General features: G+C 38.0%; 2 protein-coding genes across 4 annotated transcripts; one reads left to right on the forward strand and one right to left on the reverse strand.

Moving 5' to 3' along the window:
• Window positions 1-277: 277 nt before the first annotated feature.
• Window positions 278-30,505, forward strand: CLNK (cytokine dependent hematopoietic cell linker). The gene is made up of 15 exons (XM_090140112.1): window positions 278-352; window positions 1,901-2,063; window positions 4,142-4,215; window positions 4,519-4,564; window positions 7,023-7,051; window positions 7,385-7,404; window positions 8,740-8,868; window positions 12,110-12,137; window positions 14,175-14,193; window positions 15,366-15,435; window positions 16,406-16,446; window positions 20,809-20,942; window positions 21,302-21,379; window positions 24,453-24,608; window positions 28,919-30,505. The coding sequence occupies exons 1-15, from the start codon at window positions 278-280 to the stop codon at window positions 29,063-29,065; spliced, it is 1,209 nt and encodes a 402-aa protein (XP_089996238.1). The 3' UTR covers window positions 29,066-30,505.
• Window positions 30,506-30,628: 123 nt separating this feature from the next.
• ZNF518B (zinc finger protein 518B) lies at window positions 30,629-42,175 on the reverse strand. Of its 3 annotated transcripts, none has more exons than XM_031588381.2 (2): window positions 42,001-42,175; window positions 30,629-35,602 (listed from the first exon to the last, which is right to left on the reverse strand). In XM_031588381.2, exon 2 carries the CDS (start codon window positions 35,398-35,400, stop codon window positions 32,146-32,148), a length of 3,255 nt encoding a protein of 1,084 aa, XP_031444241.2. In that variant the 5' UTR covers window positions 35,401-35,602; window positions 42,001-42,175; the 3' UTR covers window positions 30,629-32,145. The 3 variants fall into 3 exon arrangements, with proteins under 3 accessions (XP_031444241.2, XP_089995788.1, XP_031444242.2); XM_090139662.1 differs by having other exon boundaries at window positions 41,855-42,175; XM_031588382.2 differs by lacking the exon at window positions 42,001-42,175 and adding an exon at window positions 41,372-41,716.
• Between the last annotated feature and the right edge of the window lie 29,914 nt (window positions 42,176-72,089).

Consider the following 72,089-nt stretch of genomic DNA (forward strand, 5'->3'; position numbering starts at 1 on the left):
ACCTGAAAAGATAACAGTACATATTTTAAATGTCCTTCCACTTCTACATGAAAGCTGATCTCAAGTTTCAGATGTCAGATGTATAAGAAAAGACTGCAAATACCTTACAAGTTAGAGAAAGAGGAAAAGAGAGCACAGATCTGTTGCTTCAAGAGCAAGCTGAACAAATAAAGGATGACTGAAGAAAGCTGATATAATCAATATTTTGGCTGCTTCAGAAAGGTTAATTAATTACAGTCAGATACTACATGGAATTAATACCAACTAGAAGGCAGTAATGGGACAGAACAGTACAGGGAAAGAACTGCTAGGACAGCCGGCATTTACTAAGTCATCTAAAGAAGAATTTGAAGTAATTTCTGAGACACTAATTGATTATCATTCTAAAATGTTCCTAAAGCAACAGGGAGAAACGGGCAACTTCAATTTTTTTTTATTATTATTATTTTTTATATTTTATATTTTAAAAGAAAGCAGATCCTGAGGGTCTACTGGATACCTGGAGAGGCTATCGGAGTTTGGAAGCATTTTTTGGAAAAAAAAAGTCTGATTATTTAAAAAATACTGCTAATGTGAACAGGGAGAATGATTCATCAAGCAAAAATAATTTTCTTTTTAGAAGAAATACAACCATTCTGGAAAAAAAGAAAACAGTAGATGTGATGTATCTTAAATTTTGTTAGGTCTTTGGCACTTCCCAGAAGAAAATTTCACAAACTGTAAAAATCTGTAAATATTTGTAAAATTTTCAATTGTTTGAAATAAAATATCCACCCTCACTGCACTTCCCAGAGGTCTGCTTCTGAAATTGAAATGGTTACCCAGCAAACCCATGTATCCTGCAGTGGTGTGTACGGGGCAGAGCGGTACTTTTTTTTTATTAACATTTGCAGTTATAGAAAGACAAACATTACCCTGATATGTATCATCAAAAACAGTATATTCTTGGACACCTCCCTGATGTTTTCATAAAGCTGTGCATAGCCTTGAAGAGTTGACAAAAAAAGTAATACTGGGAATATAAGGATCAAAATCCTTTGAGTTGGCTGAGCGCTCAGAAAAGACTTTAAGGAACTGTTCTTGTTTAGACTAGGAGTGAGACTAAAAGAAAATATAATTATAAACATTGAGTATAATAAAAGTTGAAATAAAGTGGTTAATAGTCAATTATTTGTGTGTGCCCTTGGAGGGTGAAACAAATTGGTATAATTTGTAGCACTTGAGAAGAAGCATTAACAGAAAGGACAGGTAGCTAGTGGAAGACAACACCTCGGGAAGATATTGATTCCACATTAGCAGGAAATTTAAGAACAGATTAAAACAAACATCAGGGAAGCCGCAAGTACACAGTGGGTGGATACACCTATACTGTCTCTGGTAGTAAAACATTATTTGCTGAACTTTGGGTACCTTCAATTGAGATGATGCAACAGTAATCTCAACTCTGCGCTGTCTGTGCATTTCCCCTTAAAGAAACCAACAGCACTGTCCCAGCATGTAAATGGTGAGCACAAAGGGCAGAGCAGAACACCAGGAAGAATTTTTTAGCCAATCTGGAACAAGAGGATAGGCACGTCTAGAGACATCTTGAGTCTCTTGGATTGCTAATTTTCTAGTATGAACTCTCAGAAGCAATTCACGTTTTTATTTTAGACCATGAAATGTGCAATGAACTACTAGTTGATATATTCTTGTACATAACAAAATTGCTATTAATCAAATTCAAAGTTTAGATCCTCAAAACACTTCCTCAATTATTTTCCAACCTATCAATTTCCACCAGAAAATGTACTGTGTACCAAGATACCTGGTTCCAGATCTCAAGTATTTCTAAATATTAATTTAATCTTGAACTTAAACTTGTTTGTATTATCTGTATATATCCTGCCCTTCTATGTAGGACAGACATTTCACAAAGAGGGAACAGGATGACTTAAAATCATCCTCCAAACTATCTGATGCGGATGAAGATGTTTATGAGACAGTAAGTTCTTCCACTCCGGAGGCTGCCCAAGATTTGAGAATCCTTCCTCCCAAACCTCAACAGGATTCCGTATATGCAGGTAACTTTTTTTTGTCTGCAGGAAGTGAGCCAAATATAGACAAATAGGAACAGTACACATTTTTTGTGTTTTCACTCAGGTTTTGTATTGTTTTTTCTATTTTTTTTTTAATAGAATTTAATTTAATTGAAAAATAAAAGACTAAGGGAAGGGACAAGAGAAGAGCTTTATCTTCAATTTCATATTCAAAGCTTACTCTTCTTTTCCATTATATTATATTAAATTAATAATTGCTGATTTTTTTTCATTACAGCATTGAATGAGATCATAGAACGAAATCATGAAGGCAATCTTCAAAATCTGACTAGTCAAACCCACAACAATTACAAGAAAGCATACTTATTTAAGCCTAGTAAACTTTGAGATGGAAAACACACTAAAAACATTAAAAAGTTTCCTCCAGATTATAATTTGCAGATGAACAAATGTAGCAGGCTTGTCGAAGGCATTTTCTGACACTCGCAACATCAGTAATAAAAAAGTACTTAGAATGTATTTCTCAGGCATTCCGAACCTTACAAGATAGTTGCATTAGTCACAGTTCGGGTTACTAAAGCAATCCGAAGTCAAATTTAATGCCCAAACATACATAACTAAGTAATATCAGCCTACAGAAACAAAATATTATTCCAGATACCTTTCTCTAGAAAGAAGATATTACAAAGATCTCAAATTACTCTAAAATTGAGAAAAATTTTAGATGAGGAAGAATGGAAAGCAGAAGCCAAAAATATCTTGAACATACAGGATCAATACATATATATGAAAGCTCTCTCCAGTTCACATCAAATACCATTAAGATTTTCCTTTTTTTTTTTTGTAGGAGTGTATTTGATCATAAAACCACAGAAACATTAAGGTTGAAAGACATCTAAGATCATCTAGTCCAACAACAAACCCATCTCCACTATGTACTACTAATCTTGCCCCTCAGTGCCATATCTCCACATTTCTTGAACACCTCCAGGGACAGTGACCCCAACACCTTCCTGGGCAGCCCATTCCAGTGCCTCACCACCTTTTCTGAAGGGAAAAGGTGCAACTTGAGGCCATTACCTCTCATCGAGTTGCTGAGAGAAGAGGCTATCTCCCACGTCACTACAACCTCCTTTCAGGGAGCTGTAAGGTCTCCCTGGTAAAATTAAAAAACAAATAAAACCCCCAAAAAACAAAAGTTCCCCAGTACCACAAATTATGCAGTCAAATCTCCTGCATTTACTCACAGGAGTAAATACACCTAGAGTTCAGGGGATGAGCCTCACATCACAGTGGCTCCCCTGCCAAGCAAGTACGATGTCTGACTTGATCACTATCTGAAGAACGACAGTCTATAACGTACAAAGACTCTTTTAGGTATTTTACTTAGAAATCTAAAGTAACTTACATTCTTTTTATCTTGGTTAGTAGAAAACACTTTCAGTCCACAAACAGCACCTTCTATTGTTTTTGCGAGACTGTCCTGAAAAAAAGAAAGAAACCAAATTAAAAAAATGCTGCTTTTTACCTGTGTGCTATGCCCAGTAAACATGATGTGATGCAGATGTGAAGAAAGGTTTTGAGATGTACTTCAAAAAGGCAAAAATTCATATACCATCCCATTTTGCCATCTTTCCTAGAAAAATAAAAATGCCCTTGAGATACAAAGTTAATGACTTGAGAACACATGCCAGTTCACACTTCATATATTTCTTCCAGCGGGCCACGAGTGCAGTATTTATTAGAAGCTAGAGTAAAATTAAAAGTTCTCTGAAGAGCAAACCCCTTCACCTCTCACTAAGCCCCAGCAACTCATTCAAGATAATGGGCAAATTCACAGATCTGCTCACAGCTTAATCGTACCTTAACTGCGTACCAGCTAACAAAGGTTTTTGTTTGTTTTTTAACCACTGTGAGGTAGGTGATCAATACCACTACTAAAGTAATATGGAAGATCAGGAAAGGCAAAATGAAAGCGCTATAAAAATGGCAATGCCTGACAGCAAAACCATGTTCTAAACATTAAAATTTCTTCATCTTGAAAGACAGCATCTTTCAAAAGACTGCATTACTCAAGATTGCTTTTTCTTCCTCTTTTACAGATAAACACTGTCTGAAGACATCAGGTACTACCCACACAAGCAGTAACCCACCTCAGCCCCCTCAGTACTTGCCTGTAAGTAAAGACCTCAAGCACTGTTTGCAAATGCATTTCCTCTATTCTATAATATCACATAAAGCTACATGCACTCCACTTGAAGTCTTAACCATGAAGAATTTGATTTTTGCAAGGTCACGTAGGATCCTGTTTTGCTATGCAATAACGTCCTCTCAGCTCACCTTCTTTTGTTGATGCCTGAGGTCAAGAATGGATCTACAAACTATTTGCAGCATCTCAATCAAGAATAGCACTGTTTTTACTAGCTACAGTTTCAAGTATGATGCCTAATATCACACCTTTATTTGATTTTATTTACAGAAACATAAGTCTGCTCTAGAGGCGAGGAACGCACCAAATGTTGAAGGTATAATTAAGAAAATCTATTTGGTTCTGCAGTCAGAAAACAGTGCTTCCATATTTAGCTTTGAAACACAAGCAGACATAGCAGATGATAGAAAAGACTGTTTTCAGAACAGCAGCCCAAATAATCCTGCTGCACTAAATTTCGAGCACTATTTCAACAACCCAATACTAAGGTAATTGTTTAAAAAAAGTAGATATGCTTTAATCCAGAACCTCAATTTCTCAATAGAAATGTATGAGGGCTGCTCCAAAAATAATGCCTCCCATTTTATTATAATAGCCCACAGCATCAGAGGCAAAAATTCATAGCTAATGACAGCGTGTTGCAAAATAGTATTTTGAAGAGAATTTGAGCTCATTGTATCTGATGTCGTTTCCACGGAAATAAATAGAAGGCATTACTTTCAGAGTAACCAACATATTTACAAAAGCTACCTGACAATATTCTTCTATTCAGAATACATTAAATCTATAGAATTACCTGGTGTAAATTTGCTTCTCAACTCCTTTGCCATTAACTTTAAATTAGTTTCAAAGGTCTATATTTTTGAATTGTAAATATGCCTTTCATTTTCATTTGTTTTGTTTCTTGTGGTTGAATTGCATACAGGCTGCTGTCTGAGTCTTAGGAATTCAATGAGGTCTGCAACTATTAAATTCTTTACAATTTTAACCAAGAATAAGTTCCTATTAAAAGTATATTTCTAAACACTTTATTTCTATACATTTCTCTACATTTTTGGTATACTTAACATATAGCAACATATCACACTGTCAACAACTGAAGAATTAGATATTCAATTCACCTTGAAAGATAATTAGGATTTTTCACTTATCATTTCAAATCTTTGAACCATGTCCAAACTATGGTCAGAAAGAATGCAATTACCAACCCAGGAAAATATGATCACCATGTTAGTTGTAAATTTTCAGACATTTGACAAGCCCAGAAAAGTAATGCAAAGAATCCCATGCAATCAAGGTTGTGAGGTTTTTTTTGTTTGTTTTTTCCTTTATTCCATACTCAAAGGATTGAACCAAATAATTCCCACAGACTATAAGAAATTAAGCAGTATAAAGTTCACAAAATGAAAAACTGAATCTTGTGAGCAAATACTAATCTAGTTTGTACAAAAGCTGAAATAAGAGAAATATCAAGCAGGCCACCTTCAAAATCTGCAGAAATTAATGATATAGATACATCTGACAGCTGGCCAGCTTTGATAAAGCCTCAAATTCCACGATGAATTGAAGTTGGCTTCATGTGTTTGTCTGCCTGCACAAGGTATGTGCTGAAGAGAGATGAAGTAAGGACTGTGCAGGCAGCTAACTTGAATTTTGCAATCTGAGGATGGAACCTACATATATTTGAGTACCTCCTCAGCCAATAATGCCTGTGGGTAAATTATTATTTTTAAATAGCTACCCTGTTATTAAATAGCCTAACATTTATTCTCATACAAAGTGCTATTAAGTGGCTTTGCCACCAGATGGCATAAATATCACAAAAACTTTTTTTTCAACAACTATTTTAACAAACCAAACTCTACTAAGTAAAAATCTTATCTGTGTATTTTATTTTAACTAGTAGCATGTCTCGTATGCATTTAAAATCAGTCAAATTATGGTAAAGTTGGAAAGAGCAACAACAGAAAACATTTATTTTTTATTAAAACGAGCAAAAAAACCCACAAATAAATCAACACACACAGTCTCAGAACAGAACTTTACAAAATACCTGAACAAATATCAGCTTCAAATATGTCACATTGAAAGCTAGGGACAAAACCAAACTTCATGCAGTTTTATCAAGTAGCATGAAGATTATTTTAACTGCTCTATTTTATATTTTAAGTCGGGGTAATAAAACATACTTTTTTCCTGCTTTAACTTCAGGTAATTTCTAGTTATGTCCCTTATGAAATGAATGCTTGTTATTTAGAAAGATTCACCTGGCTGCAGTACAAAAAGATTTGCAGTATTTCTGGGACTGACACAATTATCTAAGTATACATAGTCTAGTATTTAATTGGAGAGAGGTACAAACTGTTAGAAGGAATTTTAAATTGCATTTCAATCTGTGAATCCACCCTTAGAGAAGGCAAAATAAAATACAGAATAAAACTCACTGCACTTAGATTAAAATTCAGAGCCCAGTCTGGCCAACACAAAACGCGCTCATCCCCATTTCCAGCAGCCTCAGCCTTCACTCCCACAGACAACAATCTCTCGCTGAACCACTGAAGCTTCCAGCCCCTGCAAATAGGTTGACATTAATTAATGCCAACCATTAGGAAGCAGGAAAAATGGTGGAGATGTGGATGTGTTAGCAGGATGAATGTGGTGCCAATGAGCTGGTGGGTGGGGTGCCAATAATAACAATTCTGGGATAAAGCTATACCTTTACTTGTAGATTATGTGGACAATACTCAATTAACAATTATTAATAATTATCTTAGGAGAAAGAGTGAAAGTATACGGACTCCAGGTAAGCAGTCTCTCAAATTACATTTGCACAGGCTATTATGCTGTTGAATATATTTGTAAAAAGCACACTCCAGTTTTGCTAGCACTAACCAAAGGATGAGAAGTCTGCAGGCCTATGTTACCTCACTGATTTGTATTCATGCTTTACAATAGCATCTTTTACTCTTCAATGATTTTAAAGAAGCATATTTAAACCTATGTGTTATGTGTTGTGGAATACGTAAAACTTTGCCTGTTGACACAGATATGCCTGCTTTATCTGAACTACTTATATTTCTGCTGGTAAAACAAGGGAGAAAAGCTCAAACATATTTTTGCTTTCTTTCTTTTCTAGCAACCCTTGCCTCCCCCACGGTAAGATCAGTTCAGAAATAGCTTTCACGCTTTTCCAAACATAGGAAGTCCAGAAATCTGGAATCAGGTTCAATCCAGCCACAAATTGTTGGGGGGGGGGGGGGGAGGAGGAGGGAGCGAGGATAGGGGAAGTCTTCCTTTATCTAATTTCCTTAGATTCTATTCACAATACAATATAATCTCCACTGTCTTTTAAATCTTTTTCTTTTTTTAAATAAGTTCAAATCATGTTAATAGAAATTAACTGCAGTCATTTACTCCCCACAGTCGATGGACCAAGTTCTATTCCATGAACATGTACGAATAAATTTTTCTATCATATGCCAACAAAAAAAAAGCAAACTTTGATTTTTTTTCCACTCTCAAACAATTGTAGGTGCTACAAAAAAACAATTTTGAAAGGTAATCCCAAACTGCTAAGCAGCTAAATTTATTTCTCAATGTCTGTATTGAATGCAGTAGGATATGTAAGCAGGTTTAAAATATGATCAAAACCATAGAACATTCCAATTCCGGGGCCCCCAACACAAGAATGACATTGAGGTGTTGGAGCAAGTCCAGAGGAGGGCCACAAAGTTCATTAGAGATCTGGAGCACCTCCCCTTTGAGAACCGGTTGAGAGAGTTGGGGCTTTTCAGCCTGGAGAGAAGGCTTTAGGGGAACCTTATAGCAGCCTTCCAGTACCTGAAGAGGCTACAGGAAAGCAGGGGAGGAACTTTTTATAAGGGCATATAGTGACAGTACAAGGGAAAATGGCTTTAAACTGGAAGATGGTAGATTTAGTCTAGATATCAGGAAGAAATTCTTTACTGTGAGGGTGGGGAGACACTGGAACAGTTTGTCCAGAGAGGTTGTCAATGCTTCCACCCTGGACATGTTAAAGGCCAGGCTAGATTGGATTGTGAGCAACCTGGTCTAGAGAGAGGTGTCCCTGCCTATAGCAGGGGATTGAAGCTAGATCATCTTAAAGGTTCCTTCCAATCCAAGCCATTCTATGATTCTATATTATTAATTAAGTAAGCTGGAGGACATTTGCCAGCTGGGCCTTACCCACCCAGAGATATCAACTCTGGAAAGCTGGTATGTGCTGGAGAAGAGCATGAAAGCAGTGCTGAGTGGCACAGAAGACAGTACAGCACATTATTGCAAATGTAGAATATTAATCAAAATTATTATTGCTATTGAATCATGGAGCTGAGCTAAGCTCAGCACAAATACATTGAAATACTCTTGGAAAATTCCAGTGTTTTCCCTTTTGTGCTTGCACTTACAACACAGTCTTTGCACCTCCTTCATTCCCTAAAAATTCTTCCAGTTCTCCCTTTGCTCTTCCAGGCCTCTGAAGACACTGCCAAAACAGTATCATCCACTTCCTCCAGCACCGAAGATAAGGAGCCATGTCCTCCACACCAGGGAAACACCCAGCCAGTCTCATGCTTTTCCAGTATCAGCAAAGCCCACAAGGTACTGCTACGTTTATTCATGCTGATTTCCTGAAAATCAAAACACTCTCCCCTGTCAAAACCACCAGACTTCTCCATCGCACTTCTGCTTATACTTAAGAAAATAGCTGTTGATTCTTTAGACAGCTGTGAATAATTAAGAGAAGTGGTATTTAGCATAATCTGATACCAGCATTTTTTAAAGAAAAAACTGCCAAAATAATGGTAAAGAGGTAAAGGAGTGGAAAAGTAGATGAAACTCTCATGAACACTTTGATTAAGGTCCTACTTTTTTTTTCACTGGTATTTAGAGGTTTGGCAATCACTTCTAAGTAAAAGTAATAGCATTTGCTCAGCACAGCTGGTGATGGAAAACCAAGTATGGGGAAATGCCCTAACTGTACCAGAGAGATACAGAAATACCTCCATATCCCAAGGATATTACATTCAGCCAAAGAGATGATAAATCTGTAGCCAGAAATCTTGCTCCAGACATCACATCAATCCTTTACACCAAAAGCCCCCCCCCCCAGCTTCTCCTACATCATACAAACACACACACTCATACATTTGGAGAGCATGGATAGAGGCTGAGTCCAGCAGTTGTGTTCAGTTGTATGATAAAGCACGTGTATGTCAAATTATGAGATTGACTGCTATTTTCATCTAATATATTGAGCTACATGAAAATGAGTGTGCTGCTCACTGCCCTGTAGATACATGCACACTCCCATGTGACCAAAATATATGTGCATGAATTAGGCAGGTGGTGGACACGCTGAGAACAGGACTGATACACATCCAGTGGCAGCCACGTATAATGCACAGTGCCTCTCTGAAAACCTACTGCAGCCAGAAATTTGGGCACAACTGAGCCATGTCAGTTCTACCCAGCCTTCTCCAAATACCTTCAATTTCAATTCAAGTGGAATTTCGCTTCATTTTTACAAAGGTCACCGGAGTACAAATCCTATAGTACAAATCCCATGAGGAAAGAAAGAAGAAAAAAAAGCAGCTTACAGATCCATGAAGAAATTTACTTCAAGTATATACTTAAAGAGCTAGCTCTGAGTATGCTTTATTTTTCCTGAATGGCGCTTAAATTTTTTCATGGATTAGGTTTAAAGCTGTTGGTTGTTAAGACATTTTATTAATATGAAGTAGCTTCATATTCAGATGTATGACCTGACCTATAACTGAGAAGTTCCAAATCCCAGGGCTGATCCTTCCCCTTGGTAGGGCAGCACATAAATCAAATGCTGTGAGAACTACTACAGGCTGTGCTTGCCAGCAGTCATCAGTATGCAAAGCACTTGGATTAGAAAGGTCCTATTACAAAGCCAAATGCTTTAATATAAATACAAGTAATTTCTTATTCTAGAAGTGAAAGGAGGCAGAAAAAAGTCATAACCACAAGATTCCACATTGCAGTTATAAATACCAAATTTTTTCTAATGCATATATATGTTAATGGTAACAGATTTTTCAATCACAGAGGTAAGAGGGGTAGCACAGACTAAGACCACACATGATCTAGGAAGGCACTTCACATATTTCCCACACAGGCACTTCACTCAAAATACTTATCACCCATCACCAATCCAGTCACAGCTCGGTAGGCAGAAAACACATGTATGGACTGCAGTATGGAGGAGTGGCACTGCACCAGTACCTGCCAGACTGTAAGCAAAGCTATCAAACTGCAGGCATGACTGAGGAGTGCACATTCCATTTTCCAACAAGATTTGGAAGATTTATAAAATCATACACACCACCATTTATACATTCTTATAAACACCTTCATAAAAATACAGGCATATCCTATGGTTTTGGAAGGTTTGGTGAGAATTAAACTTCTACATGCCTAGGGTAGATGGGCCATAAAAGTGGTGTGTCCCCTCATGGAGGACTCCTGCCCTGCAAGAAACCCTTCCTTATCTCTTAACTTTACTAGGCACCCAACATTCTAAGCACAGTCTTCTGCTTGTCATAAAATGACCTCAGAGACCAAGCTAACAAATCACTTGTTAGCACAAAAGCATCTATCCAAACCTGAAATGTCCTCTCCTTTCTCCTACCCTTGCGGAAACGTTCCTTCTACAGATCCCAAATCTCTTGCTTTCTTAACCCACCATGCTTATGTTTTCAGCACAGGTAAAAGGAAAAAAGACTCCTCCTCACTGAAGAAGTCTTGAAACATAGCTCCCAGGGCTTTTTATATGTTTTCTTCCTTTTGCATTCTCTTTGAATGATTTAGTAAATCATTGAATTTTCAGAAACCTGGAGCCTTTGGAAGATTACCAGGTGCTTATCCATATCTTATGTTCCTAAAAACCTTCTAAAATCTAGACCTCAATCTCTTTTATTATGAAATACATGCTATGTGTGTTCATCAAACCTAGGATATCCAATAAAATAGGTCAGATTTGATACACTGTCCCTTTAGGGACAATGGAAATACTACTTCTCTGAAAGGGTGGTCAGGCACTGGAATGGGCTGCCCAGGGAGGTGGTGGAGTCACCGACCCTGGAGGTGTTCAAAGAACGTTTGGATGTTGTGTTGAGGGATATGGTTTAATGAGAACCATTGGTGACAGGTGGATGGTTGGACTGGATGATCCTATAGGTCTTTTCCAACCTTAGTGATTCTGTGATTCTGTGATTTTGAGGGGCAGAATATTTTCTGGTGATCCCCTCTCAGGAGAGAAAGGTATCATTGTTGACCAGGCACATCAGAAGACAGCATAAAAATGCCCAACTACCAACTTGATTTGGGACCAGAAGGAGCATTCTCCACTTCTCTTTACCAGCTTGTATCTTGAGTTCCTGGTTTGCATCTCCTTTTATCTACACTTTTCTGCTGATGTGAATGTTTCATTTTTGAAAATCTTCAGTCTTCAAAAAACCCTGCTTCTACCTGACTTTAAAGTTTGTAATAATACTTTCAGAATAAGATAAAAGGTACAGAATAAAGCTTATAACTGTTCATATCTCTTCTCCTCTCCTCTCAGAATAAATCCTAATTGCGACTTTTCTCATTTGTGATAATTAATACTGTGGATGCTGCTCTTTTTTATGGAAGTCTATAACCTTTTCCTGCAAATAATTTATGCCAAAAAATAACCAGCCTCTGAATTTCTATAGCAGTAATAAAATGCCAAGGGCTGTTAATTTTCAGGAATGAGGTAACTAAAGTATTTAAGTTCTCAGTCATTTTTATTTTATGATAATGAAAATTTTACATATAATTCTTTCTTTTCCAGGCATCCATCTTTTAGAGACCTGAATGAAGTAAGTAATCATCTTTGTATATATTATTACTGCCAAAACCATACACTGTTCAGGGCTGCACATCTTCTGGTGTAACAGTATTTCAGTCATGACTTAGCCTGGTAGGTAAAAAACACTATAATAACCAAATTATTTTTGGTCATAAATATATCTATTCTTAATGTATATAGTACTTTCAAAACTGCTATGCTGTGAACGACAGTTAAAATCCTGAAGTTCCTTACAGAAATAAAAGCGCACACAGTGTTAAGCAACCTTCCCAAGTAGCCAAATAAAAGTGCATCTCATCAGTGCCAAATGCTGCAGATGTCTATGAAAGCTGTGCAGAATGGAGAGGCACTCGTGTGCTCTCAAGGCCAGTAATGCTAAAGAAGAATCTCTGTGCTCTCATTTCCAACAAAGGCTGCCAACAGAAAGCTCTCCCTCACCGCCCACACCTCTAAGCAGCCTATAGACAGAGGGCAGAAACTGAGAGGCAATGCCATGAACTCCTTTAAAGGCATAATACACTTCTGTAACATTCTTTTTATCTCACTGCAAGGGAGAACAGGAAATAAAGGAATCTCTACACCAGCTAAATATAGCCTTTTCCTAACACAGATGCCGTATCACAAACCTATAAGCTAGTCTAACTTCAAAATGATTTGAATTTTAATTCTCCACAGTCCCAACCAGAGGGCTGTCCCAGAACCTCACTCCTCCAATGGTTTGAAACTCCTACGCTTTGAGAGGTTATTAAAAACATGCTTTGATTGCAATATTGTAATTCACATTTAAAGCCAAACAATATTACCAAGAAAGATAATATTTTAACACAAAAGCTTTGCCATGTCCCAGATACTGATTCATTACAGAAACCAAATTAAAAAACACTCCCAAGAACAATAAACATCTTACATCTGTAATTAATATTTCTGGTTGGGCACTATACAGCTGTGCAAATACTGCAGCTCCTAATAAGCTCATAGTTTGGCTACGTCTTGAAGAGAAATACTGTATATCTCATAACATGGAAAAGATAATAAAATTGGATTTGAATGGTTCACCTCCCATTCATACTGCTCCTAAGATATAAATAGTTTCAGCATGATCCAGAGGAGGAGATGAGATGCACCCTTGCCAAGTTTCTGGACACCAAACTGCAGGTCAGTGTGGTTGAGAGAGGAAAACAAAAAAATTAAGAGGATAATTATGAGGATGCTGGAACAGGTGACCCAGAGAAGCAATGAAGACTATGTTCTGGATGTCTGTAAGACTGACCTGGGCAAAGCTCTGAGCCTAACCTCACCAGCCATCTTGTGCTTTGAGTAGAAGTCTGGTCTAGATACTTGCCCAGGTCCCTTCCAACCTGAATAGACAAACTAATTTCTAAGAAATGCAAAAACATTAACGGGAAGATAAGTTTTTGGGAAGACTGAAGAAGCAACATCTACACAGAGCAAAAAAACTCTTTAATATTTATTAATTATATTCTTGTAACATATTAATAATCAAAATAGTTACTATTCCCATACTACAGAAATACAGTGAAAATGCACCAAACGCTGGTCTATAGATACCTATATGTCATTCACTTCTTTGTAATATAATACGCTGTATTTAGACTCTCCACACAGTGATTTTGAATGAAGTATCTGCCACGACAGCAAAAGTAATTACACTATCAGTTAAGGACTCTGAAAAGAAATGACTGATTTTAATCTTCAGATAGTGTGCCTCTAGTCAATCAAAATCAATCTCTTGATTTCATACAAAATCGATGAGGAACCATATTGTCAGTTATCGACGTGCAAAAGTGATCATGAAATGGTGATCACTGCAATAAACCCTATGTTCATTTATACCCCTGAACATTCATTTCTCATTGTTGCCAGTGGACTGAGATGAGAATTTAGCCTGAATTTCTGATCAAGTGATCAAGGGTTCATAGTTGAATGTCTATAAAATGTTTTAAATTGAAAAGATATTCGGGTTTGTTAAGGTAATTCAAGGTGGCAATTAAAAGAAAAATACTTACTGTGTTATCATTTTATATAGGCATCTGGACACGATAAAGGTTAGTATTTAATTATACAATATTAATTTGTTTTCTTTCTTTTGTATTACAAGATCAAAGTATTCTATCATTAAAACTCCATCTGAGGTAATCAGTAAAGGAAACTAACAAACATCCTGCTATATAGGATCATACAGTCTGGCTCTATATTCAAACTAGTGTTAGACGTCCCATTGGTATACATCTGCTGAGAACAGAGATTTAGACTGACCTGTACACTTGTGGGAGTTGAGCAGAAAAAGGAATTTAACTCAACATTTGCTACACCTATCTGGGTAAGCACAGCAACATACTCATTCCAGGCAAATCAAATTCTTAAGGTCCTAGGGGGAAAAAACAATATTGGAACCTTAAAAATATGAGAGAAGGATATCCTGAAAGGTTAAAAAACCAGGCACAAATCTAATCTACCGATATATCATCTGCTTTCTCTCCATCTTGACTCTCTCCCGAGAGATGCAAGGCTGAGAATTTCAAAAGAAAGATTTTTTGGAAGCTACAAATAAACCAGTGGGTGGTGGTTTGGTTTTGTTTTAAAATAGTGTTTCAAAAATATGTAAATTCTTTAAATGTACACAAAGCTTTTAAAAGAACGTCTTATGTCACTCAGTTTGTATGTATGCATGAAGGTCCAGGAAAATTTTTTTTTTTTTTTACTCGACAATACCTCAGAGACAGACACAGGCTAAGCAATCATGATGCTGTTTACACCTCCCTGTCAATGATTTCATAATTTCTTCTGGCAGTTCATTTTGTGAATTAAGGTGCAGTTTCCTGATTTTCAGGTAGAAATAATACTGACTGCATTGATACATTCATTATCTGTCCCACTCTACAAAAGGGATTTATAAACTCTTTGTACATTACTAGTACAGTATTCTGTGTTTTTTTTTTTTTTTTTTTACCATTATGTTAGTTACATACACTACTAGCAAAAACCTGTGATGTTCAGCATCACCATGTAACATTCAGTACTACAGTAATGTTTCCACTGAAATAACGAGTTTACTGATTTAAATCAAACTAACTGTAGACTATTTCTCTACTGAACTGCTTCCCCTTGTATATGAACTTGGGGAACTTAATTCTTTTTCATAGTAGTTGCTAGATACTGTCAAAGTTGCACATGAGAGGAAATAATAAATTCTTACTTGTTTTATTAATTGACACAGATACAAGGAAGAAACTTGAATTGATTGTACAAGAACAACAGTATAAAGCAAAGCATATTCCTGAAGCCAGGTAAGAATTTCATTGTACTAGAAGCTTCAAGATCTAAAATTTCTGCACCCAGAAAGTCATACTTCACTACATAATAAAAGCAGGATTATATCAATTCTTGATGTCAGGGAGTGACACATTATGTTTTTACCTGAAGCACAAGAGTAACCATCCTTGGGAACTGCTTCAGCCTATGCTTGAATTTTTATCTTTATTAGCATACTATTGTATTATATTTTTGCCTAAGTTTTCAAGAAAGAGCGTTAAACGTACCATATGAAGTAACTCTTCCACCTCCAGCCTCAGCATTTCCAATATATTCTATTTTCTATTTTTATATATGAAGAATATACGCATGGCCTTCTTAAGGCCAATTACTATTCCATAGAAATCTGCCACAATTCTCCTACTTTTCTAACTTACATAAATCTTTTCTAAATGTGTTATTCGATCTAAAGGGACACCCCTTCCAAAGCACTCAATAAAATATAAAAGTATAGGATAAAGTATAGGAAATGTGCCTATGATTTAACACCCTCATTAAGTAGACAAATGCAGCAGAATGATTGAACAGAACCTCTCATCTATCCTTCTTGATGACAACAGTACTTCTCCAAGACAAAATAATCACCTGTAGTAAATGTGATTGCTAGTCACTGGACTAGCAGTATTGTACCAGTGGCTGTTACAAGGAGTAAATAATGCTGCCATAAAACATCATAACATGAAATTCTTGCAAAGACCTGTCAGGGTCAAAAAAGGTATGTAACTTCCAAAAGTAGCTGGAGAAATTAATGGAAGAGAAATCAGCCAAAAGCTGTTAAACACAAAATCACCACCTGAAACCAGAAGCGTATAAAACACCAATGTGTTGAAGGATTAAAGAATATTTTGGGGTAGCACAGCCATACACTGCTCAGTGACCTTACTCTTAAACAATTGCCTCTAAGAGAAATATTTTTCTGACATTCCTTTCATTGCTTTCTCCTAGCTTTCAATATACGCAGAACTCCAAAAACATTTGCAGCTCAGGTAAGAACCAGAGATCACTTTGAAAACTAAACCAGGAATGGAGAAATGCTAATCACAGTTATGGTGACACATTAAGCACCAGCTTCATGGGTCTGTGTGTGCACATCTGCATTGGGTCACAGAATTGATGCATGTAGTCACAGCATTGCAGGAGCTGGGAAGTACTTCTGCAGATCACTGAGTCCAACTCCCTGCTAAAGCAGTTCCCTACAGCAGGGCTCACAGAAAGGCATCCAGGTGGGTCTCCAGAGGAGAAGACTATTCCAGTGCTCCATCACTCTGTCAGTAAAGTTATTCCTTGGGTTAGTATGGGAATTCTCATATTCCACTTTCTACTCATTGCCCCTTGTTCTATTGTTGCTTGCTACCAATTAGGGTCCACCCCTATTACTTTGACTCCTGCACTTTAGATATTCATCTCAGCCTTTCCTCACATGGAAGATGCTCCAGGCCTTTAATCACTCGAGAAGTGCCAGCACAAGGGGATTATTAAAAAAAAAAAAAAAAAAAACACAGACAAAAAAGCAAAATGATGGCATAATCAATAAGAACCAATAGGACTTATTGGCTGTACTCCATGCATGGCTCAAGTTCAGAAATGCCTATGCTAGGACTTCAGAAAAGCAAGGAGTTTGGGATGAGCTGCTGAACAACGATGGGGATGGGAGCAGAATGCAAATAGCTGGGCTTGCAAAGAGATACAAAGGAAGGGCACTAAACAGCACAGGCTTCTTCCTCAGTCAGAGCTGTGGTCAGCTGACTGGAAGCTGCAGATGTTAAGGATGTTATATGGCAGCTGCTATTGTTTTAATGACTTTAAGTGAATGCATTGATCTTTTCTTTGTGAAAACTGCTTTTGGCATTCTGCAGATTCCTAGAGGGAGGGACTTGCAGGTGGCATTATAGGACAGTTCTGTCAGTGCATTATAGCTAGAAATAGATGACTCACTGAACTGCATAGCGTTCTGTGAAGGAACAAACAGGCTTGGGAGCCAGCAGTGATGGCTGTGCCCAGACCCAGCCCCTGGGGTGGCGTGTCCGGTAACCATGGCAATGTCACTCCCATCATTGTCCCCGTGCTGTCTGCAATTCCCAGAGCTGGACATGCCCAGGAATGGTTTCACCACTCTGCCTCGTTATTCTTGAAGATGATACTTCCACAAACATCCTTAAAAGCAGCGTTAGCTTTTTGCTGTTGTATCATATTGGAACTGTTGCATGCCAACCTATCTCTACTAAAAAAAATAAATACAAAGCTTCTTTTATTTAACCCTTTTGGCCCCAAATTTCTGTTACATCTCTCCTTGTCAACAAACTTTCCACTGCTTTAAAAAGCACTTTCATAAAGTAAGTAAATAAGATTTTAAAAAAATGGCATCTGCTTACAGACTTATGAAAACCAAAATCCTTCATTAACCCAACCTCACGGTAAGAATTATGCAAGCAAAAGAAAAAACTTATGATTGCATTCTGCAATTTTTATTTATTTTTTGAACAAATACATGACAAAGTGAAAAGATGCTAAAAGGGAAATTCTCTAAAATATTGGTCTTTCATTATTAGATTGAATGACAGAGATGCATACTGTGGAATGAGTACGTACAAATAACATGATCCTCATCTTTTTGTTTTGCTTTAGGTGTTTGTTTTTTTTTTGCTGCTGTTACTGTTGAATATCATTTGAAGTGCACCAGTCAGGTTCACCCATATTGTATCTCAGTTTTTAAAGCAAAGCTTTGAGAGCTTGTGCCCTGGGAGAACCAGGGGCTTTGGGGACTCAGAAGCAATCAGACACATCTGTGCAGGTTAACCTCCTGCTATCCTTATCAGCACTTACTGTACTTTCATACTCTCCCTCAACTGCCTCCGCAAATGCCCTATCAAAAACAGAAACTTCCAAGCTATTCTGATAGCCTATGAGTTGCATAATCTGAATTTATGCTGTAAGCAGATAAACACCAGTGCAACAGTATGAAGTCATGGAAAGCACAGCAATGATAGTAGGGTAGCAAAGTCCTAGGCTGAAGCAAGTAAGGATAAGCCAAAATGCAGCAGCTGTAGACACAGAAGCAAAAGAAAGAATCTGCTTACCTTTAGGAGGCCTCAAGCAGGCAGAGATGCAGGCAGAAATCCTTGCCTCCACTGCCAACCCTTAAATGAAGTCTGAGAAGGGGTGGATATTTGCTCTACCCCTTCTAATCATCAGGTTCATTGCATGCACCTGAGCTCCCCTGGGTTGGCCCTGCCTTCCCACCAGGTGCTCAATCACGGTTCAAGCCATGACTTAGCATTTCCACTACAACCAGGAAGCACGCAAAGGCCACATCATTTATTCAAAGTAGGATTTACCTCAACCTCAGCTAATACCAGGTCAAAGATGCCCCTCTCCCTCAGCTTTGTGTCACAAGCTCCAGCTCCACAATGGTGGTGGCCTTGCACTGAGCCACTTTCCTCCTGACATGTTAGTTGCACTGGCAGCACAACTCCATCTGTTCTCCTCCCCTGCACATCTACTAAAAACCTCCCTTTACCTCTGTTTCCAGCTGTTCTCAATAGTCTCTCAATCCTCTCTTCTGCATACAATTGATTCTTTTTCCTAAGTGCCCTGTACCAATTTCAGGTTCAGAAACTTCCACTGCTCCTCTTGGTCATTCAGTCAGGCACAATTCCCTTTCCCTCTGTACAATCACTGCCCTTGTGAAGCAACAGGGACAGAATAAACAAGTGCCCATACCCCCCTGCTATCCTACGATTTTCTTTAAAGTCCATGTTTGAAATAAAAAAAAAATATATTTTATAAATATTGACTTTATTAGATATATACAAAAACCTTATATTTTTACCATATGTAAGTACATATTTCTCACTTACTGGTATTTTTATTTTTTATTGCTAAAAACAAATTATTACCTGCAAAAATGTAACTGTTCTTTAATTTCCTGGTGAGCATCGCCATCTGCTTCTCATCCTACAGTTTAAGATACACCAGAAAGAAATTATAAAGAACATGTCACAAATGTAGAGCTGTGAAGTCTCTTTTAAAAATAAAGTATGTGGGGACAGTCACAAAAAAATGAAATGTGGATACAGATGACAGCTTCAATGCATAATAAACCTAATAGCAGCATATTAGCGCTTAACAACTCAATCTGATCGCAGAAAGAAAATGTAGATGCTTGGCTCCAAACCCTTTACACAACTGGCTCAGCAATTTCATTTCTGAGCAGATCAATTGCCCTCTGAATGTGAATCAATATGTAAAAAACACTGCTTTTTTCTTACTGACATCAGTGGACACTGTTTACAGACTTAGAGACAAAAGTAATGGTGCTGTAAACCAGAACACGGTACATACAACATGAAAACATGAAACAATTACAATTATTACTCATCTGTATGAAAAAGTTTCTGAACTCCCTTCATATGCTATCATATTTTATGTATAGGTAGAAGAATGGTATACTGATAGAACATGAACAATACAAAAGAATATCATTTTGGCAAGCAGTGCTATCTCTTATGACCCAAACCAAAAGGAAAAGATGGAAGCCATCAGTTATTACATTCTTCTCATTTACGACAGTCATTAAGTCATTTCTCCGAACAGCACTGCCTTCTATTGTATGGCAGGATAAGCTTTTACGCTACAATTAACCATTTTCTTCTCATGATGTGCTTCTGCAAAATGCATTCTAACCATACACCTGGAATCTTTTCTAAAGGTTGTTTCCTCCGCAGCCTCACGTACCTCAGACAGTCCAAGCCTTCCCACATCACCCCACACTTGATGCTCCCACCCTGCCTTGCACGCTTGCACAGATCCCAGGTGATGCTCTGCTAAAGGCAGCATTAAATATACAGACTACAGATCACTTGCTTTGGGAAGACATTTTTCATGTCTGAACATCCTCAGATGGGTAAAAGCAGAGCAGAATTACATATGAACGTATATGTCCCCCATTAATTACGTTACATAATATTTGATATTTTATTAATAATTTATATTTAATATTTCACTATGCTCATAGAATCATAGAATTGCTCAGGTTGGAAAAGACCTTAAAGATCATCAAGTCCAACCGCAACCTGACCATACTACCCTAAATGTGTACTGTACATACTGCCCTTATGTGTAGAAGAACCTGCTATCAATTAAAATACATCAGAAAACGTTACATTTCTTGAGGCATGAATCTGATATCATTGCTGCTGCATTGGCCTAAGGGCCATCGTAACAAACAGTTCAAAATTTCAAAGGTTATCAAACCACAAATGCTATTCTATTGTATAAAATTCATACAGTAAAATTAAGATCAAATTAAAAGCAATACAATTCTTTTCCTTCTGAATTTATTTTCACAGGATCCACGGTAAATGCAGACAATGCGTCAGTCAAGAGGTCACCACCTCCCATACACTATACAACATGTGAAAATAAACCAAAACATTCACTTGTAAAAGAGGAAATGGAATATATTGCCCAACCCATGGAAAAGGTAAAGAATACTTAATGGATAGAGAGGATTTTCAGTAAACAGGATTATCAATCTATAGCATGCACACATCTAAGAAATACTGCCTACTGAAAACATTTCTCTAAGAAATTACATGACCTGAAATCTGTGAGCTTTCAACACCCCTGAAAACAATCCAGCATGAGCTGATAACAATTTAGATGTTTATTTTGAAACAGATTTTCCAAAATGATTTCATGATATAGATGCATTATAATTATTTTAATAAACTGCCATAAAGTTGCCTTAAATGCAAATTAGATATAATCTGTTTTTACTGACATTTGCTTCTGCAGCTGTGATTCATTTCTATACACTGATTATTATGTCTTAATTTTAAGGACTTACATAAATATGAATGGTACATGGGAGAATACAATCGCCATGAAGCAGAGGCAGCGCTCCTGGAGGAGAACACTGTGAGTACAATTTATCCTGAAACTCATGGTGTAAACTTTTAGAGAAAACATCCTAAAACTGTCCACAGCAGCTCAGGTTTTTTTCTAAATTAACCGTATAATCCATACTAACTTTGATGTATAATACAGTTTAAAATGTTACCAACATATACACACCACCAACTAGTCCACTAATTAACGCATCAGACATTACTGACAAGGTTAAGGACACAATTTTACTTTTTAATTAACTTCTTGTCATAAAAGCATCTACTTAACTTGCTGTTTTGCAAGTCATTACTAATCTCCAGCTTTGAAAGGCACAGCCTGGAGGGAGCAGGGAGAGCAGAATACTCCCGGAGGCAGAAAGTGAAGTGCAGAGCATTTGGCCCCTACAGGAAGAATTTCCTCACTGCCTCACCCAGTGCAACATGGGTGTGATAAAAGTAATTCCATTGGAGCTTATCGGTTTAAAAAGATACACAGTATGGTCAACAGAAGACATAAAATCCTTCAGTCTCCTAACCACTTAGATATTGAAATCATACCTATAGGGCTGAAGCACAGGAGACCTGTCTCAGCTCATCAGCTTCCAGTGATCCAAACTATGACGACTAGATTTATTTATTCCTATTTTTAAGAGAGGCAAATGCAGCAACTGCTTTCTTTGAGGACACCTTTAGCACCAAACCTCTTCGCATCAGTCTTAGGTTAGGTGTGCTTACCCAAGGAGCAAGAGGATCGATGTGGGTTAATAGCCAGCAGGGGCTTTTGAAGGGATGGAGCCCCACAGGACATCAGGGAGTCTCACACACCCTGGTGCCCACCCTGGTTTTCTGGCAGACCCACATCAGAGCCAGCTGCAGAGTAATGCTGAGGACAGCAAGGCCAAGCAACAATACCACCGCGTTATTCCAATACTGTTAATTTTCTTGTGGTCATTTAACTTCTCCCACTGGGTTTCTAGTCCAATATATTCAGAGAGGGTTTGACAATGTGTTCTTTTTATAGAATACTTCTATGCATAATAGTTTGAAAAATAATGCCAGATCCTATGTGAAACAGGAGAGGGAAGACGGTTTCTCAGTAAGCTCTTCCTTAACAAAACTAATTGCATGCAGAGCAATGGCTTGAGTCTTCCCATCAGCCCTAAGTTTGAGTAGAGTTTGCACTACTCTACACAGGTCACTTTGAAAAGAGTTCAGAAAGCAAAATGTACAGCTGCTCTGCAATTGTGGAGGGTAGCATAGCTAAGAAGCAGCTAACAGAAGAGCGCCTTTGGTCACAGCCAAGCGTCAGAATAGTTCTGATACAATACTCTGGTTCACAGCTCCAAAAAATTTCCCTTTGTTGTTCTTCATGATAGCCCTCCTTTCCAACCCAGGCTATTCTATGATTCTGATTCTATTCAAAAGTAAAACAGATTTTGCAATCTCCTATCCTCAGCTACCTGTGAAAACTCTAAAAGCATACATTTAAGAATTATTTTAACGTATTCTAGTAGAAATATATTCCAGCAGTTTTCTTCAATATTTTCTTCAAACAGTCTCACTGAAGTGCATAAATACATTTTTCCTTCACTGCTGTGGTTTTTGTATCTGCATTCTGGCCAGGAAAAAAAAGCTTCTAATCTTACCTTCCATAACAAATGATCAGCATTTACCACTGATTTCAGCAAGCACAGAATCAGATACACTAAGATTATTAATAGCATTCCTTGATTAATATCTCTTGATTTCTTCATTTACTGCATATTCTTTAAAAAAAAAAAAAAAAAGAAGTTAAGTTCAGTACTGCTGATGCAGTTCACAGTTCTGGTCAGCAACTCCTGCAGCTCCTACTACAGTGACATTAATTTGTTATTATTCACATAGAACCTAAAACTTGGGTAATGCTTGGAATTCTCTGAAATTCTTAGCTTTGTTGATTTACATTTTTTTTTTTTTTTTTACTGTATTCTCTAACACTCTCAACAATTAAAAATATGGAACCATTTATGTGAGTACCCATTCCGTACAATAAATAAAAGAAATAATAATTTTGAAAAGCTGATATGTTTTCCTTTCCTCTGCTCTTATACTGCATAAATGAGAAATATCATGTTGGCATGATACAAAATCACTCACATGAAATAATGTGGGGATGTCTTCATTCCATCACTGTTAACATTTTTCTTAGGCCTTTCCACAAGACTAACCTAGTTAGATCACAGAATTTGAAACATTTTCTAGACAACATTTAAATTCATGAGCTCCTTAGGCATATGAGAGGCTTCACTGTGCTAAGTGAAATTGCTAAAACATTTGCAGTCATGCAAATGTTTACCTACATACTGAACTTTATAACTATGAACGGCCTGCTGACTGGCTCTGCAGGGGTGTCAGCTCCGAACACACATGCAGATGGCCAAAACTATCTTCCAATATTATTTCTGTTCTCACTGTTACATTTCATGGGTATCGTTTTATTATTCCACGTCCTAAAAGAAACTCACTGTAATTGAAATTGTTGTAACAATTGTGTAAAGGTCGTATTACGCTTTGAGATTACCCCAACAGTGTAAATATGTATCAGATCAGAGTAAGACTCTACAATTTAGAACTCTAAGGTCGTAACAAGAGACCATATCCTTGTATCATAAATAGCTGTTCCATCCATATACTGTCTTCAAAAGCAAATAGAAAACCAATTAATTATAATGCCTTTACTCTCTTCCTACTCAGTCACTCATTAACTCCTCTCTTTTAAGCAATTTGACTTTCAATATCCCATTTTCACTTTAAGATCATTCACTAGTATATGACAGAGCTTTCAGATTAACATTGTACAATATGGCAGCACATGATTCTTCACTATTATCAAACTGTTGGATAATTATATACGACTTACAGAAATTAACACAGAGCTGTATTACGTTTAAAGGAAATACTTTTCTACATTGCTTTTATAACATTAAATTTCATTTTAAAAAATAGTTTTATTCCAGCTATACAGTATCACACTGTTATAATTAACTAACTCTGCAAGATTTTAAGCCAAACAGCAGTTACAGGTAAATGTTATGATATATGCTACAATAATTTGCGTTATACAGGATGAGACTTTCCTGGTTAGAGATTGTTCAAAGAAATCAAACTCCGAACCATACGTTTTGGTTGTCTATTATGGAAGACGAGTTTACAACATTAAAGTACGTTTTCTGGAAGATAGTCAACAGTATGCACTGGGAACTGGGCTCAGAGGAGACGATGTAAGTAAAATCCCTTCTCATGCTTTAGTCTACTGCTTCTGTGTCACACTATACAAGTTCTTAACATCAGATAGTTATAAACTTCTCATTTAACATACTAGCTATGCTTCATTAAAGTTTGTTCTACAATACCGGCATTTGAATTGCATCTCAATGTTTCAAGAAACCTCAAGTTAATAATTTAGAATCAAATTTTACATAACATGCTCTGATTTAAATCAATGTGAAAATTTCCTAAGTGCTTATGATTTTTCTACCTACTCTAAGTAACACCTGCAAAGTAATGGGGAAAAGTCCTCCCTTTCCAGGTATGTATTGTTCCATCTATCACTGTAGCTTATTTTGTAGTCTGGTATATTTAAGATAAGCAGAAATATTAGAAGATATACAACTACAAGTATCTGACAGCTTGGTCCGCTGCTGTGATTAGTGCATAACCAGATTCTCTAATCATCTTTCACTCATATAACAAACTCTAAATCAATATTAAAAAGAAATGAAGAAAGAGGACAAAAGCAATCATGGATATTCAGAAGCCAAAAAAAAAAAAAAAAAATTCCCCTCTAATCAGTCTTCTAAAAATGGTAAAATTTCAGTCAGAAATTCCTTTACATTAGTAGTGTTCTTTCACATAGTTATACTCAATTATATTCAATTATATGACGAAACTAATTCTTATCTTGTCTATATGGTTAAGTATCAAAAACTCTATCTGCATGTCTTTCACATAAGAAAAAACTAAACAGTCATCTTATAAAGATGTGATAAAGAAAAAATAAAAGATTACTCAGCTGAGCATTAAATTCAGCTGCACAGAAAAAAAGAAAAGCAGAACAAGAAACCGCTACAAAGGTTGTTAGATATGTAAATAAACATATCCCAACAAGGTGAAGTGACAAAGCACACGTAGCTGAATCTTCAACTATATCCTTTGTATGCATGTTAGTACTTCTAAAACTCATCCTGCAGCCAAACACCACATGGCATGGGGGGAAAGGAAGAGTAAAAGCAAAACAAGCCAAAGAAGATCAAGATAAAAGTATTTTAATAAACAAAGGAGAAGCGGAAGAGAAAAAAACAAAAACACAGGAAGTGATGCAAAAGCAAAGCAATCACTCAGCACCTCCCATGGGTGAGCCGAGGAAAAGATGGCTCAGCTCCTTACACCCCATCCACGCCCTTTTTATTGCTGAATATGACATCACACAGCACAGAATACCCCTTCATTTAGCCCAGCTCATCTGCTTGGTTGTCGTCTCTCAGCGTTTTGCTCACTCACTGATCTATTCATTGCGTGGGGGGTGGAGCGAGAAACACAAAGCCTTGACGCTATCTACTGGTCAGCAGGAGCTAAAGCATCCGTGTGTTATCATCTAAAAACACTGCACCATACGACCTGCTATGAAGGAAATTAACTCCATCCTCACCAGACATGTCCAGACAAGTCAAAAGCTAACAAAGACCTGAATTCAAAACCTACCCAAACTAATTTCATTCATTTAACAGGTCCAAGATTTACAGTTCAACTCTTCATGGAAATCATGGGAGGAATCACAAGCTTTCAGGCATATGAGATGCAAGTTAACTAGCAAGTTGTTCTTCAGGAAGATTGGTTTAATAATGAATCATAAACCAAAATCTTTACTGTACACAAACAGTTTGGGAAGCAGGAGGTTAGAATAAATCATACTGCTGGTACCATTACTGTGGCACAGCTGCAGTGCAGTCTTCTGTGAAATATTGTCTGTGGTTCTGAACTGAACCTCACAGATATCTTCCTGGAGTTTTACTATAAATTAAGAGACGGAGAGTTTAGCTTTCCATGATTTTTATGTCGTTCAGTCCTCCTGTAACTGCCCAGATGAAAAAGCCTCAGATTAAAAACAAGGGATTTAAAAAACTGAATGAAGTTGAAATATAGTACACTATGGAATAAAGATAAAAACCCAATCTGTTTGTCATTTGAGCAGACTTGACAATTAAGGGAACTAGAAAATTACATGAATATGAAAACCAAGTGGGGGGAAGGGATTTTTACTGAACTAAAAGGAAGCAGAGCACAATCTCACCATCTCAGGAAATACCATAACAAATGACTCTGTTGTTTGTTTCATCTTATGTACAGTAAAGAGAGCATCTTGAACAGTGGGTCTGGACTGAAACTAAAATTGGAAAACTGCAATCTGAGAACAAGGATTAGAAGTATACAGTTAATCACAGAATGGCTTGGGTTGGAAGGGACCTTAAAGAACATCTAGTTCCAACCTCCTGCTGTGGACAGGGTTGCCAACCACCAGATCAGGCTGCTCAGGGCCCCATCCCTGAACACCCCCAGGGATGGGGTTTCCACAGCTTCTGGGGGCAGCCTGTGCCAGTGCCTCAGCACCGACGCAGTGAAGAAGCTTCAGTCTTACTGCTATTCTGCAGCATGTTTAGCCTATTTCCATTCACTGAAAGCTTGTATTCTTAGACACCAAATATGAATATTCAAGTTTTTCCCCTAACTCTTGATTTTTGCATATAGATTACACTTTGTACCATGATTTTTTTTTTTAATTTTTTTTTTTAACACATTGAATTCAACTTCCAGAAGAGGATCACTAGCTCTTATGGCCCTCTGCTCTTATAGCCCTTTATAAGGGGCCTGTAAAGTAGAAAATAATTCTCCAATTATCAGATTTTTATTTTAGAAAGTTTTTACTTCTATGACAATGTAATGGTGATCAGAAGCAATTTACTAAAATTCCTTGCAGATAAGTTAGTATCAAGCTGGAATGAATACAAGCAAAGAAGACAAAAAACAATTTTAATTCTGTTAGCATCTTTTACTAGCAATTTAGCCAGATTTCTTACATTGTACTAAGCTTGCTCCAGATCAAATCACAAAAAGCTGCAAAGATCAGATCCACAAATGGGACATTTAATATGAAATTTAAGCACTTACATTCAAAATTGCTGTTCTGAACATCATTTACTTCTCTCCCCCCCCCTCCAGCCAGTTGTTTTCTTTATTAAAGATCCACAGACAGCTTTATCACTACTGCTCTTGATGTGCATGGTTCCTATGACAGAGCTAAACAACTCAAACCTTTGCTCATGTTAAAGTCTCTTAACAGCAAAAAAATTATTTTCTTATTATTCATTTTGCAAAATTACCTACCACACAGAAACATATGATTTTAGCAAAGTGGAAAAAAACTAAACAAGTAAAAAATCATGAAAAAAAAAAAAAAGCTCATTTTCTTTGAAACAGAATAACTTTTATCATAAAATAATACAAGAGCAGTTACACCAAATGACAGATTACACCTGATCCTCTTGGTCTAAACTGGGTGTGGATGAGGTGGAAGTGACAGTGATTTCCAAGAGATATCATCACGCATACAATAGGACTGTAAATAGAATAAATGCGATATAATAAACCATGCACTTCTTTCAAAGTACTGAAGTAACAGTATACTTACAATGTTGTGTACAGATGTACCAATTTAATAACAATGAATCCATAGATTCAAAATGAATTTTGTAATGGCAATAGTAAAAATCAATCACTTACCTCTAGAGTTAAAATTAGAAGTCAAATTTGTTTCACGTGCAAAAGCTGAGAAGGTATACAGAGAGAGGTGTACTACTTAAACTGAAAGACACAGGATGATGACTACAGCACTGCCTGAAAAGTAGACAAGTAGAGGATTGCTAACCATCAGAATGGCAGAATCAAGGATGGAGTCTCACCAGCAGAGGAGGTGAAGGCAGCTTTCAGTTGCAGTTTGAGTCAGTTTAAGAACCTTGAACAAAGCCATCATTTTATGAACAGGATTAAAGGATGTCACTGTTTCCAATACCAGTGAATAAAACTAAAACTGTGCTTTAAAGGGATTTTATATTCACTTGGTAAACTGAGCATTGGGGGGAAAAAAAAGAAAAAAAAAAAATCAAATGACAGATAAACTAGTAATGTTTCCTGTGCTACTAACTAATGTAATTTTTGACAAGGTAAAGTTTTAGTTAAAAGATCAAGAAATTATCATTGCATCTGCCATTACAAACTTTTACAAGTAGTACTGTGTTCCCAGGGTTAGACATGCTCCCTTTTTGCTCCAAGCAGACAGCTGTTCTTTAATCACATGCGACAAAAATGATAAATGAGGGTTAAATTCTTGAGCTTTTTGTCTTATGATTGTCTGATCATAATTTTATTATAATTTTATTCTTATTTCTAACACTGTCAAGCTATTTGATTTTATACACAAAGATATTTATCACTTAAATTTTTCAACCACTAATATCATTTTTTCTTTTTCCCCCAGAAATTTAATTCTGTGAAAGATATAATTGACTTCTACAAATATGTTCCCATCACACTCATTGATGGAAAGGATAAAACAGGAATCCAGAGAGTACAATGCTACCTTACACATCCATTAAAGCTGCGCAAAAGACGTCTCTTACCTTAACATCACCAACTTTTGAATAAATATAAATAGAACAATTATTTAAATGCGTAAAAAGCCAGGTTAACCTTTGAGTGATCAGCTCTCCATATTATGAAGAATTCTGTATGTTCTACTAAAAATCTTCTCTCCAACTTGGATTATAGATCCATTTTTTAATTCTTGCATACGTTTTTATCTAGGAGATGTAACAAAATTGAGGACATAGGTAAAGTACAGTAAAGTATATGTCATTGTATTAACTCACATAAAAGCATTAAGAGACTGACTCCTGATACTCTGACAATGGCTGAGCAATTTGCTTATCTTGCTTTGTACCTAACAGAAGATGAAAATCAAATTCAGTCTTGCTTACCTGAATGTCATTGAAGCTCATTCAGTAGCAAAACCTAATAAAACATTCTGTATCAAAAAAATTTATTCTTTCCTTTAAAAGTACACATAAAACACTATTTGAGTATTCACTGTTTAACACTTTAATTGTGTGTGTGTGTGTACCTGCACAATAAAAATCCCTGCTTGGCAGCCACTGAAATCAATGGGTGTCAGTCAATGCTCCTACGTATTGGACCAAATCCTAAGTACACCTTTAATGACAAAAGGTCTATTGCTTAACATATAACTTTTAGCTTAAGCAGCAACTACTTGCATTCCACATTTGAATGCTCAAACACACACACATTAGGACCATTACAGAAACAGCCCCTTCGAAGTCTTACCACATGCAAGGATATAGATAAAAATCAGCAGAAACAGTAGAAAAGTTTCTAACTTACCTTAAAATGTTCCAGAGTGTATCAACGCAGATGAAATGGTGAAGTATTTTTCCAGCAAAAAACGTGATATCTATTCATACAATTTAAGTTTTGGAAAGTTTCACCATAAATGTAAAAGGAAAGTACGGACTGTAAGCATCAATGAGCATCTTTTCTCACTTTGACTGAGTAACTGGAAGAATTAAAACATTTAAGCCCAGACCATGAGATTCCAACCCAATTTATGATGTACTGTGCTGTGCAATGGCACAAACTAGCACCGAACTAATTTGAGCAGTTGGTTGTTGACTTCCTTGCAACCTTTTCATTTCTCCACGCTGTATCATAACACAAAAGAACGTTCATTGTAATTACTTCTCTCAAACCACTGAGACTCTCAAACTTGGAGGAAACTATTTTGACATGACACTATCTAATCACCGGAGTTCTGCTGAGTTTGGCAGAACTCAAAAAGGAAACGAGGCATGACATAATCTGCTTTCAGGCTTTTATAGTCACCATACAATTTAACTTACGAAAGGATTTTACATTAAAAGAAAAATATTTTTTTCTAAGTTAAACCCACAATAAAAAAAAACAGCTTAACAATTCAGACAGCAGACGATGTCAGAGACACACAAAGCTTTGTAGATGCTCACCAGAACAGTAAACTTGCTTACTAAAGACACGCATTATTAGTATACTTAAACCACCTAGTTTATAACGCTGAGCAGCAACATTTTTTCCACACACACACACACACAGAGTACAGCTTTCATAAAGAATGTTCTTATTTTGCCAGCAACAACTCTTAAGAAGCAAATTCAAAGCCATTTATTTTGTAGCTTCTACAAAAAACAAAATTAATACGGACAGTAACCTGGACTGAAAGAGTTTAACAAAGGAGGAATTTTAGCCATGTTTTTCTTATGTTAACAGTTCTAATATTTATTGTATGTGATATGCCAGAGTTTTAAAATGGAAACTATTTTCAGAATAAAAAATGTAAATAGTACTGTTAGGTTTGGCATAAAAGTACATGAAGTGAAAAAACCCTCTAGTGTACCCATCTAAAAAAATATAATTCCATTTGAATACAAAAATGAGAACTGTCCTTTCATTATTACTGACAAAACAGAGAAAAGGAAGTTTGTTCTGTGGAATACGTTAGTCTATGATACAAATGATATAAAATTTTCCAATGTTTGATGAAGAAGGTCTCACTTAAAGCACCAAGTCTCTGAACAATTTTAACAGTATTGCAAAATTATTGGAAAGCAACCTTTAACTGTTTAGCATTGTTGTACTTTGAAGTCTTAAAATATTTACATTTCAATACAGATACCGTACATACTTTATCAAAACAATGAATAATCCACCAGAGTATATAGAAAAATATTCCCAGCTTAGTTAAACTGTTTACAAAAATGCACCAACAGTGAAAATGAAGAGCTAGGAACTACCAGTGTTTCAAAACAGTAGTTCCGGTTCAAACTTAGAATACAGATCCAGCATTAGAGTTCTGAAGTCTGAGACCACACAGAAAAGTTTCTCTCCTCTCAGTCCAAGTTTAATGTGTCCTCCAACCAACCCTGCCTGCTCAGCAAAAGCAGTACAAAGGGCTGGCATGGTTGTGCTCTTTTTCTCATATCTATGCAATACAAGCTAGGTAAAAACTAAGTACTAGAAAAAATTAAGCATTTTAGTGCTATTTTACCTAGTGGGAGTAACTCTCATCTCACAGATTTCTCATTTACAGCCTTTTATTCCTCTAAAGTCAGTGGTTTTCTTCCACTGAAAATGAGTGCTTGAATTTAAGTTTTACTTCCTATATTTTGTGCCTGAATTGCCACTAAAACCTGTGATATACACTTGCAGCCCACAGAGGATTTGAAGGTGCTGTTCACTACATTATCCCTAATCTCTGAAACACTATGCTGTAATAAAACAAATTAAACCATGTTAGACAGATATCACAGTCTAGGATTTTATTTGTACAGACCCAGCAGAAACCAGGTACAGCACAGTATCCTAGAACAGATAATGGCAACAAGAAAAATGTTTGCATAGCAAATTCTTTTCAAATTTGTCTTACGGAAAAGATGAAGCTGACCTCCAATAAAACTTTCAAACATGGGAGTGCAAAGTAGTGCTTAGTTCTCAGTATAAGCTTCTCAATATCTCAATAGCTCTGCTCTCCTTTCTGCTTTCTAACAATACAGTTTCTTTTGCAAAGTAAAGCAGTTTTTCCTATCTTGTTTTCCAAGGAAATTAACGGCACTCATTGAAATTAAGATTAAAAACAAACAGACAAAACTAGTCTCTCAATTAATGCTTTGTTACTGGAAGCGAAAGAACATCCCAACCCTTGGTTGCCTCTATCAAGTGCCTCTGTCCATGGCTTATCCATTCTTCTTGGTCTGCATATACTCTTCCACAAAACCAGCACTTAAACATACACTGAAGTGCTTCAGCTGGTGAGGCTTCCACCACCTGGTAGTTGTTTTTATGGGTCTTTTTCAGTTTCATTTTTAGCATACTCTGCTTTTTTGCTTGGCTTCCTGTCTCAGCATTCTGAAGAGTAAGACGCTTTCGGTAACGTTTGACACCAAGACAACTACTTGTCCTTTCCGAGAGAACTACTTTCAGGACATGACCTTTATACTTGTTGATAGTCTTCATGACATTAATTATCTCTGGGGTGTCTACATCAGGATGGTTTAGTACCACAACTGGCTGGTTACGACGAGGGCATTTAATCAACTGATTCATTCTCAGAGGGACAAGCCGAAGACGTCTTGCTGTCAATAGATACGACATGTCAGAACCTGAACTGGTTTCTGACTGTGTTCTTGTTTTTCTCTTTGGAAGTTCCCTGAAACCTGCTTGTTTTACCTTGTATTTGTGTCCTTGTTGACTTTTTGAATAGGGTTTGCTTTGCTTGCTTACATCGCTATTTTTCTGATATGGTATAACAGTTTGCTTGCTACTAGTTTTAGCATTCATCTCTCGCTTCGGTCTTTGCCTGAGTGATATATTTCGGGACTGAGTATTTGGATCACTCTGATTAGACAAACACGGCAAATTACTGCTAAGTTTCTCAGAAACACTGACAGGAACTGGGCGAGGCAGGAGCATCTCATTGCAATACGCAGAAGGAGCTGAAGCTTCACTCATCTTTTCTATTCCTCTGGAGTTTTGACCGCTAGTAGCATTGAGCACTCTCAGCACTGTCCCTTTGGGGATAAACACTGGAGAAGCAACATTGGAATTTTTAGTCATCCTGCTTTTAGATGTTCTTGCAAATGTAAGTAGCTGCTCATTACTGTGTTCATCACTACCAATTACATTATTTCCACCATGCGCTTGAGGGAAAGACATAGGTTGTTCCAATTCAGTGGCAGAAGCAACTCTCTCACAGTTTGCTGAATTTTCCTGAGGGAAATGCATCTTTTTACTAGAAGCTTGGCATCTCAAAGGCATAGATTTCATGTTAGATTCAGCAGCAGACATAAGCTGAGCAATTTTTCTACACAGCAATGTTGTTGACTTCTTATTGCGTGTTGTATCATCCCATCTGATGTCCTCTGGAACATTTTCAGCCCCAGAGCTGAGAGAAAATACAGATGAAATAACAGGTCCCTCAAAAGGATTGTTCTTATTTTCCATTTTCTGTAATTCTAGTGATTCCAGAAGGAGATTATTTTTTTGACTTACAGTCTCGGCTTTCTTTACTTTGCTAAAGCTAAAAGTCATGTCCTCCCAAGGTGAAGTTCTAGTAACATGAAAGTTTTTTTCTGCTTCAGAACATGTAACAGATTTTCTATCAAAACCCTTAGCAGCTAAATGTGTTTCTGCAGAGTTGACTATCAGACTCCTACATTCTTTGTCATCCCTCTTTAGTGGAAACATATCTTTCTGTTTAAGGACAGCAGAAGAGTAGAAATTTTTGTTGCCCTCCTGAGTAGTCTTTACTGAATTGTTCTTGGAACTTTTATCTTCAGAAACAGAAGCATACTTTGGACGAGATCTATCCACACCTTCTTCGTAACAATACAAATCATAATGCAAGTTATTTTTTCCATCCACTTCCCACTTGGGTGATTTAAGATCACTTTTTTTTTCAGTACTATTAGTCACCAATGACTGAGAACAAAGTTCTATAACACCTGAATGCACATCAATACCTTTCACCAAATGAAGGCATAATTTTGATGAATCCTCTTTCTGAATTGATGTAGAGTTGCAGTCTGAGTACTGAGAATCAGATGGATAAAGGCATTCAGAATTCTTCTCATACTTACTGTCTAAATTAAGCTGATTATTAATACTGGAAAACTTGTCTACATTCACTTCCATGGTTAGTAATTCATTTGAAGATACAGATGTTTTTTTTCCTTCTGCACTTCGCTCTGTACCTTGATTCTCAAGTCCCAACTCAGCACAGTTCACAGGCCTACAAGCTGCTTCTTTCATAGGAATTAGTTTAAGAACCAACTGTTGAGCTCCATTCACTATTTTAATTTCTACTATCTGAGCTAAACAGTTAGAAGGAACTACAAGTTCAGATGGCGCAATTACAGTTAAAGGCATTCCAGGTTGTAAAGGCTCCATTTTTGGAGAATAAACCTCAACTTCCACACTCTGATTCTCACACATGCTTATTTCAGATGGCTCCAATATTGTTTTATTCTGGATTGTAGCTGCATTGATGCTACCTATATCATGAGACGAAGAGACTATTTTAGTCACTTTATCTGGAATCTCACAAGTGATATTTGAAGATGAATTTGAAAGTTCATTCTGAAAAGTAATTTCTTCATATTTCTGCTTTTCAAATAAAGTGCTTTGACTTGGTAAGCAAGACTTCTTTTGCTGACGTTTTAAGCCAGTATTTGATAGCCGTTTTTTGGGCGCTTCATGCACTCTTCTTGTATGTTTCACTATGTAGTCATGCCTAACAGCACCATACTCACAGTATTCACACTGATACGGAAAAGTTCCAGTGTGCTTCACCAAATGTCTCTGGAATTCACCTTTGGTGTAGGATATATAATTACAATAGGAACAAATAAATTTAATTTCTTCATGTTGACCTACATGCTTTTTATACTGCAAAGGATCCTTTGTTGAAAATCTGCATTTATCACAGTAGTATTTACCGGGCAAAAAGTTTTTAACTTTAAATGCTTTCTGTTTTTTTCTTGGATAAGTTTTCTCATGTTTTTCAAAGTCCATGGCATTGGCACCTTCAGGGACAAAATGGAAAGCAGGCGGTGTAATATGACTGCACATCTTGCAGATGAAGTTTTTGTCGTCAGTCCACCCAAGTTTCTTATGCTTTTCTAAATCTTGCTTTGAAATTTTCTGAATATTTCTGCATTTCATACAGCTTATCAATGACAGCTTATTATTCTCAGCCTCAGTCCCTTGGTAACAGTAGTTCTGATTATCATCACCATTTGACGGATTTGTTTTATCTTCAAACGATTGCTTTGGGGATGTAGTTAAGGAATTATTTTTACCATTAACTTGGCCAGGGTACAATCTTGGTAGAATTTCCCTCATTTTTTTCAACTGCATTTCAGAAGATGCAAATGTGCACCAGCTTCGTCAAACAGCAGCAACAGAATGTTTTCTTGATGTTAGTCTGGTGCATGCGGCTTATCAATTACTCGCTCAGTCCACCAGTCCGCAAAATATGCTCTTTGGAAGAAATGGTGATCAAGCAATTGCATCCATATTATACTCCACGTTCTTAACTTTATTCAATCAACTTGCAGCACTAAAGAATAGAGAGCAGAAGAAAAGTCAGTTATGATTTACTAATCATTGAACTAGTAAACTATTAGCAAACTACGGCCGAATTACACTGTGCAAATCTGTTAATATATTAAGATGGTTCTACTATGCACAAAGAATCATTAACTCTAAGTAAAACATGATCAGTTAAATAATCCCTTAGTATTTGCTCACAGTCAGTGCTCATAAATTCACAAGCTGATCTGATATTTATCAAAACCTACAGAACGTATGCTATTTCTTCCATGTCATAAGAACTTTACATATAAGGAGATGTATTTAAGCCTAACAAGGAGGACACTTCATAACGGAACTCAGCAATAGAATTTGCTTTCAGTTCTATACACAGTCAAGGACAGAATATACAGTTAAGGATAGTTTTAAGGACAGCTCTCATAGATCTGAGATCATACAGCAGTATCCAATTATTACAATACTACCAGATTGAGAGCTTTAAACTACAAAACACCTTTACAATGCTTGAAAATTAGTAAGCATCTGATCCAAAAATATACTGGCAGCACAGAAAAGACATTAAAAAACATTACAGGTACCACTCATTTGTGAATCCCAGGAGGTAAGACTTAAATGACCACAAGGGTTACCAGAAAAACAAAACTATGAGATTGCTTTTAAAATCAAGGATTTTTAAGTTAACATAAAAATTCCTGAAGTACAGATGGAAATTCTTTAGAAAAGAATAATACCAGTGTTTCAGGTCCAGTCCTGCTAATGCATAATCACATGCAAATTCTACTTCACATATTCTCAAAATAATAAGCTACAACAACATAATTAAGTTAAAGCAATCAGCAGCTGCAAAAAGTAATTGCTTTCACTCCTATTAATAACACAGTACAATCACTTCTACGTATGTCAACAACCATATAAAGAATTCAATCCAACCTGATAGTACAAACTGTGTCAATCAAATAAAATAAGCAAAGCAAGAGAAGGCAGAGGTAAAACAGTAACATCAATGCAAAACCACTTTGTTAACTTGCGCAGCATCTTTGGCCTCAAAGTTTCTAGAACTCCTACTGTCTCTCTTCTATATTTAACATGAACAAGATCTCTGCTTCAAAAGCTTTTGCCAGAACTATAAGCGCACTGATACTTAGAAAACAGAAAAAATGAAGTACGCTTTTGAGCCATACGTAAGATAAAGTCCAAAGCTAACATCAAGAACAACTCAAAGTACCTTTCTTTTTCAAATTTTCTCATGTAAAGACACAGTTATACAGAGCTGTTGCATTTTAATACATCTTACAGAAGATGGGCATTTCTGCTCCTGGAATCTAATTCCTTTCCACATCTATCTGAAGACAGACTTGATTTGGGTTCCAAAGCCCTCTCACAAAGCTGAGATCACAAAGTAGCATCCTACTACTGTAATGCTAACAGAATGAGAACTTTATCCTACAGAACACCTTTACAGTGCCTGAAAATGAGTAAGCATCTAATCCATTAAGTTTTTCTTACATCTATCTGTGCTCTATCCACTAATATTCCTAACGGCTGTGAGAACGCTGCCCCAGAAATGAAACTCTACTTCAATATACTTGTTTTTTGCAATCTCAAACAATAAGAAATTAGAAAACTGGTTAAAGACAAGATAATTATATTTTCAGTCCCTAGCAGATGGATGGCTGCAAAGCTGTAAAACTCATCAGTAGGAAGTTCCTGGGAGTGTAGCAATCTCATTTCATTGCAATGCAGATACCTCTAGCTACATACCTGTGTGAAAAACAAATCACACAGGGCAGGTTCCCAGGAACAAGGAAAGTATACATTACTGGACCGTGATCTGAATGTTTTTGTGTGTGTGTAGTTCGGGGTTGGTTTTTTTTTGTTTGTTTTGTTTGTTTGTGTGTGTGTGTGTGCGTTTTCAAATCTAATGTTCATAACACTAGAATCTGGATAACAGACAGCATAAAGAATAAAATAAAACAAGTAATTGTGATGATCTTGGAAGGACTGCACTCCCCACCTGCAAATATCACTTCTCAGACTTGAGATTAATCTTGTCGATATAAAAGACTGATGGCAGGCTATGTTCAGGAGATCCATTGCTTCATTTCAGGAGAAAGATGCTGTGAGCCCTTAATAAGCTCTAGTGTTGTGTCCAGACCAAAAATGCTTCAAGGATTTCTACAGCTTTAAAAAGTAATTAAAACTGCATTTGGGAAGGATGGGTGAAATCAGATTGTCTTTGCTTTTTTTTTTTTTTTGCTGTAACTTCTTACTCATACTGAAACTACACTCGACATCAACTGACCAACAGATAAGCATAGAACACTTTATGCTACAGACGTCACAAAAAAAGTTCTGTATTTTTTTAATTAACATTGTAAACTTCACCTTACAAGTCAACATGAAAATGTATTCATTCCCTTTAAAGAACAAGAAAGTAACAGAAGTTGTCAAACACTTGACAAATGCTTCAATTGACCAGGCAGATCTGGATTGCTCAGCCCAAGAAGGGACTAAAGGAATTTAATAGAGGTAATTCAAAGAACAGGCTAGTAATCTTTCAAATCTTTCCCAACTCAAATACCTCGACATTTGGGGAAAAAAGCAAATGGGTGTAACACTAAACTTAAGCTTTTATTCAGATACGTGAAAAATGCTATGTTGTAATAATGTTCTAATGGAGTTGTTAGAAACCAGGCTTTTAATGTTGAGTACTGCAAATGCATTTCAGAAGTGCAGTGGGTTAAACCCAACCATCATCCAAACAGCTGTTTGATCACTTCCCACCCCTCCTTGTGCAGGAAAGAGGGCGAACTTATGGACAAAAGCAAGAAAACTCATGATTCAAGACAAAGACATTCAATAGAGGATAGAGGCCAGAAGTAAGGAAGGCAGTGATGTAAAGAAAATCACTCAGAGCCTCCCACAAGCAGATCGATGGCCAGCCCATCTATGAGCACCAACCACCTTGGACGCCAAGCCCCCTCTCCCCTTCTCTATCCTTTACTTCCAGTTGCTACTGCAGAGCATGACGTTGTATCATACGGACCGCCCCTCTGACCGATCCTAGCCAGCTGTCTCAGCACTGCGCCTTCCCAGTCTCTCACTCACTCCTAACTTACTCACTGTGAGGTGGGGGAGGGCTGCAAGGAGAAAAAGGGCAAGCCTTAACATTATGCAAACGCTATTCAACAACAGCCCAAACACTGGCATATCGTCAGTGCTGTTTTAGCCACAACTTCAAAACACCGCATCAGACACACTGCTCTGAAAAATTTTAGCTTCATCTCAGCCAGACTCAGTACATGGTAAAAAAGAACAAAATAACCAGCAGCTGCTGAAATGACATCCCCTGTTGTCTCAGCAGTTTTGTCCACCTATCTTTTCTTATTAACTATTCAGTACTCAGAAATGCCTGGATGCAAAGCATTCATTCAATTTTATCGCTGTTTTGGCTAAACCAAAGTATATTGTAAAATGTCTTTTACTAAACTGAAATTTATTTGTCTTTCCTGGTTACTTCAAAGAAAAGAAACCAACAACATATACACAGAAAGGTGGTGTAATAATTCAACATCCATTCACTTCATATCAGCAAAAATGGTTGAGGGGGAGAAGCCTGAGGAATATCCTGAAGAATTTTTGAGGTAATTAATAGTGTACAGACATGCTCCAGAAGATTTAATGAAATGATACATACTGTATTCTTCAAGTTACAAGCAATTCCAGGGCACACAGAGCAAACCAAAGATAAACTGAAGTAAGATTTGAAAGTCCACAAGGATTCTGAATTGCTACTGCAGGAATGGGATAGATGAAGAACAAAAATATATTAGAAGTGTCAAAAATCAATTCCAATCACTGTCTTTACAAGAATAGATTTGGAAAACGAGTGTGAAAATACCTCAAAATACCAGAGACCTTAATTTTGGGAAAGAAAAAAAAAAAAAGACAACAAAAAGAAGATAAACCAAACTTTCTTTCTCACTCCTGTCAAGTACATGCTCAAAGTACACTGCTATCAACAAAATGGATGTGACAAGCAATATGCTTTTATCACGTGATCAAATTGCATCAGCAAAGCGTACACTTCTCACATACTAAGCTCAGAGCCTGCACCCAATAATCAAGGCCTGCTGGCCTGCTTTGGTACCAAAAAACCCATGAAAGTCTTTTTTTTTTTTTTTTTTTTTAAGAAAGAGATTTACAAGGAATTGGAAGACATCGTGCATCACTGAATCAGGAAGACAGACTGTGAATCTCTATGGAAGAACTTAAATCTCCATATAAACCTATTTCATCTGCTTTTCAGATTTGTATACTATGCCATGTACTGCCCATTTAACATTGGTTGGATGTCTCTGTTAAGCAGTTAACTGTCCTGCTGACCCAATCATGGAATAATCAGTCACAACATTAGGCCTAATGACTAGGAAAGTGCTTGACTAACATATTACATATTACACTAATCAAAACAACTGATTTCGTATAAAAAAACAGTGATTCAAATACTTATCTGCCATTCTTCTTAAAAATGAATTCTGTTTCAAAATGACAGCTAATCATGCAGACGCAGTGCTCTTTGTATCTGAAATTCACATGAAGCTTTTCCACCAAAATGAATGAGGAGTGTCAACGTAGAGAGTGGAGAAGAGCAAAGACCACGTACCAGGTTTTTAGAGCTCACGTTTATTACAAAATATACAGTTATTTCACTGTTCATGAAAATAATTACATTCAGAATTTTTAACACTTACAGTATGAAGTTATGCAAAATATTGATTAAAAGTAACTATTTTTCTAACGCGCAGGCAAAAAATTGTCTAATTAACATTGCAGGCATCTATAGAAGGCAAATGCACATTAAGTGCATTATGCAGTACTCTACCGAAACCGAGGTCTGCTTTTCCAAGGCTCTGGGCCAGAGGCCTAGCTATATCTGACATATAAAAGACTCCGACATACAATGCAACTGCTTGATGATCTTACTGCAATACAGCAAGCAAAGCACCCTGATGTATAATCACTATATCAAAGTAGTTATTTTTGACAGTGCCCAAGAAGATGCTAGTACAATTTTTCATACAATACACAATCAACCTATAGATTTATGCTGCGCATCTTCTCATTTCATAAAATTGACAGTCACTTCTTTAAAAATCTTTCTGTACATCCCAAGGATTGAGTAGCATTTGTATTACCTCGCTCCAAGCTTTATGGCCTGCAAGCAACAAAGCAAGGAAACATGGCACCGCAGATAATAGCAGAGGAAGGGCTAAAGAGCTCAATGAAAGCACGTATTCCTCCATGCCCAGTCCTCCAAACACTCATGGAGATAGCAAAACTCATCACTGTGTTTAATTCCTGATCAAATTGGCCACTTACATAAGGATCTGCAGGAAAAAGGGCCTTAAGCACAGCCTGGCATTGTAGTAACAATGCAGAATAGAACACCAGCAATCCCTATAGGACACCATTAGTCTTCTTAATTGAAAAAAAGAAAAAAAAAAAAACTTATTTTTATTAAAAGCGTGCATCAAGGCACTTAGACTACCTCCCATGATAACACAGACCTATTTTTTAAAAGAATTCTAAGTCCTTTTATATATGAAAATAGCCCTAAGTGACCAACGCCATACATTTTTATGATACATTCTCTAGCAACAAAATTAAACACAGGATTTAATTAAGAGAATCTTCCGTCCGAATACTGTAAAGCATCAAACATACACATCCACGGCGCAGAACGCTCTGTTTGCTCAGTAACACGGCTACTAACCCGAAAGCTGTTCTTCTTCAGGACGAGCAGCCAGGACGCCAAGCCAAGACAACAGCCTTGCAGTGCAGCCGCCTCCACCGCTGCCTCATGGCGCCCGCGAGCCGGCAGCATCCGCCACACAACACCAAGAAAATAATCCCACTTTTTGGGCGGCTCGCCCACCCGCGCAGCCGCGCTGCCGCCCCTCGGAGGACGCGGGGCCGCCCCCGCTCAGGGCGTATCTCCAAGAGGCACCGCTGAGCCGAAGCCCGGCGCGCCTCTCGGCGGACCCTCCGCACTCCGCGCAAATGTTCGCCCTCTGCCGCCGCCGCCGGCGGGGAGGCGGCTCCGCCCGCGTGAGCGCGCGGTGCCGGCGGCGGCCAGCAGGGGGCAGCACCGAGCAACGCCGCGGCCCACGCTCGGGGAGCCCCGCTTCTCCCGCTGCGGGCAGGCGGGGCGGCGGCTCGGCGCGCGGCCGGCGGCGGTGGGCCGGGGGAACCTTACCTGGCTCGGACAACGAGACGAGCGCCGTCACCCGCAGCGGCGCCGGGAAGACCCTGCCGGCCGTCCGCCCGCGCGCCCTTCGTCTCCAGCCGCACGCTTCCTCCCGCTCCCCCAGCTCGGCGGCCGCACGGCCCCGCGCTACTTACCCCAGCGAGGGCGCACCCGCGCCCCCCGTCGCCGCCGCAGCCTCGGCGGAGCGCAGCGCCAGGCAGCGGAACTGACCTCAGCCGCGGCCGGGCGCCCATTGGTCAGCGCCGCGCTGCCGTTCCCGCCGGCGGCGCCGTGTAGAGCTCTACAGCAGCGCTCTACGCTCGGCGGCGGTGGCGCAGGCGCGTTGCGCGCCCCGGTCCGGCGTGGTGGGGACCCCAGGGGGGAGAGCGCGGCACTGCGGGGCGCCTCGAGCTGCGACGGGAGTGCGGGTCATGGCATCGTAGGCAGCGTTGGGTTGTAGGGCACTTAGAGATCTCGTTTCATCTCCTCCTGCCATGAGAGAGGCCTGATGTCATGGCTCCTACCATGCTGCGTTTCGTTCTCCTTGGTAGCAAAGGGTTCTGGCAGCACAGAAGACCGAACGAGTATCTGTTGGATGCAATATCTCTCTGTGCTCCCACTGATCTCGTTGTGTTCTGTTAGCGTGGGCCGTGGGCTTAAATTTTGCTCACCCAGACAGCAGGATGATGTTCTGATCACTTGTTTTCAGTTGCTTCCTATAAAACTCAAACTTCAAATCAGACAAAAACAATTTATTTAAACAGAAGGGAGGAAAAAAAAAAAAAAGAAGAAGAAGAAGAAGAAGAGTTTAATATTTTGGAACTTTACCTCCTAAAAGTCCATTTAAAGCCACAACAGTATCTAATTACAGAATCACAGAATGGCCATGGTTGGAAGGGACCTCAAGGATCATGAATCTCCAACCCCCCTGCCACATGCAGGGCCACCGACCTTCCCACCTAATGCTAGACCAGGCTGCCCAGGGCCCCATCCAATCTGGCCTTGAACACCTCCAGGGACGGGGCATCCACAACCTCCCTGGGCAGCCTGTTCCAGTACCTCACCACTCTCTATAAAGAATTTCCCCCTGACGTCCAACCTAAATCTCCCCTCCCTCAACTTAAAACCATTTCCCCTCGTCCTGCAGTTATCAACCCTGTTAAAGAGTTGATTCCCCTCCTGTTTGTAGGCTCATTAATTACTCTGCTTAAAGAGGAAACCAAATTTAACATTGGATCCAGAGTCCTTGCAATGTCTTTAAAATGGAGCTTTACAATACATGACTTCACAGCTGTGCTCTTTTCTTTTGCTTTTTTTTTTTTTTTTTTTTTTTTTGTTAACATGATTTCTGTGTGATAAGAACTGCCGGTAAGTTGCATCCTCTGGGCTTGACCCAGCCTTGCCATTCTCTAGGTGTGCCTGACCAACAGCAGTTGTATTTTATGTTCTGCATCGTAAGCATTCACTGCGTCCTGTGTTGCAGATAGGTTATGAGAGTGGCCTGACCTTTGCTTGGCCAAGTTTGTTCACTGAGGTAGTTAACACTGTGAACTGAACACTTAGAGTTCAGTTAGGGAATTATCTGTGTGGATGCCATGAAAGCCAGGAGGGACAATTTGCACTTAACGACTTGTGTCAGCTGCTCTGCAAAGATAAATACGTGAGCTACGCTTACCAGAGAGTTTTCTTGAAAACCAAAATCAACAGAAACATTCCTAAAATACAGGGGATGTAGTCTAACACAAGTAATAAGAAATAAAGAGTTTGCTAGTCAGACGGTGGGTTTTTTTGTTTGTTTATTTGTTTTGTTTTGTTTTTTAGCTTAGTTAGCTCTATCTTTAACAGTCCTGAGAGTGATACCTAACCATGAAATGGAACCAGTTGTCTGATACACAACACTGATTAACTTTCACCTTTCTTCCTTAGATATGTGTGGCTAGCCTGCTCTGAGGTTAGAAAGGCAATTGCCTGTAGCAAAAGCAAATAGATCATTCAGTATTTAGATAAGGCCAGACTAAACAATGTCACCCAGAAAAGTCTTTGTTATGGAAGGCTTGAGTCAAATTGCATCTTCCAGAGTGTCCTCCAGCTACACTACATTCACTCTCTTCTCTACATTTCATGGCTACTTCATTTCCTTTCACTGTCATATAGATACTGTCTTTAAAGAAGTGAGTCAGATGAGATCCTTTCTCCCCTTTCTCGTTTGCCTTCAGCCTAGTTCGGCTACTACAGGGAAGACAACTGTTGCCTTTATCAGCTCCTCTCCTCTTTCCTTTGCCATCGACCAGACTTCCTTGCTGATGTCTGAATTCCTGCTCCTGCAAAGCCATTCATTCCGTCTCTATTTGTCCTTTGACTCCCTGACAAGGTAGCAGCAGTGTTATTCAGGCACTTGTGGTCCAGTGGCACAGAGGACCTTAAAGCGAGGGGCATTTCTTAGCAATGGCAAGCAAGTAGCGTGCCTTATTTCACAGTGAGTTTTAGTTCCTGCAGCAAAGAGATGATGTCTTTCCAACATTTGAAACATCTATTATTTCTTTGTAACTCCACTGTCCTCTGCAATGTTGGTCACTGTGCGATACCCACCTACCAGTAATTCACCACAACTCTGCTGCTGCTGATTGTCCTGCCATCAACCTGCATTTCTTTCCACTCAGTAACAAGATTATCTGCTATGAAATGCTGATCATGGCTTGTAGATTGATGAGGGCTGCAAACAGAGTGGCACAGATCTGCTGCTGTAGAGCTATAGCTTTGCTACTCAGCTGCAAAATTATGAAATATCTGTGCTTGGAGAAGGCCCAGTAGGAAGGAGAACAGAAACTATAAATGCGCTAAGAGCTTTTCTTGGAACAGTTTTGCTCTGCGTATTACTAAATTTGCAAATCCCAATAAGTAGGAAAAAAATGTACTGGAAAACCTGAGAAAACCAGTAGTGATAACAAAATGACAATGAAATGGACAATGAAAAAGGACACTGTTTTGGAGACATGCAGAATCTCTCCTTGAGCTATGGCAACACCTTCACATAACAATTCTCCTCTCTCTTCAAGACTATAGTCAGATGGGTAAGTTTTCACTATATGCTGTGATAATGCAACAGCACAGTCTATCTGAATCTGGGAATGGACGGGAAAGTGCTTCTTTGGATGTGTGTTCTGTGAACATACTTTGTAGATGTGAATTATATGAAGAATGGAACATACACTTGCAATACAGGAACATTTTGGCTTCTAGGGTGAACATATACTGCGTTGTAATATATTTTCTGTAGTAATACAACAGAATATAATGTAGTATGTATAGACTACATTCTAAGAGTTCAGAGCACTTAGAAAAGGAAAACTCAATCTTTTCTGAAATGTGCAGTCACAAATAACAAAATTGAGAATTTAAAATAGAAACAAAACAAGTTTCAGTTCTGAACGTTTCCCACCCCCTCATAATGAAGGCTTGGACTTAGAGACAGAAGAAACCAGCTTAACATTTCTGCAGCTAATCTCAGTGATTTATGATATCTGATTCAAGTAGGTAAGCGAAGCGATACCTTTCAGACATTTGCTCAGATGCAGGTTGTTGCTGATTATCAGAGTGCTCACTTCCCCTATTTTCTTTCACTGGAGAGCATTAGGACTGTAAAGAAGCGGCAAGAGAATACTATTATATTATGATGTTAATATCTACATCTGTACTTCTTAGTGTTTCATCTCTGAAGAGTGCTCGGTTTTTGCTGTACTGAGAATACAACTACTGGTTATCTGTTGCTCTCTAGTGGTCAACGTGTAACCCTGCTCCTATTCCCTATAAAAATTACCTTTTTGTTTTGTTACTGAACTGCATTATAAACCCCCCAGTGGACATTTACGTTCAGATAAGGAAATTTGTACTTTAATCGTTAGAAAAATAAAAATGCAAGTTTCTTGTATTTTTTATCTTCTCTTGCTTTACATTTCTAATATTTCCACCTACATCTTATTTCTCTGTGATCTCATAAACTGAGAGAGCATTTCCTTTCATTGCACCAAAACTTTGCACAAAGCCTAACTTCTCACTGTTCCTGAGCTACATCAGAGCACATCATTCTGGCTCTTGCCAAGCAAAACATGCTTTGATGACCTCATCAAGTAACAGAAGGCAGAACAGATACTAACTGATTGGGTTATTTCAGTTCTCCTTCCTCCAGCAAATTACCAATTTTTACAGTCTTACAATTAACTCAGTCTGTACTTATTTGTCAATTTGCTTAATTTGGGAAGCAAATAAAAAAATTATGGCAATAAACATGAGATTGGAGGTTGGAGACTGACCACGTAAAATTTTTTCCCTTGGAAAATCAGGTTAACAACTGAACTCAAATCATGCTAACCCAAGGAAGTGAGAAGCCAGCGGTGATTATAGTCAGGGCAGAACTTGGGACTGACCTAATGGAGGAGGTAGCTTCAGCAACAACTTTTCAACAAATAGATTGTATGCAATCAGTAATTTAAAGTTGACATTGGCAGTTTTGCAAAGGGCAACAGGCAGTTATCACCTGCAAAGAGACTGGAGCTGAACCAGAGCCCCTTCTAGCACTGTGCTACCTGCTCTGGAGCTGAGAAAAACCCTAGAGCAGACATGTCCAACATGCAGCCCATCCTCTGCCCTGCACCATCATGGTGGCACTTCCCTGCCAATTGACTGGCTCAACTCCAGGCACACACTGTTTGCTCAGCCCCAGCAACACATCAGTGTGTGGACAGCACTGTCTGGGATGAAACCAAAGCATGAGGAGGACACAATGCAGTGCTTACACAAGTTGTGGCAAATAATTGTGTGCATTGTGATACACTGGCCAAACACAATCCTATGAACAGCAAAAAAATATGCAGCCATGCTTTCTCTTTTGATAAAGGAATTTGAGAGTAGGTTTCAAGATGTCCAAAAAAAAATCTTTTTTTTTTTTTTAATATTTGTATATATATTTGTATATTTGCAACTCCATTTTCAGTCAACGTAAGTATATTACCTGTGAATTTCTGAATATAATCCATAGAGTTTCAAGCAGGTATTCAACTCAAAAATTTGACTATGTCTCTTCAACAGTCTTTTATAAGCCTTGCCTAGTGTAGAAAAAATACCCCTCGCTTCACAATCACGCCTTATTCATGTCATGGCTTTTTTGGCATTATGTACACTTGTGAACAACCCTGATCATCCATGCTGCTTCCATTTTATGTCTGTATTTATTAGTTTTAATTCATAAACTCTTAAGGTGATGAATTAATAGAAGGAAATATTATTAGGCATTTTCCAGGCTCTATAATGAGCTCTTATTTCAGTCAAGCTCCTCTTTCTCTTGTTCAGCACCCTAAAGTCCTGGAGCTGCTTTGTCAGCACAGGGCTCTGAGTATGGTGTGTGCTTCATGACTTACAAGCCTTTCAATACAGCTCTGAAATGTGATATCAAAACTGCCCTATCCTGAACATCATCCCAAAAATAACATTTAAGAGGCATGTCTTCTTTTTATGTCTCAGAAAGGGTGAGAAGATTAAAATTTTATATAGCTTCTGTCTTAACATTTTCTCAAACCTGTAGATTGCTAGAAAATCTCTCAGACATCTGACAGCTGAGGTGCATCCCTGTAATACAAGTCAGAAAGAGAGTGTAATTTTTCAAACAGTTTTCCAAGAAGTCTACAATTGTAGAGTTTATTCCACATATATTCTCTGATGCAAAAGATCTTGAAATTTAAAAAATGCTGCAGAATCACAATTTTCCATACTCAAGACCCATGACATTTTTAACATTTCTGCTAGTATGGCAACTTTAGCAGTAAATGCATATCAAATACCACTTTGATGAGTCAGTGGCATGTATATATTAAACTCTCTTTTTAGTGAGCTACCAATTCTGTTCAAAGAATTTCATTGATCTTTTATAGTAATCCTGCACTCCTACAATCTAATGTTAAGGAAGAAGAAAATAATATTTCAGATTTATACAGTCAAATAATAAACAATACCACATTTCTGGATCTTCAGATATAGCCCCAAGCATAATGGGAGGAAACATTGCTTCACATTGCCAAAACTGCTCCAAAAGAGAGCCTTAAGAACTTTTGGATAATCACACGTTTAAGAAACAATTTGTTAAGCACTGAGTACAGCACACAAAATGCTACAAATTTGGGTTATCTTGACTAGTGTTTATCACAAACTACATCTGATAAATCCTGTCACACTTGCTCCCTGCACGCTGCAGTTATAAACATTTTTATTTTAAATGCACCTCGAAGAGAAAGGTGGTGAGCAGCAAATTACTTAATACAAGGCTAAGAAATAAGTTTTTTTGTATAACAGCACCACATACTTACTTTTACCCCCAACCTTTGGAGATTTAAATCCCTTACATTACATAGACAGGCTCAAAAGACATGCATAATAGGTCCTGTGTGAGAGCTGAGGTGAATAACTGAAACATCTCTTGAGTTCCAGAATTACCTTTCTAAGTCTGGTTTAATGGTTTGCAGATCACATTGGGTGGAAAATGTAACTTGTAGCATATTATATAATCAGAAACCTCTGTGGTTTGATGACCAATATACCTTAAGTTTTTTTGTTGTTTTTTTTTTCATCCCTTACCAGTTGTATCAGAAGAAAATATATCTGAGCAGCTTTTGATGAGAAGAGACCTAGACGTAAATGTATTCTAAATTATGATTACATTTTATGTATGTTTAATCTTGTAATCATCACTGAAGAAAATGTGCAATGTTGTAGAAAGGACGTTTTTAAAATAAAAGTCAGTTAGTAGACTTTGAACAGATAATGTATGCAGCTAGTCTTTTGAATAGACCTAATGGGCTTATTTGGCTTTTTGAAGTCAATTTGATGTCTCAACAGACATCCTTAGTGATATTTTTAGTTGCAGTAAACAATTTGTAAAATAGTGAGGTTTGCAATAGGGAAATCTTTTGTCAGATTGGAATTCCAAGGTTAGAATGCATTTCTTAGCAGCTGCACATTGTTTTTGTTTTTGTTTTTGTTTTTGTTTTGAGAAAGATATAGACTTCTACTGCCACTCCAGGAAAACATGCCATATAAAGTTAACCAACAACAGTCATATTTCAATAGAGACGCTCCTTATGCTGTCACTTTACTGTACTTCCTTTTATTCTGCACTGGTATAACTAAAACATGTCCCTGAGTTAAAATCAGTTTATTTCACTAAGTCCTTAAAGAGAATAGTTGTTCTGCATAAGATCTTGAGTTCAGGCATAGAACATTTAAAAGCAGTTTTTCACTAGAATCAAGGCACGAGTGTAGTTTTGAGTTGTTAGTGAGAGTTTCTGGGAGTCCTGCTCATATAAAAAAAAAAAAAAAAAAAAAAAAAACCATAGTGCAATGTTCAGCAACCTTTGATTTATATAAATTATTACTATTTTTTGCAAGAGCTCCAAAAATCGTCCATGGCAGGAGAATTAGTGACAGCTTAGAATGTTGTATAGGTCAGTGAACTCTGAATGTCTTCATAGTAAGACATCTGAATCTCAAAAAATAATGCAACAAGACCAAGTGTAGTTTGTCAGATGACAACATTATGTAAAAAAATAAGAATCCAGAAATTCAGGACATTTTGAAGCTCTGAATGCATATCTAGTACATTCCACAGAGGATATACATGTCCCAAAAAGAAAAGTGGATAATGAAAAAATATTTCCCAGGAATGAGGAAACACAATGTGGGATCAAAATAAATTATCATAGATCTGAAAAACACATTCTTTGTGAGAAAAAGTGCAAGAGTACATTGTTTTAAAAATATGCATATCATCTAAGGTAGAAAACATACAACTGTTTTGTGTGATAAGAACCATGTTGAATTAAAACATATCTCTGAATACAAAAGGAGGATATTAACCTTTTCTTTTCAAATTAGCCATGGCTTTGAAGCAGAATTTAAATTGAGTAGTAGCCTGGAAGCTTTGATTTACATCAAATAATTGGATATGAAGTTCCAACATGCGAAGCAGGCAGCTGCTGAAAATGATCTGAAGCAAAACAAGACTTTCAAAGTCATCGCTGAGTTATTGGTAACAAAGGCCAGGAGTACTGGGAACAAAACCAAGAATGAGGAAAGTATTAATGATCAAATTACTCACACTGGTAAAGCGTGCATTTAAAATAACAACCTGATTGCTGCTAACTTTCAGGGAAAATATATTTATGTTATAAATGAGAATTTTAGGGAAATTTTAACGAAATATTCAAATGGTCAGATCAGAAAACAAATTGCTGTAAGTGACAAAGAAAGGAACACAGAATAGACCAGGGAAAATTATTTTTTCTCTATATGGAAGCAATGTGCCCACACCGTGGGTATTCTCAGTTTTTATGATTCTCCCATCTCAGACACTAGAATAGACTCAGAGAAGGGCAGTGGGGATTATCAGAAGCTGGACCAGTTCTTTGGGAAACACTTGCTAGCATGAGAAATAAACCATTAAGAAGGGAGTACAATAGCAACCTCTACTGCCATTGGCAACACAGAGAATAAATAGAGAACAACTGTTTTTTAACAATCCAAGAGACAACAATATTATTCTCAAATAAAAGAAGTAGGCAGCAGATGCAAAACAGATGAAAGGAGGTGATCTTTCACACAAGCAGGTAAACTGCAAGAACTGTAGTGACATAGTGTAGTTCACAGTAAACACATAGCACATGGATTCAGTGATTGAAACAGAGGAATATCACCCAGAGAATGCCACTGTGTGCTTCCTGGGTTTGTACTCTTCACTAAGCGTCTGCTGTTGGTAACAGCCCATTGCTGGTTAGAAGGACCTTTGGCCCAAAGTGCCATATGTATATTCTCGGGAAGCTGTAGGGATGTGCAGGTTGATTCACAATACAAGTGATCTTCCACTCTGTCAGAAAGAAACGATGGAAGCAAAGAAGAGCTGTTGATCGTAATTAATAAAATATAACTAAATGAAAGATATTGATGGTGATTTTACCATCAAAGACAGCAGTAGGCATTTAATACAAAAGAGCAGGTTTGTTATGACACAGGCAGAATGAGTATGTTAAAAATGGATGTAACAAGATTGTAAGTTAAAAATCCAAATGTATTCGGGGCTCTCCAGCACACAGGAATAAAAGTTACCCATAGATATCTGGGTCAGCAAATAGTGTAACCACTTAGTACATTTTACATAATATGAATACTGCCATATTTTTTTTTTTTACAGGATTACTGCATTAAAAAGAAATAAATAAAATTATATTCCACAAGAACTGATCCAAAGATTAATTTTAAATGTTAATTAAAAAAAAAAAAAAGTTTTTTAAAAAAGATAGAATCAGAAACAAGTTCATTAATTAAACACATAAACAGCAGTGGTGTAAATGCTCTTCAAGAAAGTAAGCTACGGGTAAAGTAAGAAGAGCTCAAAGAGAATGTCTGTCCAAAAAAATCTTTTAGGATGCAGGAGTAAAATGAATGATTGGTGAGAACAGTTAAGGCAAACCTCTTTCCTTTAGTGGTTCTTGAAGAAATCTTATGAAGACTGCAGTGCTACTACAATATTACTAGATGAAAAAAACACACTCCTTTGATTTTATTGAGATTGAATTGTATTATTCAAATGTTATTGTTCCTCTCCTTATTTTCAATAATTTAGTTCAGTTCTTTTGCTAAATGAGTTTATGGGAGAATTTATTTTTAGCATCTCCTGTCTCTGCTGCACATTCCCACACTCAAGACAATTGTGCTTCCTCAGTAAGGCTATGGAGCAATAGGTGGAGATGATGGATGGAGGGCAATATATTCAAGGGCTGAGTGACGCTGAATTTCTTGAGTTCCTTCTAGCATCCACAGTCAGAGGTGGGGTCCTTCAGAAAGAGGTTAAGAAGGAAATGAAATTCCAGTTTTCCCACTTGAAATTTCTGGAGAGTTAGTTTATCTCTACAGTGATTGTGGTGGGAGCCTGGGAGATCTGGTTTGCTTGTTATGTTAATATTGAGCTTTGAGATGCTGTTCCCCTTTGAAGATCTGGCACTGTGTGCCACAGACTTACTGGATTTCACAGAACCAAAGCAAAGACCACAGGACAAGATAACCACAGAGGACTTAAGAGTAAAGGCCCAGGCCCCAGGGACATGAGCACAAATCACAGAAGGTCAGCGACTCATCAATTTGAGAATGCAACCTTGGAGTTAGGTTGAGCTGATTTTAGGGCATCACAAAGAGAAGAGAGTTGTATCTAATATACGTAAGAATTCATTAAACAATGAAAACGCAAAGAAGATAACAAGAAAGTGCAATTAACAGTCACAGTCCCTCCTGGGAAACAGAAGGACAGAAATAAGGTAATTTCTCCAGCCTCCTCTCTTGCAGAGGCTGTGTCTGAGCCACATCATTACTTAGCCAGAGCTCTTCCCTCCCATGCTGTTAGCAGAGAAGGAGAAATTTCTGATACGCCATCCCTCACATTTTGCCACTGTGACTCAGCATTTATCTGAAAAGAGTTTCTCTAGAATTAATTAGATAAGAATTTTGAAGAACAGTTTGTGTATTCTACTCCAACTTTCCCACAGTACAGTGTGATTTCTTATCACAGCATCTAACCAGTGTAAACTGGAGTGCAATTGACAGTATAGTGTGCTCACACAGGAAATATTTAACAATCCCAAACAAAGCACAACATGAACAACGCACTTCACCAGAAAATGAAGTTAAAATCATGAGATGACAAAGTGAAGAGTGCACATACCTATTAGAAGACAGAGACAATGATGAACCAATGATTTAATAAATCTCACAAGAATTTTTCAATAGTGCTAGAAAAAAAAAATCCATAGAATACTAGATTTTACCAATCTAATGTACAATGTTCACTGCTGAATTACTGTGCTGAGCTATGAAATTATCACTGCATTACTTTACAGATAAAATATGCCATAGGTAGTGTACCCAAAACTAGGTCCTGTTGTCTGCATAGTAGTCTTCATATATATTATAAAAAAGTCTTTGTTAGATTAAATAAAGTGATTATCATTTCTTCCTGTATGACTGTTTTGGCATTGGAGCAAATATATTCAGCCCCTTCCTTGAACCATGAATCTCTTTAAGAGCTTTAGATTCTAAACTCTTAGTAATTTCCTGCATACCTTCCTCTGCAGCACCCAGCATTATGTTCTTAAGAAAATAATTCACCCAGCATGAGGAATGTTTACTCTTTTATTAAGAGCCAATATCGTGGGTCAGTCAAGTATGGGACATAATATCTGTCAAAATGACCTCTGTTTATGAAAGAGATGAGAGAGTCCTTAATTTAGGGGAGGAGCGCCAGAGCAGTCTCCAAGTCTGTTAAAGAGGAGAAAGAAAGACTTCAGGAAAGGGGCTGATACAGGAAATTTGTTCCGATAGAGCAAATTGTCAGCTACAAAACACATAGTCATTACAGTTAGCTGTGTTTGCCAGCAGTGAACAAGAGCCTGCATGTCATGCTTATAAAAATGTGCATGGCTGTCTGATGTGGCTCGTTTTTCACGTCACTGTCGCCCACTGCTGAAATGCACCACCCACCACCTCACTGTGCTGACATTTAGTGTTTGGTCTCCATAAACGTTCAGCAAGCATCAGTGTATGACAATGGATGCCATTTTTTCTGCATGGAGGAATTCGATTCCACACCTTTACTTTGTATGCACTTCCATGTCAGGAGCCATTTTGTCAGACTGCTCCTCTGCTACCATCTGTTGCACAGCAACAAAATGTAACAGAACTTTGGCAGGAAGGTTCAACCTCGATTGCCATACCACCAACATCCAACTTTGATGTCATGGGACACCATAATAAAATAGGAGGCATTACTTTTGGAGCAGCCCTTGTAGAAACACATGGGTTGAAGACATTTTTTGTAATGATTAGTTGTAATTTTCTGGTCTAATGTGTGATCTTGTGGAATGAGTCTGACACCTAGCAGACAAGAGGGTGTATTTAGCAATTGCTTATACATACATCTTAGCACACTTATTCATTAATTTTGAGAAAGCATTAACAGTTCTTCCTCATTCTGCCATCAGATACCTAATGAAATTATCCTATTCTCTGAGCTTATGAAATATTTGTAATGGTGAACAAACTAACTCAGGAACAGTCTTGAAGAAACATCACTGATCAGGTACTTTCTCCATGTTTAGCCGTTTGTATTGAGTTTAAAGAAAAGGTCTTTTGGAGAAGAGCCATTTAACTAAGAAAAAAGCCCTTCACATATTTCATAGTGAGGAAAAAGGGAGATTCAGTAGCCTACAGGAGAAATTCTCTGGTCTAACGTGTGATATTGTGGAATGAGTCTGACACCCTCAACATCCTGAAGGAGTTCCCATCAGCACAGGACCTAACAGTCCAGTGATGTGAGATAGAATGCTCTGAGTATTATCAGAATTTCTAAACTAATTTGCTATGGTTCCAACTAGAATATTTGCTAAACTTTTGCCAGTAGTAGAGTACAATAGTGAAGGCTTCAAATGTATTACAACTGTCAGCCAGCTGGAAATAACAAGCAGTTGCATTCAGTGAGTCAGACCAGTGCTAAACTAGAATTTGAAGGATCTAATTTTGTTTGGAATAGAACAAAACCTTAACCATATTTCTATCCAAACTGTTGAATTTAAGCTATAGTGAATTCAATGAAGAAATTCAGATTGCTGGTAAATAAAGCTTGATCATTGATAATCCTCTTGATCAAAACAAAATGTCTAATTAAGTGTGGAAAACTGCCACAATGTCAGTCACTGATAGAGGTGCAGGAAGTGAATTGGAGAATGCTTTCTTCCCCATGGAGGAGACAGAGCCATGCTTTTTTCAGCAGAACTGAGTGCCAGGACAAGAGGCAGCTGACACAAACTGAAATGCAAGAAGTTCTCTCTGAACATCAGGAAGCAGTTCTGTACTGTGAGGATGATGGAACACTGACAACCTTAGGCATTCTGTGATTCTGTGATTAAAATGCCAGCTGGAACATCAACAATCTCCTCTATTGCCAAATCCATACCAGTTTCAATGAAAAGAGCAAGAAGAAAAGCCTTGAATGGGTAATTATGGCCCGTGCATATAAGGAAATACCAATTTCTGCTATAATAAGTGGTCAAAGTCAAGGTGGAAGTTAGAGTAGCATGGCTGTCTAATTTTGCAGTTGAACTCCCCCATGAGCGTGTCTACATATTAGTTAATTTTCTTCATTTAGTAAATGCTGAAGTCACAATTAATCTAAGCAGAATTGAGCTTTGGTGCAATGGAGATTTTGTTGAAAAGGAAGCAGATACCTTAGGATAGGTACAGTTTAAAAGCAAAGTTAAAAGGAATCATTTTTTCTGAACTTTGACAACAGAGTTAAAATATGTGGTTTCACTTTCTTTAAGAGCTTGTTTGGATCAGTGCCATTAGAACAAATCATTCATTATCCATAAATAAACATTTTGAACATTTAATGCAATTAAAAACTAGTAACTTGTGCTGACACTCCTAGTTCCTCCAAAATTCAAAATGCTTTTTATTTTCTCAGACCTCCTACCCCTACTGCATCTGGAACCCATTCTGGCCCTGTGTTCTGGACATATAATACAGCTGTTGATTAGCTATTTCTTAAAGCAGCACCATTTACAAGACAGTAATAAGTGTCTCTTTCACATAAGGTTAGATATTTGCATGAGCTGATTTTTCAGTTATGCAGGATAGACTTGTCATTGTTTTCTAGGTTTTGGCTGTCAGCTTAGTGTTTTGATATAACATCCCAAGTCTGTAATCAACAACACTCAGAGGATTCATTACACTACAGTGTTCAGTGAAAATGTTGTATTATTGTCCAAGATTTCAAATGATGTGAGGACAGTATTTTAGTTTACAGTTATATCTTTGAATTTGACACTGGTGAAATTTACTTGCTTGTTGATAAGAAAAGACAATCTCTGCCTGTCTTAAGCTATTTCAGAATAGTAGAAGTTACGATTACTATTTGAGTGCTTACAACCAAGCCCAAACTAAGCAGTTTCTCCATAGCCTTTCACATCCAGTCCCCTCCTTCTGACATGACTGTATAAGGGTTTGGCTAGAAAATTCCTTGATGATAGATTTGTAATCTCATTCTGAATACACACCAGAATTTTCTACTCTTCCTATAAACTGGCTCGCAGTTTGACAGTCAAGATTTCCAAAAGAGTATTAGCCTTTCCAATGATGTGTTATATTGAAATATTCCCTTAATCAAAGGATTTTTTTTTTTCAAATAATGCAAGCAATGTGAGAGCTATCCCCTGTTAGACTTCTTTTAAGATAATTTCCTTGCAGTTCCCAAAACAATGAACAAATGTCTCTTGGATGTCACTTCTCTTTCCATTTCCATCTCAGCACTTAAACACAGAATTGCATATACTGGTACCAGTAAGAATCATAAATGCTGAAGTTGTGGGAAGCTAAAGTACCAAATTTGAGATCCAACAGCTGTTTTCTCCACAGAAGAAAACACAGTCTAGTTCAAGCTATTTTCTAAAAGCTCATTTTCTAAAAGCTCATCTTCTAAAAGCTCATCATGCCATCCTACAAATGAAAATAACTTACATGCTGTGCTTGTAACAGATTTCTTGTAAATGGCCTGAATAATAATCACTCTTGGGACAATATCTGTGGCTAAATTATTCTCGTGTGCCATGGAATGATTTCTCAGTGTCATGCTGCTTATATTTGTGTGGTTGTTTATTTACTCTACTTTTAGAAGAAAGAGAATGAGAATATGTTGTGGCCTCAATGTCACGCTTGCAAAGTATTTTTGAAAAACGACATGCATCATCTTTGTGGAGAATTCACGTGTCTTGCTACGAGGCACAGAAAGCTGTTCCTTGCTAAAATGTCATATCCTGTCCCACAGAGTATAAATAGAGAGGTAGGAGATTGGAAGAAATATGGGAGCAACTGAAGCCTCCTCCTATACCCTTCTTTATTATTTTACAGTGCCTGAGCTGGGAAAATGGCCCACGTGGGGCAGGTAGCACAAGCACAGGAAGGGCAATCAGACCTTGACTGTGCTGATGGTGTGGGAAGCTGGAAGAACATAAAAGTACTTGAATGTATGTATTCAGACCACCCTGGTGAGACCTTACCTCTTGGAATGAAACCAATGAATGCATTCTAGGTGTAACACAGTTCCTACAAGGTCTGGGATCCTGCCCTTCTGTTTGGTGTTAACATTCATCAGCCACAGCTGCTTCCACATAATGTCTTACAGCTGCATCATGTATAAGTGGCGTGGATGGTCAATGGATATTTATGTCTTCTGAGGGCAATTAGAAGTGGCTGAAGAGCCATCCCACTGCATCGTGTGACTACATCAAAAATAGCAATTGTTTAAGTGTCAGCACTGCTTGAAGGATGTGGTTTAAAGCAGGATTCAAAGCGTACAATGAAAAAAAAGCACAAGAAGGAACAATGCACTATCAAGTTACTGAAGCTCTGTAACAGAATACTTAAAAATTCTGTCGATCCTCTGTCCTTGTGGGACCCCTGAATACTGACTACAATTTCTTAAATATATGTGTCTGTCTTATCATAGCATTTTGAAACTTCATAAGCCTCTATGAGTCCTTCTGTGATCTGGTGAACATCAGGACTCGACACTTAAATAGCACTCCTGAGCAATTTCCCCTTTCAGTTATGTGCCTGGAAAACAGGGAATTTCTTCTCAGATATTCCCTCAGATACTCTTGAACAATTTTCCTCTCTTTTATGGTTTTGCTGATTAAGTTGAGTAAATCACCTCATTTCTGGTCCTACATCACCCACAAAAATGCCTGAAATATTAGGTCAACTGCTGAGAGAACTGTTTATAGGTATCTTAGTCCAAGAGATGTTTCAAAGAGAAAGACTATATACTTCTAGAAATAGATGTTTCTAGTTAAAGCCAAATAATTCTGCACATTAGTACATATCTCTGAATCTTAAGATGAATGTTTCAAGTATCGCTGGTGCAGGTAATATCTAATCTGCATATAATGGAGATTTGATGAACAAAAATACTGCCATGGACAAAAATCCATTAAAACAGAGAAAATGCTCTGTAGCAAAGTTTCTCTTGCTATTCCTTTGCTATTTCTGTTCTCTGATTGACAAAAATACTTTGTAATAGCAAAAGTCAAATAGGGATTAAAAAAAAAAATTTAACTCCTCCAAATTCTCTAGGATATCTTTCAATAGTTAAACTTACATGGAGTTTTGCAATTTCTGATCACATACCAATATGTAGAGAAATACAGATATGAATAAATAACTTCTCTTCTACTCATAATATTCAAGAATGCGAGTCATGAATAGAGAAAATGTATGCTTAGAAACTAATTATAGGTACTCCTTACTTTGAAAGGTAATGAAACCAACCTTGCAGTTACCTGCAGATAACACCAGGCTGGCAGGAAATGTTGATCTGACTGGGGGTAGGAAGGCCTTACAGAAGGATCTGGACAGGCTGGATAGAAATATGGGGGCCAGTGGGATGAAGTTCAACAAGACCAAGTGTTGGATCCTGCACTTTGGCCACAACAACCACATGCTACAGGCTTGGGGCAGGGTGGCTGGAAGACTGTGGTAGAAATAGACCTGGGGGTATCAGTCGATGCTCTGCAGAACATGAGCCAGCAGTGTGTCCAGGTGACCAAGAAGGCCAATGGCATCCTGGCTTGTATCAAATACAGTGTTGGCAGCAGGAGCGCAAAGGTGATCAGCCCTCTGTACTCAGCACTGGTGTGGCCACACCTGAAGTACTGCGTTCAGTTTTGGGCCCCTCAGTGCAAGAAAGTCATTGAGGCCCTGGAACATGACCATTGCCCTGGAAGGGCAATGAAGCTGGTGAGGAGTCTGGAGCACAGGTCTTATGAAGAGCAACTAAGTGACTGGGATTGTTCAGTCTGGAGAAAAGGAGGCTCAGGGGAGGCCATTATAGCTCTCTACAACTACCTGAAAGGAGGTGGTGGTGAGGTGGGGATCAGCCTCTTCTCCCATGCAACTTGTGACAGGACTAAAGGGAATGGCTTCAAGTTGCACCAGGAGAGAGTCAGTATGGACATTAGGAAAAACTTCTCCAAAAGAGTGGTCAGACACTGGAACGGTCCATGAGGTGTTTGAGTCACTATCCCTGCTTGCGTTCAAAAAACATTTAGATGTTATACTGAGAGACATGAAATGTGTGAATTAGTGGAAAATATCAGTAATAGGTAGATTGTTGGACTGGATGGTCTTGGAGGTCTTTTCCATCCTTTTGATTCTATACTATTCCTGTTCAAGCAGGCAAGAGTAAAATTCTAGTCAAACTTAGTGAACATTGGGAAGAAGGATGAAACTAGAGGAAGGGGAAGGAAAGATCTTTTCTGGAGATCCCTTCTCTGGAGTTTTATAGCAAGCCCAGGATATGGGTAAGCATTCTATCTATTCTGTTTTGATATAATAACTGCTTAGCCAAACTCTCTGGTATATTTTGTAATTATAACATCTGTACATTCATTGATTATACAGTTACTATCCTTGAAGCTGCTAAAGTGATTAAGTAGAGGAACTCTTTATCACAGTGCCAAAACTAAAACTGTCTTTGAAGATATGAGCATCTTGAGAAAACTTATGGTTAATTAGCATGTCTAGCTAGCCAGCAGATCAGTAGGTTAGCCCTATCTTTAGCTGACCAACTGGAGGCTAAAGGCTCTGTTAAGGTAATGGTCAAGTGATAAGAGTAGGAATAAAAAACATGTCACAAAAATCCTGGGGTGTGCTAGCTTTGTGGAAGGCCACCTAGCGCCCAAACTTGTGCAATTTCACAATAAATCAGTATCTCATTTCTGTATGTGAGACTGTCCTACTACACTCTAGGTAACAAATCTGCCTTTCAGACATTGCTTTGACTATGTCCAAACCTATGTCTTTTTAGTTTCCAATAGAAATACAAAGCCAATGATGCTTCCATGCTGTAGGGCTCTCAGTCAACTCTATTCCTCACAGCAGGATGCAGGCAGATCATATTTCATAAAATCCAACATTTTCTCCTAATACAATAAAAACCCTCCTCATTTTTTTGACCAAGACAAAATTCAAATGTAAATCTTAAAAAAAAAAAAAAAAAAAAAAAAAAAGTGATAAAGTATTGCACTTGGTCTGGCAGAGATGGAGTTAGTTTCCTTCAGAGCAGCCTGTATGATGCTGCTTTGCATTTGTGACCCAAATAATGTTGAAAATACACCAGTGTTCTATGAGATAGCTTTGAATGGACTGTTTCACACTTTCCATTCCACAATGATTAGGTATCCAGAATGAGGCACCATAGTTTTTCTGCTTCTGGGACAAGGTTGGAGGTAAAGAAGGGAAGGGCTCTGAGTGAGAAAATCTGGGGCATAGACCCAGCCTGGAGTAGAAGTCAATCTGTGAGGATCACACTACTCCTGAGCTGGCACAGGGCTTCTGTGCCTCTTACAAGACATTGCTGCCTGTGGTAAAGAAAGCAAGAGGAGGTGCTAGGGTAACTACTGGTTTTCCATTTGTTGAAAAGCATTATGGTAATGAGAAAAAATAAAGCTACTAGTCTGGCACTCAATTGCTCCACAACATCTGATTGCCCCCTCTCATTACAGCTCTATCACTGAGCAATACTCATACTTATGCTCTTCTACGTGCACACTCCAATAAGAATAGAAAGCCAAAAGAAGACAGAAAGACAACTACAGACTTGTTTTTCATATTTTCTGAAACCAGATCAGCCTGATCAGCCCATCTGCCAAAAAGGGAGGCCACATCACCACCTTTCCATAAGGAAAAGCCATCTGGACTAAGGAGAGATGCTTGTTTGTGTAATAAATTACTTTGCATTGATTAAATAACTCTGTCCTCCTTTCCCAGTTTTCCTCACAAGCTGGCAGTATAATCCCACATGCAATCCCTGTCTGATCAGGCCAATATAATGCACATACAGACAAGCAGAGTTGGTATGATAAGCGCTATATATGTTCTCTCTCTCACACAGAGTTTAACTTTATCTCGGTTTTCACAGAAGTAATAGCAAACACCAAGCACCATATCCTTTCTGCATTTTTATATTAGGAAGTACTAGGATTAAAGAATGATTCCAAAACTAAGAGAAGTGCAGGTAGGAAATGCATTTAGTTTCTTAAAATTGTTTGTAGTTGAAACTGCATGCTTCAATGAGAGTGAGCTCTAGATTTCATGCGTTGCGAAGTAAGGAATTATTGCTCTCAGGTAATGATTGGCCCATAAGGAACAGCTCTGGGAATGCAACCCTCCAGGCAGAGAAAGACAGGTTTTTGTAATTGTATTACAGCATGTAGTAAAGAACATATTTCATTCTTTACTGCTTTAAGGTTTTATTCTTCTTTAAGAGGCACAGTACACATAATATTAGAAATCTCTGGTATATTTTATATAATACATATGTATAAAACAGACATATAAACATATTTTTAAATATAGTGGATTTTAATTCTTGTCTGTAGCTGCATACAATGCTGCCTTTTGTGGTTGTTGCTAAAATTCCTATTTGTTCTTCAACAGAGCATATAAATACAGCACTTCTCATACAGTTTAATTTTCATTAAGTGCTGTTTTACCAGGCACATTACAGGTAAAAACATAGTAACAGGAGAATGCTGCAGCTAAATCAACATGTATTTCAATTTGTGATGGTGAAATAAGAACCACATGCAAGTCTGTTTGAGCTTGATAAGACTGCGAACAAACATTCAGTCCATGTTTTGCTTGAGATTGTCAGTGTTTTAATATTATGTGGCAGGCAAAATGCTACAATCAAACCGAGAACAGATGGTGAAAACACTAATGCTTTCCCAGACTGCAGAACACAACTGGATATTGTTCCTCAGTCGTCACCAGGGCCCACCATGCCCTTATCATGCTACATTCAAATGATAGGAAAAGAGATCAAACACAATATTTTAATAAGTTAAAATTACAGCATTCATCATATTAACTACAAATGAGACCAGTACATCTTCCTTAAAGAACAGATGTCATCAGCAATGAGATTCACATACAGTAGAATCAATGGGGAAGAAATATCATAAGACTTCACCCCAGTGTAAAGGTATCTTACATATCAGTGAGAGATATCTCTGCTCCTTTTCTGGAACATTTTGAGTGGAAAAAAAACCCTGAGATTAAAGGATATTGCCAAAGCAACAACTAGATAGTAAAACATTGATTCTGAAATGTTCACTGTGTCTGTATTTTCATTCCAAACTGCCCTCTCAGCACAGCATGATATACCATCTAACATTATGAAAAAAAGTTCCTCAAGTATTTTATATAATCAGAAACATAGTCTGTATCTTAACGTTACCAGATTTCTCAGTTACTTCTGTGGCATGGAAAGTCAGCCTACAAGAGAATGCTCAGAGCTAGTCCTTGTCTGCAAAGCTTGCAGTCCTACAGACAAGCATAGGTGACAGGACATAGGCTTTTTACTAGCACTTCCTTTTAAGAACTCAGGTAAGGTAGCATGTGAAGTTTTACCCAGCATCGCTCTCCATGAAGGCTCTGAATGCAAGGATAGAGGGAATCTTTGACAGCAGGACTGGCTACAAAATGTGAAAGAAGTCCTACAGACAGGAATAAAAGAATAAAACAACCCAGAGAAAAGATTGGAGCTGTTTCTGGAGCAAAGGGAGTGAAGAGTGACAAGGCAAGAGAGAAGACTGACTGTTGAATGAGATGGGGCTACAAGGGCCTTCAGGATAAAGGTGAGAAACTAAACCATCTGGTGGAGAAGAAAAGGGAGGAAGCAGTGGCAGGTGTAGTGGGGTGTTGTAGCTCCCAAGGAGGCTGCAAGGAAAGAAAGATATCAAGGAAGGAAAGATATCTGAAGGTATGCTAACTTTTCAACAGAGGAACTGTATTTAATTGTACAGAGATAAGGAGCAGAGATACTCAGAGCCAAGTGACGATGTGGAGGAATAAGAAGACTTGACTTCACATTGTGAGCCTTACTGGCAGGATGGAGCTGTTGTCCATAGCAACAGAGAAAGGCAGGAGAGAGGGGATTAAGGATGGGAAATAAGAAGCTCAGTATTACAATGCTAAGCTTGAGCTGCCAGTGAGTCATGCACTGACATGCCAATGGTGGTCCGCAGCCACAGCTGGGCACGTTGTGCCAGAACAGGAGTACGTTCATGATTCAGCAGTGGAAAAATAAAAACCAAAGCAATGCAAGCATCCTTTCCTACAGAGTAAAACCATTTCTGTGATTTAAATAAAGCACACATCTGTAAAATCTTCACTAACAAACACGGAGGTAGTGCTTCACATTGTCTTCTATACCCCACTTGCTTAAGTATTTAAAGCTTTGCGGCTTTGGACAGTGGTATATCCCATTTTCTTCTCTTACATTTGCATATGTTGCAACATTAGCAGGAATCTTTTCACCCTGAGTCTTTACTTTTCTGACTTGAGTTTTTGTATTCTGAGAATTTCAATTGAAAAGATGTAAGAGCATTTCTTCCCAAAAGTATAGATAGAAAGATGTTAATAATTATGCTGTGATCCAGCTCCAACTTTTTCTGATTTATTTTCATTTTGATTGTCTGATACAAACAAGATAGATTTTGTTTCCTAAACATGATTATTTTGCCTTCTAGAAGAAAAGGGATAAGGTTCTCAACAGATGCAAAGGAAAGCAAAATTGCCTATACAAAATCTTAAGAAAGTATCAGTTACAAGAAAATCCATGAGCACATTTAAAAAACTAGAACACATGTATGTATAGAAGGAAAGTGTATTTTAGGCCTTATTCCAATAAGGCAGGGTTATTTCATTAGTAGCAGTTATTGACTTATTTTTAAAGATAAAAATATATATTTTTAAACTAATAAAAGAACAGAAGTTAATGTTCAGAAATATGATAAAGTAAGTGTTTCTCATTCAGCAAAATACAATTAGTTGTGTTTCTGGTTCTTTACGTTGCCTTCTGGTGGGGTGCCTTAACCAAGCATTAGTAAGTGTTATTGTGAGTGTTGTCCCTACTGTAAAACTTGAACAATGCAACTGCCCAGTTCTTTCCAGAATAACTTGGAAGCCTAGATTAATTTAGAATTAACAAATAATATTACACCAGGGAATATGTCTGACAAAGCTGTCATTATTCTCTTCACTATGGACCAAGGCTAAACAGATACCCCTCCCTTTCAGCTGTTAAAATGTCAGTTACCCAGAAGTTCATAGCTGGTAGCAACAGCGGTAGCACAGTGCAAGGGGGAAATCTCATATCTAGTTGTGAATATCAACCAACACAAGAGTTCTCATCGCTTCCTGATCACAGTGGGAATCAACAAGTTTATGCTGGCAATTTATATTGAGAATCAGAAAATTTGAATACCTATGCCAGGAAAAGAGGTGGGCTGAAAGTGAGGATAATGTTACGCAAGTAAAATAGGTTGGAAGAATGCACATCTTGTCTCTGCCATTAGAAAGAGTGGAACACCAACTACCCAGGAGAGTCCCCTACCCAACACAGAGCTGGTAGCCTCACACTTTGCATTTAGATTGGCAGCTGCAACAAAAAACCCTCCTAGCAGACCTAAAGCTTTCTTTTCCACTGAGCATGTGGGAAACTGCAGGAAGTCTGCTAATCAATAACAGAATATAATGTCATTCTAATAATAGAATTAGAAAGGTACAGTCAGCTTCAACAGAGAAGGCTAACTGCTTACAGATGTAGCAAAAGTTGTCTGTATTGTTGGTACAGTGTCAAAGAAATAAGGGTTGACAGAAGTTATCGAGCATTTGTTTTAGAGAGGAAATCCCTGCTACTTCATATCTCCAGGAAGCTCATACTGGGGGTACCAGGAGTACCCTTGGGAACAGCATCACAGAACATATACACTTACCAGTTTGGTCCAGTGAGAAGAGTAGAAATTCCTGAAACAGCCTACAATCTCAAGAGGCAAAAATGCAGGGATTGAATAATCAGGTGAATAAGGACCAGTCCAAAGCTATCAAGCTTATTGGAATATTTATATATCTCAGTGAAAAGGGATGCAGATAGAGGCTCTCAATATTTCATATATAATTGCTCTATGTTTAACAGTGATTGCATCTGAGAAGAGTACATTTTGAATCCTCTCATTTTGAACACGGACTGTCCTTGCAGACACAGACTGATTAGTGATAACGTTCTCTGAAATCTGAATCACAGAATCCTTCAGACTTCAAGAACATTTTAGACAGAATTTGTTCATCCTTACCAGTTCCATAAACACACTGTTTTTTTGTGTCACATTTACTTGCAGAAGACACTAGTCCATAACATGCTGTTATTTTTCATGTTTACTCATTGAGAACATTGACTTACCTTATGAATACAGCTTTATTTTTGATCAGGAAATTTTATAAAGAGACAGCAGACACTAGAATCTGTGCACAATGGAGAACAGTTTGTCATTGCTGTTTACACATCTAAGCTAATTGTGGTTCACATGTTTTTACCTGATCCCATAATCTATGTGTCACAGTGTTAGTCTACTCTTGAGACTAAAATGTGCTTTCATTAGAAGGATAAACCACCACCTGATTTTGTTTAGAAAGTGAGTTCCACCACTGGAACATCGTCACTATCTAGAAACATTTATAAATAGCCAAAGAATTCCTTTCACGTCCTCACTCATTTAAACAGCTTGGATGACAGCAAGTCCAAGAATTCTGACAACTGCAAAAATCCTTTGAGGTTGCTGCTTGGAATGAGAACTCAATTCAGAGTTCTGAGAAATCTGAGGAAATTCAGGTCTCTTGGCAAGAGCCCCAGATAATACTCAAGCTGGTATCCAAGTAGGAGAATAATAACGCCAAGAGTTTAACTGTTGTTTTCACTTTTAAAATTACACTTTTATTTTTAATTGATTTTGTTATAATCCTTAAAAATCACACTTTTATGCCACAGGATCAGGTCATTCTATCCTGACTGTCTATTGAACTCTAGGACAGGAGGAGGAAGTACAGTGATGTTGTAAACAGAAAACCATGTGCCAACAGGGAGGCATTTCTTCCACTGGCCTGCCAGGAAAGTCATTGGAAAGACTCCAAAGAAAACAAAACTCTGTTGAGCACAGAGTAGAAAAAAATGTTAGTTAGACATTATAAGGCAGATCCATCAAGTTATAGCTTCTCCACCACAGTTTTATAATGTGTGATAATTCTGCCACTTGAAAACCTCTTTCTTCCTCTCCTTTCTAAAGACAAGACTCTCTCTTCATCCTGGATGCAGTCATCCCTGACACTTTGTATGCTTGGAATAATCCTCCTGATAGATGATATATTTTTGGTTGTGTCTCCCCACCTTGTGGTACATCAAACAGATAAAAACACTTAAGACCACCAACAATAAAATATCTCACTGAGACCAAAAAGAAGGGAAGGGAGCATTGCACTGTGAAGAAAACTGAATTAAATAAGGCAGCTTTCAAGGCCCAATGGGGCAGATGCTGGTGTGAAACGTCCTATTTGGACTCTTGACACTAGATGTCGTTGCCACCACGTCTCCAGGAGGACAGCTGGCTCCTGCTGCAACTCTGCTTCAATGCCGTGTTGGCAGAGGTTTGTCCTTTGCCGTATTTATGAATATAGACCTTTTGCTCTTACAGCTGTAAATACACTTGCCCTTTTCTCCAGCTTGTTTTTAGTACTATAATTTCAGCCACCGACTGATGCCTAAATAGTCAGGGAAAGAAACTGCTGCCAGCTATGGATAAACGTCAGTTCCTTGGGAAAGTTCCCAACACCCAACAGGGATGTCTCACTCCTACACTCTGCCCTGAGTTACACCAGTATATATAAAGCCATACATTGGTGAGCATCCCCAACCAGGCATGCAGCTGGCAAGAAGGCAGGAAGGGCCTCCAACTGTTAAAGTTTCACAGGCACTGTTGGAGGGGAGACCACAGGACAGCATCCTCTTCACATGCATGCCTTGCATTCTTCTGTGAGAGTGATGAAGGACCTTCTTCAGCTCTGTTAGAATTTCATTGGTTCCTGACTTGTTCACGTGCAGGGTTAAATTTATCAGTTTTCAGCATGGTGTAAAGTAAACTCCCCTGTTTTCTTTCATACTAACCCAGAAATAGTCAGGGGCGGGAGGGGGGGAGAGGTGGGGGAGGGAGGCTGGTGAAGAATAAGTAGAAAAGAATCCAATGCAATTGGATGGTGGAGTATCATGCTGAGGAGAGGATCGAGTAAGAAGGATACAGCTCCTGTTTTTACCTTTGTCTTTGTTTGTCTGGGCTCCAAATTCTTTGTCTCTCATGTGTGGAATATCTAAAACAGGTGACCTCAATTAGGGCTTCCCATCACAATGGTAACACAGATAAATAGCCAAAACTATGGGCATGCATTATAACTCCAAGATTGTATTCAGAGGCTCTGGGCTGCTACCTTCAGGTTCTAACTGTTTTCAAGGATTATGATTTTTGTAAATTAGATAATACAAGAAGTTGTTGTCATCAGATGCTTCTGCACTACTGGTAAGAAAAATTCCAAGTTATTTTTTGTCTGCCTATCAGACCTTCATTTTCAAACGATGCATATTGAGACATGAAGCTGACATTCTTTGCTTATAACAGGGGATTTATTAATTTCCCCTTTAGATAGTTTTTCCTAAAACTGTGACAATCCTGTTATGCTTCTTAATTCCTTTCAGAAGGACTGCTTCCTTTCATTAATTTATTAACGCTCCTTGATCTGTAGACAGCACTAGACAAACAGTATTTTAGTAGCATTTCAAACTATATCTTCATTTTGTGATGTTTATTTTTATTTTCTAAATAATCTTTGTCATAGTGTACGATTCTGTGTAATAAATGGTTGCTAGGAAGGGAATTTTTCCTTGTGGTTCTATGATCCAGCAGGATTTGATGTTATCCATAATAGGATGCAGAACATTAACTTTGCCAGACTGGAAGTACTGTCAGTTATTTTCCCTTGTTTTTGCAACTAAGGGAAGGGATTTGCTATGCATCTCTGCTCCACACATGCACCCCTAAATCTTTTTAACTGTTTCCAGAAAGACAGAAGTTATCATAAGCACTTTTTTTTTTTTTACTGGATTATTTACTGAACTAATGGGATTAATCTCTGTACATTCTATCTAATTTGCTTTGGATTCTGGTTTGCCAGAACAAAATATCTTGGTAACACAGCTAAACAAACATTTGTACATCCCTAAACAAGAACTAGTGGCTATCATCACAAAGCTTTTTGTTTCTTTCAGAAGCCAAAGAATACGTCTTCAATAACCCAAAATGCTGCATTTCCTCATGTGGGGCCTGAAAGCACAACACATCAACCCGTATAATGATACGGTATAGCTGTATGAGACATGATTGACCTCACTTTAACATGGGGTAGAAATCCTGTTCTGAACCATGTTTTGCTGCTGAAAATATACCAGCAGGATAATTAAATGGCTGCTCGTGAGTGCCTGCACAAGGCAACAGTCCAGCAGAAAAGCCATAGCCTAGTACAGAGCGGGGAAATCAGATCACACAGATTTATTCTGACCTCCCAGCAGACACTCTTTCCCAAGCACACTTACTCAATTCTGCATTCTTGGCACCTACTGAGGCTCAGGCACGCTTCATGTTCTTGCATCATCTCTATTTCTCAGTCCCCTCACTCACACACAGACAGTTCTGCTGGGCTGGAGTTAATATTGCATGACTGCTTTCTGAAGAGAGGGAGAGGGAGGTGGAAAAAAAAAAAAAAAAGAGAGAAATTCTTTCTATTTTTACACTGTGCCACAGTTTCTGATGATCTTGGACTCATTTCTTAGTCTACTGACACTTGCTATTAATCTCATTAATCTGTAAAGAAAACAGTTCTAAAAAATTCAAGAAGTACTGTATGTCTGGTAGAAAGGCCATAATCTGGCCTTGGCATAATCTGAATCCCGAGTCAGAAGCAAAAGCTGTATTTCCCTGCTACTCATTTGCTTCTCAGCATCTCCTCTGCCCACTCCCCCAGAGAAGTTAGGCTTTCTAGAATGTGGGAGGCATATCAGATGGTGTCTGTCTATCTCAAAGACAGAACTAATGCAGTTACACTGAATGTAGAGGTGTTGTTTTGATCCTTCTCAATAATCCTTCCTAAAATATGTGCCTTCGCAGTCAGAATGCATCTTTTATAAATGTTCTTTTACAGCTTGTCTTTCTGTGGAAAGTCATAATCACACTACTGTTTTCCTTCACTTACGAAATAATTTAAATTGGGGTTGTTTATGTTTAGAAGTCTCTCAGAGTGCTGAGGCACTGCTGCAATATTTCCAGTCTTTAATGTCTTTCATTTGAAATTGTTAGCATCTGTAGGCCAAACATCACTGCACTGCACAGCCACCCTGCTCACTGGCCCCACAGACATATTGTCCTTCTGCTCCATGGTCAGACTATCAGCCAGTGAGTCTATCACCCTCAAAATGAAATTAGAAAACCCTCAGCCGTAGATATCTTCCACTTCTTGTGGACTTCTTACACATTCTTTATGAACTTAATCCTCTGCATCTTTCAAGTTGACATTTCTGACTTGGGCAGTGTGACAAAAGACAGATGGGGTTCTCAGGGTTAGCAATCACTTAGCATTCCTGTTTGCAAATAACGATGTTCAGAAAGGAAATTCCTACCACTCTAGCTATAGTTACAGCAATTGACTAACATAGTCTCACAGATGTGAGTTAAGAATGGAGTAAAATAGAGAAAGTTCATTGCCTAAAGTGTCTTTCTTCACTGTCTGTAGTCCTCAAATTCTGACTTCTTCCTGAGGTTACTAACACGCACAGTTGTTTTATATGGAATTTGTATGTGTGAAAAGCATTCTTTACTAAAATCATTATGTACTGTTTCATTATTGCTTCTGCAACTGCTGCGTATGAACAGCAACAATTCTTTGCACTTTGCTTGGCTAGAAACCATTAGTTCTTTTAAAACTACTAAGATGTCAGTTGTGAAATGGCATTAATGGAGGGGGGAAAAAAAAAAAAAAAAAGAAAAAGAAAAACAAGGAGAATGGCAAAGCTCAGGAAGATGTGTTTATTAGTGCTTATTCATGCACTGACTAATGTGGGATGTCACTTGAACAGAATCAAATGTCTACCCATAGCCCAGAGCACAGGAGGCCCGCAGGTGGTTTCTAGGCAGTTACATTCCTCTCCTTAGATCAGAAAATATCTCCCTTAGCTACATTGATATATTTTACAATGCACACTTCAGAGTTGGAGCTCAGCCTTCCCCAGAGTGTTGCTTCATTTTTCTGAACTTATTACTCTTTGAGAATTTTCTGCCTGCTCTTCACTTTCTTTCTTCTTACACTTTTCTGTCACTATAAAAGAAAACAGAGGACACCACAGGTACAAACGGATGATTGCATCCTGGAGAGCTTACAACACAAAATGCTATTATGGGCTTGAATCTCATGCTTTAAAGGCTGAAGGATCTAAATGAATGAAATAACAGGGTACTTCAGAATGCCTATGAAAGGCAAATCTGAATAAGGCAAAGTCAAATTTGGGATATTAATTGCAGCATTTCAAGCAGTATAGGAAAACACAAGTGTTGCTGTCCAAAACATTTCTGTTGCCTTCTGTATCATTCTAATCACTCATTTTCAAGAGAGGGACACAAACTGGAGGATGGCCCTGGATTTGGAGACAGTGCCGCATAAGGCTGTGTTGGCTTACTTAATGCAGTAAAGCAGCACTGACATATGTTTTGATCATTAATTACAAATACATAATTGCATTGTTAGGAAAGGAAAATTCTGTCTAAATGAGAGAATAATTTGTCACTAATTACTGCCTGATAAATAGGTCTGGGATGGAGAATTCTAAGAAAACTCTAAATAAAAAGTAATCTGAGCTTCTGAAACAACCTTTGAGCTGCAAGATGCAAAATAAGATGGCCATGCCAAGCCAGGATATCAGTCCAAGGATACATCTGGAGCCCAAGGCCAGGCAGGGCAGGGCTGTGGAAAGGTAAAGATACATCCTACAGCATTGCTGGGGAAGAGTTCAACATCCCTGTAGGGACTGAGATGGGCAGAGTGGAGGAGACCTTAGTGAGGTGCTGGGGGGAATAGTCAGGCCTGTTGGTGCCTGCAGGGCCCTAACAAAAATAAAATAAAATAAAAAATACAATAAATTAACTGATAATAAATTAGGTTTTGAAAGTCATTGGAAAGTTCTCACTTGACACGGTTATTTTAGTTCATATTGCTTAGGTAAATAGGTATGAGAAAGGGGACAGGAAACCTACTTATAGCTAGTGAAATCCCATGAAAATATTCATGAGCGACAAATCAGATGTGTCCTGAAGGGGACAAATGGTCATTCGTGCAACTATTTGCTCAAAAGCTATATGTTCTACAACTCTACTCTTTGCAAATAATAACAAAAATAACTCAAGAAATATTGTCCACTGTAATTCCAGAGGTTCACGTAATATAAGCAAAAAATATGACTAGCAAAATGCCTCATGCAAACACACTTCTAGTCTCCTGTGAAGGTACCTGATTCTCTACATACTCAGTACTGCAGTGTACTTGGCTGTGTTATCACTCTAGCTGTCCCTCCAGTGCTGAGTTCTGCTAAGCCCAGTGTTGTGAGTTATAACTTTCAGGCAATAGACTTCATGGCTTGAGAATGTATCATACCTGCTAAACCCACTCTTCTTCATAGGTGAGACCAGCATATGAAAAATTTAACAATTCCATCTGCCAGAAATGTTTTTAGACCATAAAACATCTGCATTTGGTGTTCCAGGAAGAGAAACAGTTAAAAAAAAAGAAAGAAAGAAAGAAAGAAAAGTAACTTGAAAAAATCAAAGCTTTTAGCTCTTAATTTACTGTGCTGTATTGAGAGTCATCAATTAGGTGATTTTAAAAGCTGTTCCAAATCAATCCTGGGTATCCTAGATCATAAGTATTTCATTAAATTTAAATGTGCTGACTTTGTAACTTAGGATGAAGTGGTAGGTGGAGTGGCTTTCCTATGGCATAATGCTGCAAGAAGTGATGTTTCCAGGCAAATCTAACTATTGATGCACAGCCAGATGGAAGTTCAAAAACACACACACACACACACAAAAGCAGGCTTTGACTTGAAATCTGAGTTATATGAAAACATAGGCTGGAAGAATAAACTTCTTAAAGAAAATCTGGTGAAGAACAATAA

Source organism: Phasianus colchicus, chromosome 4, assembly GCF_987193195.1.
Source record: "Phasianus colchicus chromosome 4, bPhaCol1.hap1.1, whole genome shotgun sequence".
Classification (NCBI taxonomy): domain Eukaryota; kingdom Metazoa; phylum Chordata; class Aves; order Galliformes; family Phasianidae; genus Phasianus; species Phasianus colchicus.

What these genes read in the sequence shown, in the direction of transcription:
- CLNK (XM_090140112.1), top strand. Translation starts at nt 278, where the DNA reads ATGGGACAGAACAGTACAGGGAAAGAACTGCTAGGACAGCCGGCATTT. An exon ending in TTGCCCAACCCATGGAAAAG is followed by an intron (nt 20,943 to 21,301) that starts GTAAAGAATACT and finishes CTTAATTTTAAG; the next exon opens with GACTTACATAAATATGAATG. An exon ending in CTGGGCTCAGAGGAGACGAT is followed by an intron (nt 24,609 to 28,918) that starts GTAAGTAAAATC and finishes TTTTTCCCCCAG; the next exon opens with AAATTTAATTCTGTGAAAGA.
- ZNF518B (XM_031588381.2), bottom strand. Translation starts at nt 35,400, where the DNA reads ATGCAGTTGAAAAAAATGAGGGAAATTCTACCAAGATTGTACCCTGGC.